Source organism: Pinus tabuliformis, chromosome 4_2 (assembly GCF_031772625.1).
Source record: "Pinus tabuliformis cultivar Carrire ecotype Pingquan chromosome 4_2, CPIR1, whole genome shotgun sequence".
Classification (NCBI taxonomy): Eukaryota; Viridiplantae; Streptophyta; class Pinopsida; order Pinales; family Pinaceae; genus Pinus; species Pinus tabuliformis.
In genome coordinates, this window is record NC_142304.1 from 504,232,467 (window position 1) to 504,304,555 (window position 72,089).

The following is a 72,089-nucleotide window of genomic DNA, read 5'->3' on the forward strand; positions in this document are numbered from 1 at the left end:
CTACATTCGGGATGACCAATACAAAGTAGTGGATGATATTATCTTTTATAAAGACAAGATCTACTTAGTCCCTAAATCCAAATTCAAGGAGAATATTATGAGAGTTGTTCATGACTCACCATTAGCAGGGCATCTGGGGTATTTCAAAACTTATAGACATATCAGAGAGAGGTTCTCTTGGAAGGGCCTCAAGGATGATATACTGAGATATGTGAGAGTGTATGACTTGTTAGCAAAACAAGTCAGAACATACTCATCCTACAGGTTTGTTGTATCCCTTGTCTATTCCCGAGTAAAAGTGGGAGAGCTTGTACATGGATATCATCACAGGTCTTCCAAAGGTGCAAGGTTGATATGGCATTCTTGTAGTGGTTGATCAATTGAGCAAATTTGAAAAATTCTTTGTGATTTCATCATAATAGAAGGAAGAACAAGTAGCAAAGTCATTTTTGAAGGAGATATTTAGACTCCATAAGTGCCTAGATACATTGTCAGAGATAGGGAAAATAGGTTTTTCAGTGCATTCAGCTGGGATTTATTCATGTTCGTTGGCATAGAGTTGACTTTTATCACCAATTATCACCCGCATACAGATGGCCAAAAAGAAAATTTAAATAAATAAATTGAAGGGTATATGCAGAATTGTGTCAAGGTAGTAGAGGGATTGGATTAACTCATTCGCCCTCATGAACACTGCTACTATACCACTCATCATATGTCTATTGGTATGACCCCATTCTGAGCATTATATGGCTATGATACTCCTTCATTTGCAGAGTTGGCTTTTGGAAACAGTAGAGCTCCCAAAGCTAAGGATTAGATATAGGAAAGTTAAGATGTCCTCAAGGTTCTTCAGTTAAACTTGCAAGTTGCCCAGGATCAACAAAATATTAATCCAGATAAACATCAGGTGGAGCACAAATTTGAGGTAAGAGACTAGGTTTTTCTAAGGTTGCAACCATACAAGTAGTTTTCACTAAAGAAAAGAGGGGAAAAATAATTGAAATCGTGTTTTCATGATCCCTACAAGGTCATACGAAGAGTCAAGGAAGTAGCCTACGAGTTGGAGCTACCAGAGGAAAGAAGGATCCATAACATGTTTCATGTGTCGTGTCTCAAGAAGGGACTAGGGAAACAGGTTACCACTTCAACTCAGTTACCCCCATTAAATGAAGAAGGGAGGCTAGTTGTGATTCCTGGGGAGGTTTTGGATGTTGAGGAGAGGAGGTTGAGAAGCAAATAGATCAAAGGAATATCTTGTCAAGTGGAAGTACTTCCCGGTAGAAGATGCCACATGAGAGAGAGATCATATTTTACAACATCTTAGTTTACATATGTTTGACAAAAAGAAATCTCAAGAAGGGAGGACTGTAATGTCCATTTGTAAGTAATGACTACAAGAGGTTGACTTAGTATCCCATCTAATTCCTATAGGATATAGTCGAGAGAAGGGGATCAATTAATTTAATTATATAACATCATTTTTAAGATTATGTTATAGCCCGAACTAGTAGCCCGATTGGTCGAAGCCCCCTGCTAGTTCTTTGGCCCTCTATCACAAGGTGCGAGTCTGATCCTTTGGGTCCACCCAGGTCGGGCTCCAATAGTCAAGCCAAATGCTTGTGTGGCCCCTTGGTATGGGCCCACCCATGGTTCATTACAATGAAAAAACTAATGATGTTGAGCAATTAAATTAAAAGGGGTGTTATTTGATGACCCATGGCTTTCCAATGCTAAAATTATAAAAAGAAAATTAGAACTCACTAAGTTTAAGATCTGATTATTTGTGAATTTGAATTGGAGAGCTCTTGTAGCTTTATGTGCAAAGGTGAAACCCTCATGAGAATCAGTTTTGGTGGTGAGACTAATCCACCCTAGCTAGTGAGACTATCCACCTTAGTTGATCCAAGGGAAGAATCAATCAGATTCTCCATAGGGATTTAACGAGAACAAAAAGTTTGATAAGATCGAGAACGTGGAGACAAAGCCAATTTATCCATTGCAGCAGCTCCAAGGTTTTTATTGGGCAAGCCAAATTTCTTAAGAGTCCAAATTCTTGGAGGAAGCCGAGTTAATCTTCAAGGGTGAAATTCTCTCTTGTAGAATCAAATTGTTTGAGGAGATCGCAATTGTATTTTCCAAAGACCATACTTTCATGCCAATTGTTGAAGCAAAATCCAAGTTCCATAAATTAATAAATTTGCATGTAAATTATTGATTTGGTTTAATAAAATTTGGTTGAGGCATTTGGTGTGTATTTAGTGGATTTACTAGATAAAAACATTTAGTCATCGAACTTTGAATCTAGGTAATTTGTATAGTAGCATCTTATCCAAACACTATATTCAACCTAAACCACATTGGCCTTACTAACATTGAGCATTTTCTTGTGCAAGAGAAAACAAAACTACAATACTTGAAAAAAAATATAAAATAACAAAAGAAATATAGAAATGGTTGTATTTGAATTGGCAAAGTTCATGACTCTAACCTAACTTCATGCTTCTCTAATAACTCACACCTTAGTTATGCTCCAAATGTTTACAATGAACACTTAGACATGAAAACAATGTACCAATACATAATAAGATTATCATCCATTATTGTTGTTTTTGTATTTTCACAACATATAAATTCTTTTAACGGGGATACTATCTTATTATTGATGGATCTTTTATCCTAACTACATTAAAATTGTTTTTATACAATGCATTTGGAATTAACATTTTGCTTATTATAAAAAACTGAAAATGAAATTGTTTTTTATACAATGCATTTGGAATTAACATTTTGTTTATTATAAAAAACTAAAAATGTGAATAATATTGCAAAAATATGAGATAACATTTTACTTAAATACAATTAAAAATAAATTTGGTTTATAATTAATTACATGAAAATTGTTTTAATACAATGCATTTGGAATGTTGAAAGAATAAAAAATAAAATGTGAGAAGAATGTTACATATGTATGAGGTAAGATTTACGTTAGTAAGAATCAAACTATGCAATTACTGTTATGAGATAAGATTTATATAATTATAACTGAAAATAAATTTGGTTTATAAAATAAGAAAAAAAAAAAAAAAAGATGAATCTACATTAAGAGAAAGGATGAATTAAAGTAAGAAATAGTGATAAGAAAGATAAAATATGAAAAAGTAGAGTGATATGGTAAAAGTGAATGAAAAAACAAAAGATAAAAGATAAAATTTTGAGTGACAAAACATAAAAAAAAATATGAAAATTAATTATATGTAAAATAGGTTTAAGACATCAAATGAACTATACAATCCTTAGAAGATAAAAAGGAGGGAGAAGGACTAGAACTAGATTTTGGGCTTTGCGGCTCTCGGCGGTTTTTTGATCCCTCGCGAACCAAGAATGCAGCAGGCCGCAGTAAGGAAACCCTTCATCGATGGCTCCCTCAGCAAATCCAGCAGCCCCTGGTTCGAATAGTCTCGCAGGGAATTAGATGGCTACATCATGGGGAAGATGAGGGTGCAGGCACCCAAGAACTGTCTTGAAAGGAGACCGCAGAATAGCATTGATGATTTCTCCGAGGCGATCACTGATGCCAAATACCTGCAAGCGGAGGAGGGAAGGTACCCAGGACGAGATCGAAGTCTCTATGCTGTTGGGAGAACAGATCTCGGGCCACGGGCAACATTAGAGTTTGGATCTGGAATCAGATCTACATTTCTTGCTGTGGTTTTTTCTTCTCACTGGTCTGACACGTCTTGGATACGCAAGGAAGGTCCGTTCCGTAGCCTAGCTCATATGATCAAGGTCGAGATCGGCTGCATCAGGCCTTCAATGACCAGGTATCAGTTCTCAGCGGGATCCAAAGGGGCAGTCGGAAAGCACGAAAATTTCACAATGTCGGCACTTTGGGGGAAAGGAATCTGGCATTGTGACCAGGTCTGGCTCCACAGACCTAATGCAGATCTGATCGAGTCAGATCTGGCAAATGGGGCAGATTTGGAATTAAATGACCACTTCCAAATTTTCGTTAGAACGCCCAAGGGGAACTCAACATTGATATGGGTTTCAGCTACAGATAGTGTAAGAGATCTGAAATACAACATTGCCAATCAGATCGGCTACCCGGCTGGCAAGCAACACCTATTAATAGGGGGCAGATCTCTTCAGGACTTCCGATCCATAAAGGATTACAATATTAAGCCAAGATCTACAATCATTCTCAATTTGAGACTACAAGGAGGTGCAACATCTGGCAAATCAACAGTAGGAGGCAGCGGATCTAAATCAAACCACATCCCAGATCCACTCCAACAGCACAGAAGTGACGGAACATCTTACAAGCATATTTTACAAGGAGGAAAAGCTTCTCCAACAGATCCGAAACAGGCTGGATCAGAACCAAGCCCATACATACACTCCAGAACTAACAATCGAAACAACAGAAGCAGAGAAGGTATGTAACAGCTATGAAAAGCAAGCCATCATTTGCCGTTTTAACAGGTTTTGGCCCAAACCCTTTGATCTGTTTCATTGGATTCTCACGAAATGGTCTCTGGACTATGAGATTCATCTCTACTCAAAAGGGTTTTTTATAGTCAAATTTCAATCCCCAGAAGTCAGAGATCTTGTGATCCAGGAAGGACCTTGGTTCTAGGGATCTTCAGGTCTTTTCATCACTCCATGGTTCCCAGATTTTGATGTAAATACTTTCGTTGTGTCTAAGATGCCAGTATGGGTTCGTCTTCACAATCTCCCTATTCATTTTTTGGATCAAAAGGTACTGGCAAGCATAGGCAACACCATAGACAGATATATCAAAATGGATACACAAAGAATAGAAGAAAGAATTTTTACTTTTGCACGCATATGCGTGGAAGTAGATCTCAGTAAAGGATTACAAAGAAGTATAAAACTGAAACACAAAGACCGCAGCTGGATGCAATCCTTAGATTATGAAAATACAGCTTTCAGATGTAGAATATGTCGACAAATTGGACATCTCCAAAATGCATGTCCGGAATATAAAAAGAACAGCCGCAGAAAGAAGAGAACCGACAATCAACAAAAAGGATGGAAATTCAACCATTCAGATTCGAAAGAGGAGGAAGAGGATGAAGAGAAAGAACTTGGTCCAAACGAAAGTATCCCAACAGAAACACATAAGACTTCTATACAAGAGACCATAGAATCACAATCAGGAAAAAATCCAAATGCAATGGAAATTAGTGGAACCAAAAGGCAGCACTCATCAAATACCTCAGATTCAGACAAAGAAAATCCTCGACCCGACGAAGAAAATCCACTTCAATTATTCCCATAACCCCAGCACAAGGAGAATGGCGAAAGGTGGAGAAGAAAAAGGGGAGAAAGTCTTGATCCTCCAAGTTTGGCTCCTCTGTTCTTGCTGTGGTCGTTTTCACTTGAACTTTTGCTTTTATTTTTTGCCCCTTCTTTTCTTATTATTGTTGTCATCTCTGACAGGCACTGGCCCGAAATTTTCCTCACATGAGGAGGTCGTGCATTTGATCAGTGACTTTCTCTACTTGTTTTTAGCTGGACTGAATATTCATCCAGTGAGCTCTATGATTCGCAAATTATAGAGCAAAATGAATGCTTTGGCATATACTATGTAACTTTTTATCCTGGTAATAAAAAGTTCAATTTTTTTCTTTAGAAAAAAAAAACAAAAAACAAAAAAAAAAGATTTAAAATAAATTAATATTTATATAATTTTAAAATTTTAAATATAAGAATAATATTATTAAATAAGATTAGAAGTCTGTAATAAATGCAAAATAAGCATTTGAAATATAAATAAATTAAGAAAAATAGATCTAACATAAAAATAAAAAAACATGTAATAAGATAAACCAAATTATATATATATATATATATATATAATTCTATTGAAAAAAATCTAAATTTAATATTTATAACGTAAAATGAAATTTTAATATATAAATAAAAAATCAAAGACTAATGAATGTAAAGAATACATTGCCCATGGGGTTTTGGATTGACGGTGAATGGGTGCACTGTTAAGACACTCCTTGCGATAGGTCACTAGTTCAAATCCCTCGTGGGTGCTAAACAATCAAAAAAAAGAATGTAAAGTATACATTGAAAATAGTGTAGTAAGAAAAAGAAAAAGATAAATTTAATTATATTAAATATAATGAGATGAAATGTAATTTCAAAGGGATGGTAAAAATACCATAATGCTTTGGACATAAAGAATTAACACACAACAAGAATATATATGATGTTGGAAACACTAATAAAAGGGGGGATGTAAGTAACCAGAAGAGAAAATACATCTTAAAGATGAAGAACTGAGAAGAACATTATAGTTACAAAATTTAATAATAATTGGTTGTTTAGTTAAGCTTTGTTTATAGGTAATAACATGTTATTAGATATTTTCAATTTTTATTGTTTCATTTTATTAGCCTAGTAGAAAAATGGCAAGTTTTTACGACTTTTGAATTGGTCAATGTAATTGATGTGGGAATAATGTTTACCACTTCTACATTGAAAAAGATGGATGTTTAATATTAATAAATTTAAAGGGATGTTTAATATTAATAGATTTACTAGTACCATTATAGTAAAAAAAACCTTCATGAAAAACTAGTTTGTTTTATCTTTCAATGTGTTAAACATGTTCTTCCAATTTTGCAGAGTTTTAAAATAACTATTTATGTTTTTTGATGAGGATGTAGATAATTTTATCAATAACCCCATGGATGGAGCACATATAAGCTTAAGCATCCATAGTATCAAAATGAAGGAAATGAAAAAAAAAAAAAAGAGGAAAATGGAGAGAATAAGGATGAGCAGTTTACAAAAACATTATTGGTTTGAGCATTGGAATAGTCATTCATTTCAAAAACACTCATCTCAAGAAAAAATTCCTAAACACATAGTATCCCAACACTTAAAACACACTCCTAAGCAATGCTTATTGCAACACTCAAATCAATAAGATTTTCGACAAAAATAAAGCACACTCCTAAATTATGCTTTATTCCAAGACTCAAATCAATAAGGCACACTTCTAAATTATGCTTTATTCCAAGACTCAAATCAATAAGGTTTTCCACAAACTAGCCATCGTAATTATCACCCTTTCCCCTTTTCCCTCATTCCTATTACATAGATGTTCAAACCCACCTAACCTTCATCCTCTAATAATAATATCAAAATCACCTTCATCCTCGTTAATAATAATATCAAAATCAACTTAAGTCACACACAACTTTCAAGAACATATTCAATAATATGAGCGATATAACAGATATCAAAATCACCTTCATCCTCATTAGTAATAATATCAAAATCAACTTAGGTCACACACAACTTTGAAGAACATATTCAATAATATGAGAGATAAAACAGAAGAGACCATCCCTTTCATGAAAGAGTTCACCAAATTCCTTATTCTGTTTAGCTTCATATATCAGTGAAAATACCAAATTCTGTTTAGCTTCATATATCAGTGAAAATACCAAATTCCTTATTCTTGTTAATTTCATATATCAGTGAAAATAGAATACTAGTAAAAATGAGGGATGAAGAACATAGTTGACATCAACAATAATCTCCCTTTCATGAAAGAGTTCACCAAATTCCTTATTCTGTTTAGCTTCATATATCAGTGAAAATACCAAATTCCTTATTCTTGTTAATTTCATATATCAGTGAAAATAGAATACTAGTAAAAATGAGGGATGAAGAACATAATTGACATCAACAATAATCTTACCGCCAAATCTTCCATTGTTTAAAATTCTTACTACGCTAAACACCACATTTACTTTCACCAACAAAAATGTTGAGTTAGAAACCAGCATTGTTCCCCTAAAATTATTTCAACAATAATAAAATACCAAAAAAACCATCTTAATAGCATTAGTTTTCAAGATTATTAATCCATTAGGTTTTGTGCTAGTGGTAATAGAAAGGAAAAGTTGCTATTTGCCCACTCCATTAAGTTTTGTACCAGCAAACTCAATTAAGTTTTGTACCAGCAAAAATGTTGCACTAGAAACCAATATTGTACCCCTAAACATTATTTCAAAAATAATAAAATACCAAAAAACATCTTAATAACATTAACTTTCAAGATAATTAATCCGTTAGGTTTTGTGCCAGTGGTAGTAGAAAGGAAAAGTTGATATTTTCCCACCCTTTTCCCACTCCAGGTTTTGTGCCAGTGGTAGTAGAAAGGAAAAGTTGATATTTTCCCACCCTTTTCCCACTCCATTAGGTTTTGCACCCTTTTCCCACTCCATTAGGTTTTGTACCAGTGACAGTAGAAAGGAAAAGTTACTATTTTCCCACCCCTAATTCAAATTCCACTTCCACTTGTAAAATATTCTTTTCATCGATTGTAAATTAAAACTCTTCGTAAATTTATTAACCAGAATTAACCAAATACCAACAATGTCATTGACACGTATACATAATAACACCTATAGACTAAAGAAATGAGAACAAAACAAAATATCTTCCAAACTATAACACTACCTTATGACTCATGGCTCTTTATTTTAATATTTGCCCATCCCTTCTCATGCTTACATTCTCCCGCTTTCTTTATTTTTTTCGCTTTGGCCTCAGATTTTCTATCTTCTTCATATGTACAGCTGCTTAGCTTTTTCACCAACATTTTTTTGCATGTTTTCTGTTATTACATTATTCCCACCATCGACATAACATCCATTATTACTTGATATTTAGTTTATTTATTTGGTTTTGGCCTAAAATTTTCCATCTTGAAACTATATGGTTTCAACCATCGTTTTACACGTATGATTTAGGGATTTATCCTTTATACTTGATTTTCCCACTTAAATTTTTGGACTTCTCCCCCACTCTTTATTTAATTCATTCTTGCCTTACTCCCTCAGTCTAGCTTCCTCATTTATATATTTGGGTTTTTCTCTACTTATTGTCACTTCTTTACTTTACTCTTCTATCTTCAAGCCGAACCTATTCCCAACTCACTTCTTTACTCTATTTTTAAGCCGAACCTATTACCAACTCAATTTATATAATCTCATCTCATACACTTTTTGAGAGACCACTCTCCTTCTTGGCCCTCATGATGGGTAAACGGTTCACCTGGACTAAAAGTTACAGCCAAAAACTGATTAATGACACTGTCAAATTGCATAAGCCTAAATTCTCAGGATCTCACCCTGTTTACAGACTCCTTTGTGATTGATATCTTGAAATATAATTGCAACCTTTGATCTTAGATTTCATACATTGGAATTAAACTTGCTGTGAAATAAATAAGTCTCAAATAAGCAATAACTTAGTAACAACTTGGAATTTTAACAATACTATCTCGCACGAGCCAGAAGATGGGCAAAGAATTATCACTGCCTCGGAACAGCATAAAAATATATAAGTCTCAAATAAGCAATAACTTAGTAACACCTTGGAATTTTAACAATACTATCTTGCACGAGCCAGAAGATGGGCAAAGAATTATCACTGCCTCGGAACAGCATAAAAATATAGACCGTTTCAGCATAAAAGTATCGACCGTTGCATTTAAGGCAATGACCAATAAAATTTCGTACATAATTACAAAAACCATCAATGTCTTCCGTCATACATTATTTTTCCACTAAAATACAGGACTCTCCTTCTAAGGAAATATTTGAATTGCTGCCTTTTCCCGGTATATCGACTAAAGGTGGGGAAAAAAGTAATGTTATTTGAGGCAATTTGTGTACAGGCAAATCGTTTTAAATGACTGTACCACTAGGAATTAAAGCATCTTTGATTACAGTTACAATACCACTCTTTATGAAGTACCCATCTGTTTCCCTAGCAGCTTCTTGCACGTTGTCCTTGTTGATGATCTGATCCACAACCATCAAGTATATAATCCATCTGTCAAATGAACCTCAACGAAAGACATGAAATAAACCCGCTATTTAAAGTACATTTATGTTCACTTCTGTTTGGGGAAAAGATGGGAAGAGGAATACCTTGACATTGGCTCCAACACGAGCATTTTTGTCAATTATTGCCCTTTTTACATGGCAGTCTTTTCCAATGCCAATTGGGACACCACCTTTATTTGAAAGCAAGCTTCGCTCTTCATCAGTCTGACACGGTGGATCACATCAATTCTCAAGTTAAACAAATTTTGAATTCAAATAACATTATTCCAGGTATGATTTCAATGCTATCATGTAAAAACTCGTTCAAGCATCAAAGTTGGACAACGAATCTTCAATAAACAAAAGTTGCTTCTCCATATGTTTCCTGCACGCTGAACTACAGGAAATGGAATCCAAGATATGCCAGCAATTAACCATATTCAAAAGTGAATACTTACTTCATAGTAATCAGCACCCATGAGCAAGGCATCCTCTATTATTGCACCCTCTGAAATCCAAGAGCGTAGTCCAACAACCGAGTGGCGAATTTGACAGTTCTGCATTGGGGAAACAATATAATGAGTACCTCCTCTGTAGCCACAAATATCTCCCTCACCCTCTTACCACCAACCCCACTCTCTGTCTACATGCAATCAAAATGACATAAGGTTCACACCTCGACCAGTTGAACATAAATCATGTTCAACTCAAGAAATTGCTTTATCTATCTGGATTCTCACATCATATCATGAAAACTAAGACGCAGGCAATTATATTGAAAACAGATCTACTCAAGTTTTTATTGAAGCTAAAAGGCTGGTCAACTATAATTTCCAACTTGATATTCAGGATTAATGAACTGTTAATTTTTTAGTTAACATGTCAAGTTTTTATTGAAGCTAAAAGGCTGGTCAACTATAATTTCCAACTTGATATTCAGGATTAATGAACTGTTAATTTTTTAGTTAACATGTTCTTTGCTTAGGTCAGTTACTTCATTATTCCATTAGCAATCGCATTAACCATTATAATATGACAGTAACTGATGAAAGAACATCAAACATAAATGCAGAAGACAAGCCAAGAAGGTCAAAAACCACAGTCAAAGGAGGTCAAACCACCCCTGGTCAACGTTGGTCAAACCTGCAACAGTGTCTGAAATTTTGGCCCTGTAATTCGTCCTGCAATTTGTCCTTCTGCTGCCACATGTGCGAGGAAAAGATATGCCCAATAAGTTGTACAAACCAATCAGAGAAGGAGAGAGATGATTGTGTGAGTGAGTGAAGTGCCAAATGAGATTGGAGGTCTCTCTTATTTACACAAATCGATGAGGGTGAAGTGACATGTCTCTTGGGCTTCATGAGCCTACATGATGATGTGGCCGAAGTTGACAATCTACACGAGGGCATAAATTCAAAAACACATTTCTGCTTATCCAAATTTAATGATCTTTAGGTCAATTTTGGTCCTCTCGAAAAGACGAATTCAATGCAATAATCATCTCTATCAAATGAGCTATCCAAAGTGGAATTTGGCCCTAGTTGCCTATTTTAACACTCCCTCTCAACTAGGGAGAACTCCCCCTGCGAATCCATCATGCCATCCTGTCATCATGAACCATCTCTGCATCTGATCTCAACTCTGTTGAACAATGATGTAATAATGAAAAAAAAATTGATCAAGAGTGAGTCACAAGACCTTGCCACTCTCCACTGACAAAAGTCAGTCTAGGGGTAGAACCCCAATTGGTAAACACCATGCATCCTAGACATAGGGAGTATGGCAGTACACGATGCGTCCATCTGTAGTGCTATGGTCTCTATCCACTTTTCCCAACTCATTGTCCAGATGAGAGGTACTTCCCATGTGTCTCAAAGTACATGGGTAAGATGATGTTGGAGCAACAACAAGGAAAGAATAAATACATTTTGTTCACAACCACACGTAGGGAAAGGATAAACCACATCATACAATCACATGTCACAACCATCGTAGGGAAAGGATAAACCACATCCTACACGCATGCAAATCAATGAGTAGAGAAAGGATGAACCACATCCTACATGCATGCCTACCAACAATCATAGGAAGGATCCTACACATGGGGAAAGGAAGAACCACGTTCCACCAACATGTCCACATGTAACAACCGACAGATACCTATATGCATCTTTCACTGGGGTATCCACAAGAGAAGGTGAACCACTCATCCTGCTCATATGCCATAGCAGAAGGTGAACCACTCATCCTGCTCATATGCCATAGCAGAAGGTGAACCACTCATCCTGCTCATATGCCATGGCCCATAGCAGAAGGTGAACCACTCGTCCTATGCATATAACATCAACTATAGGGGAAGGCGAACCACTCACCCTATGCTCTCATATATCATCATGGAGTATCACATGGGAAGGTGAACCACTCACCTTATGGTCACACATAGCTCCAAGTACCTCGGCTCCAGGAGCTCCCAGAGCTCAATGTTCAACTAAGACCCTCCTAGTAGGGTTTATCCATGATTCCCAGAGTCTCTCTAAAGAAAGATAATCTTGACCTTACCAAGAGGCGATGTAAGGATGATAATAATCTGCTCATTCAACCAACAATGATGGAGCTTGGTAGCTCTCCAATGTACCATATCAAAATAAAGTGGTACCCAATACTTGGAGTTGTCGTGGAACATGGATTCTCTGAAAAATGAATCCCACTCAAGAATATCACAATATACAACAGTGGTTACCAGCACGTGCTCAAATGGCTCACTGAAGAGCTTCCTCAACCAACTGGCTTCATAATAAGCCATACTTGTTGCTATATACATTCAGCCTCAATAGTGCTTCCAGAGCAATTGAATCAAGAGATATAGCACTAGATGTGCTCTTTCCATCCATCACACTACCAACCGAGCCAGCATCAGAATATTCATGGAATCTTAGATTCCAATAGTGTACCTCAAATTATAGATAATAGAATCACAGAGATATCTCAATAAGCAGTTATCCAATATATGAGGCTCATCCATAGATCGACTCAAAGTCTTCATAGCGAGGCATATGACTGATAGGGTGTTTATCAAGAACACCAGGGATCCCACAAGATATACATATGCAGAGCAACAGTTTCTCCATCTAGTGCACGGAATAGTGCATCAAGGCTAGGTCTTCCATTTTGACTTTAAAAGTCAACTCCCTCTAACATTGATAAACGAGAGGGTCATCAATCGTAAATCATTAATAGTTGCATCTTTACATTCCAATCAACATGGCTTGTCCATAACTCCCTCTAAATATAGAGAAAGTGACCTTGCCAAAATATAATCATCAAGCCACCTGTAACCTGTCCCTTTTCCTGCTACAAACCCTTAAGTTCATGTGCCAAAGTCATCAATCATAATCATGCAGCCTATCAAGTAACAGGGATATATCAAGGCATCATTAGAGTCATCATAATCATAATCAGTTGCCATGACTTTCCTTCATCAATAAACATCAGGCAATAAGAGTCATCAGGTCATACTGTCAGGGATTTTATAGCTCCCTCTGAAACCTTGCTTCACGTGATCATCTGGCTTTCAATCGTGAGCTCCTCATGCAAGGGATGAGACTTTCGACAAGGTAATTGCAACAACAAACTTCTAAGAAGCTTGCTTCAAATCAGAGAGTATACTCTAAAGAATCATCATGGTCCTTCTTCAACTAGAGTGAAGAAATCCGCCCACGAGATTATCCCAAAACAACTGCATTATGCTTCATTGCTAGATGACTACAACCAACACATTAAATCACCCAATCCATGATGAGCAGGGGTCCTTCATATCCGGGCATTCATATTCATAAGACCATCCTTCATAAGGTCCTAGCACAACGCATCAAAGTTCCTAATGACCCAATCAAGATGCCAAAATCAGGGTCCTCATAGTTCCCTCTGCTCATCGTGCTTGCCAAGACATAGGATCTGCCATGCACATTCTTCTTTCAAAGATTTCTTCACGAGGCACTTGTAATAGTCATAGGCAAGCACTACCAAGCACAATATGTGATCATAAAAGCATGATATACAATATAAGGTTTTCATACACTAATGGAGGATGGAATTCAAAACATCATCATCATCAATCATACCCTAGAATCCACAAACCCTAAAAATTAGGGTTTCATTTGTGAGCTACGGTTGTCCATGAGACAGGTAGGGTTCTTATTCAAATGAAAACCTCCATCAAAAGACCCTTAAAACAAATTTTAAAAAATGTATTACACGTACCTTGAGAGAGACCATATCTTTGATTTTACGTTCATACAAGCTACTACAGGCTACTACAGGGGTTTGCTTTAAAGTGCCTTGCACTTCTTCTATCTGCCAGACTTTCAAGGGTACTATCATCCCTATCCAAAGGTGCCAACATAAAGGAGTTGCATACTTTTCTTATATGAACTTCATTTGCTTCAACTGCTAGACAATGAGCAACTTAGTCAACAATATGACATTATGGACGGATTTTACTATTCTTCAAAAATCGTTTTCAAATTGATGTCTAAAGAGACCATCCCTTCTCATAACTGCATCTTGTATTTTCATTGACTTCAAGGCGCCTTTTATGAAGGCTTCAAAGACATGAATATATATTCCTTATTGATTTGCAAGTCGGCTTCAATGGAACTGGCTTATAACACTTGTATATATATATATATATATATATATATATATATATATATATATATATGCGCTTGTAACAGTGATAAGGACTCAGCCTCTTCTTCTATACACAGAAAAGGGTTCCTTCATTTTACTTATATGAATTACATAGGATGCCCATTGATTGTCTTTTTAAGGCTACAATTCATACCTTGCAAACATATGCATACAAGATCTTGGCTTCCTTAAATTATGGAGGGCCTTAGAACTGTCCTTTATAATGTTGTGCCTCTAATTCCAAGACAAGTCCTCCTCAAGATGACTGATAGGATACCACCCTTCTAGCTGTAAATGAAGTCACCTTTTAGGGCCTCATAGTCCAGTGACCACAATGTATCAAAGTCCACACAATTGCCAATTTTTTCTTTAGATTAGGGCATTTAACTTTCTTCAAAACAATGAGAATAACAAATTGATAACAAGGATGCATTGTCAAGAGCAGCAGAAGCAAAATACCCTTCAATTCTACTTGAGCAAAGAAGTCCTCCAGAATTGCTTCAGACAGAGGGAAGAAATACCTTGTTTATACTTAGAATCAAGCCTTCAAAGTAATGTACAAAGATGCCATGAATTGATCCACATTAAATTCCTCAGTGTTGAAAGGGAACTTAATAACTCAGTTTGAAGGTTGTTGTGGCTCAATTGCAAATGCTTTCACTTTGAAGAATAACACAGTGAAACCCTCTCCAATCAAGTCACAGAACTTAATGTTGTAGGTTTAGTCCACGGTTCTTTATATGCATTGAATTACCACAGGCCTCCTATAGGGTCGAAGTATTGTCAAAAGGAAGCGTTTGCAACCTTGATACATACCATAAACCATAAAATAGTGTGAATACTCTGCCTATATTACTGCCCTACCACAGGGTCGAGAATCCTCCACTGGTGGTCAATCAAAGGTTCAAATCCCACAACCAGCATAACCCTAAGCCCAACAAAAATGACAAAATTGTGCCACAAATGACCTTGGTTGAGGCCAAGTAGCCTCAAACAATCTGCTCATTCAATGAGTGACCTAAACAGAAAACAAAAGAAAAAAAAATGCCAATCTTCCACAGTAGATTCATTGCTACACAGGGACGCAATACCTTAGAAATTAATTCGCAAAAGAGTACGTCAAACCAACGCATCCTACAAAAAAAACTCTTCATAGACTTCTTATCATGATAGGTAGCTTAGTTGTTGAAGGAGGACTTTAGCATCTTCAGATTTGATTAATGGCCTTCATGAGCTATTTAGCCCAACTCTTGCATATACCCAGACTTGCATTATTTTTCGAGACCTCTCATGTTTTCTAGGGCTTGTAACAAGATACTTCAAATGCATTAGCAATCCATTGCTTTATCTTGACTTCAGGGAAACTTGACAACATCTCTTGTGATTGCATTCCTCCTCTTGCTTGGGCTTGACCTCACCTGGCTCTGATACCATGTTAATTTTTGAGTTAACATGTTCTTTGCTTAGGTTAGTTACTTCATTAATCCATTAGCCCATTATTAATTCCATTAATCCATTAGCAATCACATTAACCATTATCATATGACAATAACTAATGAAAGAACATCAAACATAAATGCAGAAGACAAGCCAAGACAAGAGGACACCAGATTTGGCGAATGCCAGGGAAAAACCCCAAGATGGGGAAAACCCTTTGATCAATTCTTCTTATTATTATATCAAAATGTTCAACACAGAGAGAGTACAAAAGTCAAACTAGACTTGTCAAATCGAAGTCAAAACATCCCTTTCAAATCTGTAGTCAACAGCAGTCAAAATATGCTCTAACTAGAAAGTCAACAGCAAGTTAAAGTAGCAGCAAACTGTCCTCATGCAGCTTGGTCATACCCAGTCAAACTCGGCCTTCAAAGGTGGTCAAAGACAACCTAAAACAATCATGAAAACAATGGCTAAAGTTGGTCAAGCTCTGCGGTCAACCCTACATTTGGTCTGCAGTCAAAGTCAACAAAATGCCTCGGTTCCTGTGTCAAAAGATGTGGCCTGCCAAAAATGAAATTCTGGCACAAAAATCGCAATCAAAGGAGGTCAAATCACCTCTGGTCAACGCTGGTCAAACCTGGTACAGTCTCTGAAATTTTGGCCCTGTAATTCGTCTTGCAATTTGTCCTTCTGCTGCCACACATGTGAGAAAAGATATGCCCAATAAGTTGTACGAACCAATAAAAGGAGAGAGATGATTGTGTGAGTAAGTGAAGTGCCAAATGAGGTTGGAGGTCTCTCTTATTTATACAAATTGATGAGGGCGAAGTGACATGTCTCTTGGGCTTCATGACCCTACATGATGATATGGCCAACCTTGACAATTTGTACATGTGAGGGCATAAATTCAAAAACACATTTCTGCTTATCCAAATTTGACGGTCTTTAGGTCGATTTTGGTCCTCTGGAAAAGAGGAATTCAATGCAATAATCATCTCCATCAAATTAGCTATCCAAAGTGGAATTTGGTCCTAGTTTCCAATTTTAACATGAACGAATCTAAAAACCATCCAATGGCGTAAAGGTAAAAGCAAAAGGATGAACTCATAGGATAACATTTCTATGTCTTTTTCTCTTTTCAAGTAATTCCTGATTCAAAGCTCTCATCATTCAAATTCATCCAAATTCAGTCTCCTACTACTAGCTAAGACTAACCAGACTTTAAAGGCTGGTGTAATTGGATGGAAAAATTTAGAAAAAATAAAAAAATTAAGTTGAATCTGAAAAACAAATGTGTCTATAGCGAATCAGAAATATATCACAGCATGTTTTGATATTATTGGAAAATTTCAATATATGCCAATAAGTTTAAACCGAGACTAGAAAAAGAAGATATTTAAGAAAAAGTAAGCAACTTAAATGATTGGTACTCATGGTCTGGGTTGTCAAACATGAAGATGGCAATGAGATAAAGCCAACAGAAAAACGTATTTGGGAACTCAGCACCAATGGCCAAAGTGAAAGGCTAAAGCTAAATGGCATAATACTACTGGATATAAGAAGCTATCCAGTGACTAAAGTAGTCCACTAGAAATACATGGTATTATAAGATTATCAAGGACCAGTTAAAGATTCCAGGAACATCCTGCTGAAATTGTAAAGGCCATAAATAATTAGCGCATGATATCCTAAATGTGGAGCTTCGACTAATTCAGTAGCATTTCCCTTATTAGAGTTTCGGTCTTAGAAGAAATCAAAGATCCATATGATTGTGCATTTGGTTATGCAGATAACATGTACATATGAAGACTGTCCGAAAACAAAAAAAAATAATCGAAAGATTAGGTTACAGAAATAAACTATAAGAGCTACCTTTATGACACATCCCTCGCCAATAACACTGTCAGTCACATCTGCATCAAGCATCTTCGATGGTGGCAAAAATCGAGATTGAGTATAGATTGGAGCAGATCTATCATAAAAGCTGCCAAAAGAGCACACTTCCAATGAAGAGATCTAATAAAGCCAACATTACATTCTCTCTACTGATTTATAATGTCAATAAGAGTAAACATCAAATTTACCTGGATGCCAAACCTCCATCCCTGATTGAAAATAGCAAGCAACAAAATACTTTTACAGTGTCTTCACTTTGAAAAGACATACCTGAAGTCTGGTATTGGCTTCTTGGTAATACCTAAATTTGCATTATAAAAAGCCTCGATGGTACCAATATCTTCCCAATATCCATCGTACAAATATGCCTGTACCTGTACTTTGCAATTAGAAGAATAAACACATAAGAGATGGAAATAATATACATTCAAGCAAATTAAGGAAATAGAATATACCAATAACAATGATAAGAAAAACATGAAAATCAATGTGACCAAAGAAATGTATCCTGAAAAATGTTTCCAGTCAGTCAGAAATGTGTTTCTCGTTTCCAAAACACATCGGGATGCTGTAAATGGCCTTCAGGATATAACCAGATGGCAAGAAACATCACATCAAATTCTGGCCTGTTACCACAAAAGCTAGCACCCTACTGCAAAGACTCACTAGGCATTCTATGTTTACAGTAACAATGGGATTAGCCACCACTGTCACCTTAGTAGCTATTCCCCTGCTGTTCTGTGGATGGGTGTTATCCCCACAGGAGAGGCTTCCCCAGCCGATCTAAGAGATTAAAGTAACCTAGGAATTCTCAGGCTAAGTACCCTCAAAGGATTCTTCTAAATGGATACCCTAGAATAATATTCAATAAGGTAGGGATCTGAGTGATATGAAGCAGCGAGTTCAAAGAACATATGGCTAAGTCTAGAGGGCTAAGATAAGTCCTGGACATGCTCAATAGATTCCAAACACTTACCTTAAATTTAAAGATTGCTGTTATAAGTTAGAGTTTTGAATAAGAACAATTTATGACAGGCAAAATTTATGACAACAATAGTAAAACATCCCACAATTAATGCCACCATATCAAGGTACATAAGGGCTTGGTACTCTTGATTAAATGCTAGTTCCAAACCCTCAAACATGACAAAACCCAATGGAAATGTTGCAATACACGTCATGAAATCCTGAAAATTATTGAGTCTCTTGGATTTTGAATTGGATCTAAAATTCTACTTTTTCCATATGAAATCCAATGAAGTTGGAACCTCTCAAATATTTTTGAAATAATTAATGGTAATGTTAAAAATTTAAGTAAAAGGTTAAAAATGAAATATAAAGGTCATTACATCGCATGAGTAGGAACCTAGGGTTGCATATATATACATATATATATCAATGTTGCATGACTCTTATAAGACCCGCAAGTACCCGCGGGTCTTGACAGGTTCTATAGCGAGCCATGTCACTCACATAGGACCTGCGATCTCTACCCATACTCGTCCAAACCCGCATAGAACCCATCTACTCGTATTGAACCCATGAAGAACTGCATGTGACCCACATAAGACCCGTGGACCCACTCAAAATTCTTTTTTTTTATTTTTTATTTTTTTTGGAGACTGCCGAGTCTTATACGAGTACGAGCCGTGTAACATTGATATATATATATATATATATATATATATATATATACATATATATATATATATATATATATATATATACATATATATATATATATATATATATACATATATATATATATATATATATATTGTATTTCAAGGGTCCTGACTCCTTAGTCACATTGTATAAAACAAGTTTCGTACAAAACCTTTGAAAAAAGGTTGGTTCAGTACTCAACCAACATATTTCCATATAGAACTGGCCAAACTAGCTTTTTCTGGTTTTGTGCCACCAGTTGGACCAGTAGCCTAAAATATTTAAATTGGCTAGTTCAACTGGCTCCAGTCCGATTCTGATAACATTGTTGTAACCTAACACTAGTTTACCATTAAAAGAAAAAGATTTAATTTTGAAAGGCTGACACATAAAGACTAGTGCCTTTATCAATCTTGGTTATATAAAGTCCAAAAAAAAAGGTGGAATACCTTGATTGGTAAAACTGTAAAAGTGAATGTTCAAGGTAGTTTCACCCTTGATGCCTGATGTCCAGTTTCTGCACCGAACCATTCTAATTTCTCATCACCATATGACTCTTACCTACTGCAGATAGTTAACAAATCTAGTAGCTGGGGCATGTTCTCCCTTATTTGAGTAATGAACAAGGATTATCAGTATAATTAAGACCAAAATATCTGAAATGATTATTTCCATAGTATATTAATAAGTGGACGAACTCCACCTATTCCCACCAGAAATTCTTTCCCAAATCCAGTAGCAATTTTTCCAGAATTCCATAAGTAATTATTGGAATTCCAGAATTAACAAATATTGTACGATGGACTGTTATTTAGTGGAATTACTGTTACTTAGTGGAATTATACTTCTCTGGAATTCCAAAATCGTACAATATTTGTTTCTCAAATCAACCAGGATAAACTTAGAATCAATTAAGCTCAAAAAATCAAAATATGGAGAATCCTAAGACCTGGATACAACAATTACTTTTATATGTAAACTATAATGAATGCTGTAGCAAAGCCAGGAACAAATATGCTAACCAATAAAAAAATCACACGCTCGTTATTCTAATAAATGAGGATAAAGTGGATGTTTTTCTTTCTTTGAAAAATGAGCACAATCTCAACAAATTCCGTCTCAAAAACTTAAAAAATGAAAAAGCCAAATATAGACCCAACATACCGCCATTCCAACTGAAGTGGCACCCGGTATGACTTCGCTTCCAAAATCATTTGCTTGGGGAAATTGATCACGCAAAAGCTTCAACATTGCATCTTTACTAACAACATAAATCCCCATGCTAGCTATGTAAGGCATCTCCTTGGCTCTCTCTTCATCCAGGCCTAAAATTGTAGTGTCCACCTGTCATTAAGTCACAAGTCAGCAATAATATAATCTAAATTCTTCACAACAATGGCATTTAGTAAATCCCTCTATAGAAGCACTGTGACCCTGGAAGCTCAGGAACAATCATTTCACATTTTTCTTCGAAGGAAATTTAAAATATTATTTCCATAACATTTAAAATCAAAAGACTAAATATACAAAAAACATGCATCTTCATAACCAATAAGCAATGAGAATCTCTCAAAATTCAAACGTCTATATCGATCTAGTATTTCAGCCTAAAATGTAGAAAAAGGGCTGAAAGAAAGATTACCCTCATCGCCCTCAACTGTTCTCCTTCGGGTTTCTCTGCAAATTCAATGATACGGCCTTCATCATTAATCTTCATTAGACCAAAAGCTGTTGCTCGCTTCTCATCCATGGGTAAAGCTGCCACGGTGATATCTGCATTGGTTTCCCTGTGAGCCTGAATGAATTTCTGATAATCCATACGATAGAGATGATCTCCAGCTAGAATCAGAAATTCCATTACTTGTTGCTCCTCAAAAAGCCACAAGTACTGTCTCACAGCATCTGCTGTTCCCTGCAAGATATTATAAAACTGATCATGTCAAGGACATTTTGAGAAGCAATAGACCCATAAGGGAGCTTATCCCATCTAGTCCATCCTCCAGCAATCTAAACAAACAGATAAACAGTGACATATCATCCCACTAACCTAAACATAAGAAAACAGAGAGGAAACATAATTATTTAGACAAGTTAGCATGCACTGTCCAAACATTTTATAATCTCTTACAAGTTTTCTGATAGACAGCTAGTCTGTATGTAACTGTATGCATCTTTCCATTGTATTCACACCAATTGATAGAAGGGAAGTACAAGAAAATAATAGTGGCAAAGACCTGTCAATTGGATGTAGCCCAGGTGGTTGGGAGAAATGCTGTTATCCTCCCCACCTGGATTCGATTCCCGCATGTGATATGTTGAGATCCTAATGAGTATATCCTTGGAATGGCTTCGAGACTTGTTGTCTGAGAGTCCCTCAAGGACCAAAATATGTGTTCTTCATATGGAATATAAAAATATTTCTTCAAGGAAAAAAAAATAGAGGCAAAGACCTCTAAACATCTAAACAAGATGTGATGTGATATTGGACCTATATATGCAAAACCAGTCATCATTGATGTGATAACTTCGACATCAAGAACAAGTTCAAACTGTTCACAGAAGTATCTTTCAAACAGCAGCATTTATGTCCTCAAACACACAATCTTTGAAATCATCCAACAATACACCCAACATATAAAGTGCCAAAAAGATGACCAGTTTCAAAAAAATCAACTCATAAACGGATGGAACTTATAATAACAGTGCTGAACTCGAGGAAAAAAAAAACAAAACTTCAAGCCATTATAGATCATCAACTTTGGTTCAACGTCAAATTAGGTAACATTCCTACCTTTAACTTTTCTCCATGACATGCAACGCCATCCATAAAGACATCACACATTTTTTTAATGAGTCAGGAGGAAAAGGCTTAGCCAAAGCCAGAGTTGTAAAAAGGGAACTTCACTGCCTCTTAGAAGAACTTAGAAATCCCTTTGACTTCCTCAAGGACATATTGTTTGTATATTGTTCAATAAACTTTGTTAGTATATTGTTCAATAAACTTTACATTTTTACTCTAAACAAGAGACCTGCCATTTGAAATCAAAAGGTCCCAAACTTTAGCGAACCCCTAAAAAAGGTTTTTTTTCACTTTTGCCAATGTGAATTTTAAAGGTTGGCATCCATCAATCATTAAGAAATTTCAGTGCTATCATATAATTTCAAATTTTACTCCCAGTCTTCCATGATTATATTATTGAATAAAGATGGGCCCTCATCATGTGACAAAAGCAGATTGTATAGGAACAACAGAGCAATCCTTATTAAATTTCAGGTTACACATTCACTCTGAATTACGCTCACCAAGTTCATCTCCTAAGGCAGAAGCCAAATTCTTCTCTTCGACAGCATGAATACAAAGCTGTACGTGTATTTTCCTGGACAACCGTGTCAATGTCTTCTTCTCCGTAGGAAGAACACATTCACACAATATTGCAAATGTATACTTCTCAATCAAACTAATAAATTGGTTTGTGAGAGCTATGGAGCATGAGGGAATAGGCTTAGGGTGCGTATGAACAACACTATTGACAACATAAATGTGAGTGTTGTACTAATACCAGCCTAGATCCATCTTAACTCCAGATCTACCAAGTGTCGAGAGAGATCAAATCTCTATTCCACATGAATACCATGGCTTCTCAATACCATGGGCCATTTTTATTTTTATTATTATTTTATTTTTATAGGGTTATTTTTATTTTTTTGCTTATATTTTTATTTTTTTCTTTTATTTCGAGGCTTATTTTATTTTTTATTTTTATTTTTATTTTTTTCTTTTCTTTTGACCGAGTTAAAATGTTTACATTACATTAATCATTTTATTTAATTTTATTTTTATCTAATTTGACTTAGTCAAAATGTTAAACATTACATTACAACATCTCTACCATGCTGGGTTGGAGAGCGCCGAAATGCAAAAAGGAAATGAGGATAATGAGGAAAACATCCTGGAGGTCGATGACATGACAAAGGAAATGAACACAACATCACATAGATGGACAAACAGACAACACCACAACTGCTTACTAGTTTGCACACAAGATTTCTGAATTCTAGACTAGCCATCAATTTTTAAACTATTCTTTCTCACTTACATTTTTTCCAATAAAAAGAATCAGCTATAAAAATCAAGAGGTTTGCCTACATGATAAAGAAAAAGCATAGGCAACATAGATTTGGATTCAGAAAGCTAATAGAGCATGAAGGAATAAACTAATGAATTTGGCTTTTGAGAGCTAATGGAGCATGAGGGAATAAACTTAGCATAAAAGTTTCAATATAAGTATGAGCAACAGCATTGGCAACATAAATATGAGGGCGGTATTAAGAAAAGGATGTGAGGACAACATCCTGCATGTGGATGACATGACAAAGGAAGTGAACACAACATCATGTAGATGGACAAATGGATGAACAGACTTGTCCCCGTTTCACATAAAAATATGAAACTTCATTTGTCTGGAACAAACAATGCCACACCTGCTTGCTTGCTTGCTATTTTGCATACACATGATTTCTGAATCCTAGACTAGCAATAAATTTTTAACTATCCTTTCTCACTTAACATTTATTCCCATGAAAAGAATCACCTACGAAAATTGTCTATGTTAGTACGTAAAAGAGCATAAGCAACAAGTTTCCCTTGTCAAGGGTATCATAGATAGCTTCATTTTATGGGCATTTCTGGTCAATATGGGCAAGTGCAGCCTTCAAACATGCGATATTACAATGAACCAGATATGTCTCTCAATTTTTAACTCTCCTTTCTCACTTAACATTTATTCCCATGAAAAGAATCACCTATGAAAAATCAACAAGCTTGCCTAGGTTAGTATGTAAAAGAGCATAAGCAACAAGTTTGCCTTGTCAAGGGTATCATAGACAGCTTCATTTTATGGGCATTTCCGGTGAACATGGCATATTACAATGAACCAGATATGTCTCAACTTGCAGAGGATACCTTTATCACTAAGATGCCATGATTATGGGGTATTTGTTCTACCAAAACAGCCCACAAGGGGTGAAAATGTTTCTTGGGTGATTTGAACCATAGCGGGGGGGGGATAACAACATTCCCACTTTACCAACCAACCATGCCCCCATTGACCATACATAGCTTTTTCATTAAGATTGGCCACTACATCCTTTTGTTTGAGCGCAATTCTGCCCTAAGAATGGTATAAATAAATGGCCTTACTCAAAGCTTCAAACAATCATGTAGGAAGGGAAATAGCATTCAAGAGAGCTTGCAAATGCACCCAAGTAACCAACAGGGGCGTTGTCCACTAGTGAGGTTAATAGTGTATTAAGCAATCCACTAGCATTCCATTATCAATGTGTTTTTCCCCACCCAAATAGAATATCTCAAAAAGGGATGAGGTCAAGTGAAAATTTTAGGTGATTTTGGAAAAATAGTTACCCAACAAACCTAGCACCTAAGCGATAAGTCACGTGATGCAATGCAACGCTCTGTTGGAAACACTGAGAGGTGGGTGAATCGGTATTTCTTTTCAATTGTTCTTTTTTCCAGTTAGATTCTTCACAATTATAATCAGAAATGAATAATAATAACTTTATTAAGAGAGGACTCAAATCCTCTTTCAAATAATTGAGTACAATAATAGTTTGAGGGCAACACCCTTCAATGTTCCAGGGACCAACATGTCACCAAGCACCAACTTGGACTTTTAATGAGGCTCCGACCTCTAGGGCTTTGACCCTATTCTTCTCAAGGCTCCAACCTTGTGTTTAGGGGCACCAACCCTAGGACACCAATCCTATTTGCTTCTTTTAATATAGAAATAGAGTAGTACTTACTTGGATGTCCTTGACATAATTTTTCATTATCCAAACAACTCCAAAATTGCTTGTCTTGAATTTCACCGTTTCATCACTTGCTTCACTGTGTTGTCACTGTGCCACTGTTCAAATGACACTACAATCTATTGTAACCTATTCCGAATGCTGAGAGACACCTTTGCTGCTGATAATTATTGCACCCCCATGCCACAATCCGAGATCTAAATTTATTGTAATAACAATCCGAATCACAGTTCTCTATCTCACCAAAAAGTCTGAGTTCTGTAGTAATACATGACCACTAATACGCGTAGAAAAGGCTACCTGGTCTGGAGTTGTAGACATAGTCCGAGTGTACAAGAATCACAGTCCGAGAGTATAGATGAAGACTTGTGGTTTAGAGCTACCTTAGATCCGGTCTTGTCACTGTAACTGTCTGTAATAAAGCCCGAGAGATAGTCCTATAATGAGGCCGAGGTGCAGTCCTGCAGTGAGGCCGAGAAAAAGAATGGTCTTGTAATGAGGCCGAGGTGCAGTCCTACAATGAGGCCGAGAAAAAGAAAAGTCCTATAATGAGGCCGAGAATCCTCCAATCAGGCTAATCCGAGGGACAGTTCACCATGAGACAGTTCTCCAAGCTAATCCAAAAGACAATCCACCATTCTGGGCTAGAAACCAATCTGAGAGACAGTTTCTTCAAACCGAGTTGGACACCGAAATATGGCACTTCTTCTTCCTGAAAGTTCACGAGATGTGAACCTGTAGCTTGTTGTTTCTTCGTTGGTTATCAAGCTAATAATTTGAAACAGAGAGCCGAGTTCCTTTTTATAGGTATTTTCAAGGTAGAAACGAAAAGACATGTCTCCTCAAGTAGGCCAACATGAGTAGGCTAGATATAGGTCAGCTCACAGTAAAAATATAATTTTTATATCTTGAAAATTCAATTTCTCACTAACCACTGGGAGTTTGGAGGCGAGTAAGGACTCACTGGAAAGAGGGAAAAATTCTCTTTCAGATGGCATGGAAATTATTATGAAGAGATGCCTTTAAAGTGGTGAAAAACATTTTTTCTTTGTGACTGCCCATGGATTATTTAGTGCAGACAGTGATAAGGACAGTATGGCTTCTTTCTCATCATCATAGTGGCAATGCAGTGATAGTGTAGCATTCATTAGGAGAGCTCATCAAGTATATTTCATCAATGAAAATTATTGGCCAACAATCTCCCCCTTTGACATCAATGGCAAATGGGGTGTCCAAGTACTCCCCCTATCAAATTGTTTCCTTTGTCATGTTGCTCCCCCTAACATGTCGCTCCTACTCTTGTGAAGATGATTATTTAATGTGATGCAAGAGCAATAACCCCCATGTTTTAGCAAAGATGTTCAAATGCTTCTCGTGGAAGAGGCTTTGTGAAGATATCTGCAATTTGTTCTTTTGTATTGATGTATTCCAACTTGATGTTTTTTCAGCTACTTGTTCACGGAGAAAACGATATTTGATTGGAATATGTTTGGTCTTTGAGTGCATCACTGGATTCTTTGAGAGACTAATGGCACTAGTGTTGTCGCAATAGATGGTAATTGGTTGTTTAGTTTCTAAGTTGACATCCTTCAAAGCTTCCTTCATCCATAGTATTTGTGTGCAACAATCTACAGCAGCTATATATTCGGCTTCAGCTGTGGAAAGAGATATAGATGATTGACTTTTGCTGGGCCTAGATACTAGACAATCTCCCATGAAGAATGCATTTCCGCTGGTACTTTTTTTATCATCCAGGCTTCAAGCCCAATCAGCATCGGTGTAAGCGGTCACTGTAAGAGTTGTGCTTTAGGATACCAAAGATCAAAGTCAAGGGTTCCTTTCAAGTATCTGAGAATTCTTTTCACATCCAACAAATGGGATTGCTTAGAAGTTAGGAGTTGATTGCAACCTTCCCACCATTCCTATTGCTTGCATAATATCAGGTCTTGTAGCAGTTAAGTATAAGAGAGCTCCAATTATTGACCTGTAAAGAGTTGCATCTACCGAGGGGGAATCATCATCTTTGCTCAATTTGCAATTTGTGGTCATTGGTGTGCTCATAGGTGCACATTCTTCCATCCCATATCTTTTAAGCATGTCTTTAAGATATTTTGCTTGAGATATGAACATGCTTGTTGTGGTTTGAAAAACTTGTAGTCCAAGGAAGTAAGATAACTCACCAACCATCGACATTTCGAACTCTTTTGACATATTTTGAGCAAATTCATGGGTCATCTCATCATCATTGCTAGCAAAAATCAGATCATCAACATATACAAGAGTGACTAGTAATTTATCCTTGTCCATCTTCATGTAGAGATTACTTCCTGACACCCCCTTTTTGAAGCCTTGTTGTTGTAGATAGTGATCCAATCTTGCGTACCAAGCTCTAGGAGCTTGTTTCAACCCATATAATGCCTTTTTCAACTTACATACGAAGTCTTTTCTTTCTGCTAGGTCAAACCCTTCTGATTGCTCCATGTAGACTTCTTCCTTCAGTTTCCCATTCAGAATTGTTGATTTTACGTCCATTTGATAGACTTTGAATCCTTTTGAGCAAGCAAATTCCAAAAACATCCTTATAGCCTCCATACAAGCTATCGGTGCAAAGGTTTCTTCAAGGTCGATTCCTTCAATTTGTGAATAACCTTTACAAACAAGCCTTGCCTTATTTTTTATGATTTGTCCATCTCTATTCATTTTGTTTTTGAACACCCACTTGGTTCCAATTATATTTTTATCTTTTGTACGAGGTACCAGCTCCCATGTCTCATTCTTCTCGATTTGAGACATTTCTTCTTCCATGGCTTCTATCCAATGAGGATCCTTACTTGCTTGAGTAAAATTTTCTGGTTCTATCATAGATAAGAGAGCAACATCATCTTTCCTTGGTGTACTTGTCATCCTTCTTCGGGTTTGTATTCCCTCATCTACATTGCCAATAATCTGCTCTTTTGGATGATGTTTTTGGAGGAATTTCACTTTTGAAGGAGTTTGAGATGGTTCTTTTTTATTTTCTTGATCTTTTTCCTCTTTTGTTGGCTCTTCTTCTTCAAATTCTTCAAGGATAGGATCTTCTTCATGGACTTCAATTTCTTTTTCTGGAAGAGCTTCGTCAATTTTTACATCAATGCTTTCTACTACTTTTCGTAGTCGATTATTGTAGCATTTGTAAGCTTTGCTTCTTGTAGAATATCCAAGGAGTATTCCTTCATCGACCTGAGAATCAAATTTTCCTGGTGAGTCATCATTGATCTTCATAAAACATTTGCTTCCAAAAATTCTAAAATACTTTACTGAAGCAGGTCTCCCTTTCCATAGTCCGTATTGTGTATTGTCGTTATTTGGTCTTAGTTGAGTTCGATTCAAGGTATAAATTGTTGTCCCGACTGCTTCTTTCCAAAATTTGGGTTGCAAATCAGCTGCTAGGAGCATTGTTCTTGCCATCTCTTGTACAGTTCGGTTTCTTCTTTCTACTACTCCATTTTTTTTGGGAGTTCTAGCAACAGAGAGCTCTCTCTTGATTCCATGAGCTTTACAGAATTCATCAAATTCTTTTGAAGTAAATTGTCCTCCTCTATATCTTCTAAGGCATTTAATCTTTGATTCTTTCTCATTCACTACTAGAGCTTTAAAAATTTTGAAACATTCAAATGCTTCAGATTTAACTTTTATAAAGTATACCCACATCATTCTAATATAGTCATCAACAAATAAAGTGCAAAATACCTTTCCCCTTGTAGAGTTGAAGTTCTAGTTGGTCCACATAAATCTACATGTATGATCTCCAAAGGTTTTGATGTTGAGAACTCTTTAGTTTTGAAACAAGTTCTAGTTTGCTTTCCATGTTGACATGGGCCATATACAACTTGATCTGGCTTGATAATTTTTGAAATGTCCCCTACTGCATTATTTTTGTTGATATTAATCAAGCTATTAAAGTTTAGATGCCCCAATCGTTTGCTCGATAACCAACTTTCATCTCTTCTACTTATATAGCATTTATCTTCGTGAATTTTACTCAAATGTATACATTGTCTAGTGTTCTTACTCCTTTTGCAACAAGTTCACCTAAGGAGGATTTTCTTATCTCACAATCTTTCTCATTAAAGACAACCTTGTGTCCTTGGTCACAAATTTGGCTCACACTCAAAAGATTGTGTTTGAGGCCTTCCACCAGTAGTGCATTTTGGGCTTCTCCTTTTCCATTGACGAGAGCAACAGTCCCTTTTCCAGCAATCTGGGCAGACCCACTCCCAAAAGATACGTTTCCATCGTTTTTGTTTAATGAGGTAAACTTCTTTTGGTCACCTGTCATGTGTCTTGAACATCCACTATCCACAAACCATTGGTTTTCATCACTATGAGCACATAGAACTAGACCACATCTTTTTACAGTGGGTTCCTCCCTTTTTACTCCTCTTTTGGATGGACAATTTTGTTTATCATGTCCATAATCATTACATAATGAGCAAAACTGATCATACTTAGCCAAGGGATCAAAAGAGTTGTAAGTCTTGATTTCCCCTTGTTCTTTGAGGCCAAGAGGCTTGCTTTGTTGATTATTATTTCTTGATGCATTGTCCTTATGAACCTTGCAATACATGGCTTGGTGACCAAAGTTTTTACAATAAAAACAATAACCAAGAAAGACTGTATGGTACCTGTTAGAATAGCCTTGACTTGAAGTAGTATTCTTCCTTGGAGTTGTCCTTCCTTCATTCCTTGGATTGATAAAGGTGGACCTTTGTTCTTGGTGGGATGACTTCTCTTCTTTTGGATGACTAGAAAGAATGTCAGCATAGCTTCTTTGGATTTCCTCATTCACATTCTTCTTTGTATTTGATGATTCTCCTTTGAAACCAATCCCAGATTTGTCACATTGAGGTCTTTGAGTATTAAGGATGTTATCAAGTGTTTGAGAGCTTTGCCAACTCCTTTTAACTTGATCCAATTCTTTTCTTAGGGAAACAATTTCAACTTCATGTTTTTCGCAAATTTCTTCTTTCTCTTTTAGTTTATTGTTCAAGAAGTCTTCCCTCCTTTTTGCTTCCTCCTTTTCTACTTTGAGAGAAATGATCTTCTTTCGTAATTTCTCATTTTCTTCAATGGCACTTATTAGTAACTCATCCACACTTCCTTCGCCTTCTTGTTTAGAGTCATCATCATTTGTAAATGCCATGAATAATACTTCTCTGCTTCCAGCATAGTCATTTTCCTCATCTGACTCATCATCATTTCTTTTGTGAAAAGTGATATTTTTAGTTGATTTCTTCTTGGTGATTATGAATTCATCTTCATCAAAATCGTCTTGTTTGGAGAATAATTTCTTCTTGTTAGATCCTTTCTTTTTTAACATCCCCTTTTTATATTCCTCCTCATCATCACTATCATATTTATGTGGACATTTTGCATCATAATGACCTATCCTTCCACATTTAAAACAAATGAGAGGATACTTACCTTTTAGCTTGGATCCTTTTCTTAGCTTTCGTACAAATTGTGCAAGTTCATATTCAATATCAGAGTCATCACTGCTGATATTCCAATTCTTCCCCTTCTTTTTTGATTTTGAAGCTTTGAATGTTGCTTCCTTGGAGTTTGGGATCCCCTTTCTCATTTCATAGGCAATGAGAATTCCATGAAGTTCATTCATTGTTAAATTATCCAAATCCTTCATTTCTTCTATGGCACTTACTTTGGCATCAAATCTTTCTGGAAGAGATCTCAAGACTTTTTGAACAATTGTGCTTTCTTCAATATTTTCTTCTAAGCCTTTAAGTGAGTTGACGACTTCAGCCACTCGGAGAAAGAATGATGCAATATCTTCTTCGTCATCCATTTTAAGACTCTCAAATTGCCTTCTATGAGTTTGGAGCTTTGCCTTCTTAACTTTGGAGTCCCTGTCATATAAAGCAATGAGCTTGTCCCACATTTGTTTTGCAGAATCACAGCCCATGACTTTTGCGAATTCAGAGTCAATGATTCCACTAGTTATGGAATTGCTTTGGCATTTGTAATGTAAGCTTTCCTTCTATCTTGATCAATCGGAAGAGTGGGAGGAGCTTTGTAATCATCCAAAACAGATTGCCATACTTCAGGTCCAAGGGGCATTAAATAATAGGACATCCTCTTCTTCCAAAAACCAAAGTTTGTACCATCAAGTAGGGAAATCTTTCCTGTCATTTCCTGATTCTTCATTGTGACCTGTGAATCCTTCTTCCAGCTGTTAGGTTGATAATGAAGAAGCTAGCTCCGATACCAATTGTTGGAATCCTTCTTTTTGCCAGTCAGATTCTTCACAATTATATCAAAAATGAATAATAATAACTTTATTAAGAGAGGACTCAAATCCTCTTTTCAAGCAATTGAGTACAATAATAGTTTGAGGGCACCAATCCTTCAATGTTCCAGGCACCAACCTGTCACCAAGCACCAACTTGGACTTTTAATGAGGCTCCGACCTCTAGGGCTTCGAACCTTGTGTTTAGGGGCACCAACCCCTAGGACACCAATCCTATTTGCTTCTCTTAATAGAGAAAGAGAGTAGTACTTACTTGGATGTCCTTGACATAATTCTTCACTGTCCAAACAACTCCAAAATTGCTTGTCTTGAATTTCACTATCTCATCACTTGCTTCACTGTGTTGTCACTGTGCTGCTGTTCAAATGATACTACAATCTACTGTCACCTATTCCGAAGGTTGAGAGACACCTTTGCTGCTGATAATTATTGCACCCCCACGCCACAGTCCGAGATCGAAATTTATTGTAATAACAATCTGAATCACAGTTCTCTGTCTCACCAAAATGTCTTAGTTCTATCAGTAATACATGACCACTAGTACCTGATTTGGAGCTGTAGACACAACCGAGTGTACAAGAATCACAGTCTGAGAGTATAGATGAAGACCTGTAGTTTAGAGCTGAGGTATAATGCCTTAGATCCATCCTTGTCACTGTAACTGTCTGTAATAAATCCCAAGAGATAGTCCTGTAATGAGGCTGTGGTGCAGTCCTGCAATGAGGCCAAGAAAAAGAACAGTCCTGTAATGAGATTGAGAATCCTCCAATCAAGCTAATCCGAGGGACAGTTCACCATGAGACAGTTCTCCAAGCTAATTCGAAAGACAATCCACCATTCTGGGCTAGACACCAATCTGAGAGACAGTTTCTTGAAACCAAGTTGGACACCGAAATATGGCACTTCTTCTTCTTCCTGAAAGTTCACAAGATGTGAACCTGTAGCTTGCAATGAGACCGAGAAAAAGAACAGTCCTGTAATGAGACCGAGAATCCCCCAATCAAGCTAATCCGAGGGACAGTTTACCATGAGACAGTTCTCCAAGCTAATTCGAAAGACAATCCACCATTCTGGGCTACACACGAATCTGAGAGACAGTTCCTTGAAACCGAGTTGGACACCGAAATATGGCACTTCTTCTTCTTCCTGAAAGTTCACAAGATGTGAACCTGTAGCTTGTTGTTTCTTCGTTGGTTACCAAGCTGAAACAGAGAGTCAAGTTCCTTTTTATAGGTATTTTCAAGGTAGAAACGAAAATACATGTCTCCTCAAGCAGGCCAACATGAGTAGGCTAGATATAGGTCAGCTCACAGTAAAAATATAATTTTTATATCTTGAAAATTCAGTTTCTCACTTACCACTAGGAGTTTGGAGGCGAGTAAGGACTCGTTGGAAAGAGACAAAAATTCTCTTTCAGATGGCATGGAAATTATTATGAAGAGATGCCTTTAAAATGGTGAAAAACGTTTCTTTGTGACTGCCCATGGATTATTTAGTGCAGACAGTGATGAGGACAGTATGGCTTCTTTCTCATCATCATAGTGGCAGTGCAGTGATAGCGTAGCATTCATTAGGAGAGCTCATCCAGCACATTTCCTTAGATCTTCCTATCTCAATAGACAACTTAATTAACTTAATTTAAGTGCTTTTCCTAAGTTAGATTTAGAAACATCATAAAAAACAACTCACTCAATAAATTAAGTTTCTTTCATGAGTGAGACTTTGGACAACTCTTACATGCTTGACACTTAACCTATGCAGAAGCACCTAACTGCTACTAAACATCAAGAAGGTGGTAAAAACATGCCCACGATTGCTCCCTCTTCACATTATAACGATCAAGAGTTACAGTATTTCTTAAACAGATGGTAGCATCCTCCATGAAGTACCATTGTTCACTTGCACCAGCTGATTAATGGGTCGGCCTAGGAAATGTTCCTTCCCTTCAAGTTGGAAACACCTAATAGAGCATCTGGATAACCCTCACATACCTAAGCATGATAACTTGTTTACAAACCCTGACCTAGAAAGACATTTGAAAATGATGCTTCTGTGTGAAGTACGCATGTGGCTTATGCATTAAATATGGTCCATTTTCATACTTTTATGGTATCTTTAACTTTGATGATGATCTCACTTGATTTCGAGGATATGTCTCAGATGTCTTCTCCTAGGTGTTGTGGTTATCCCTTGAGGGATTGATTAAGACTTTTCCAACACAACAGAGAGCACATCCAAACCCACTTGATGACCCTTCAGGGCACCATAACCAGGATGTTGACCACTTTGAGAAGAGCATCAACTCTTGGATTGATCCAGCATTGATAATGACCACATCCTCTCCCCTTTAGAGCCTAAAATGTCGCTCAATAAAGCTAGGATGTTGCCAAGAAAGATGATGTGCCCCAGCTACCACAAGACACCCGCACGCAGGCCTTGCATCTTCTTGAAGGTCGTTTCCCTGTTCCTCAACCAATTTGATGATGATGATGATGACATCCCTCTGGAAGGGATAGCATACCTTTCTTGATGATGACATCATGCCCTAGCCTTGTGACATCACCCTCACAAGGCCTAGAATGATGATGTGGGATTAGTTGATAGTGATACCTTGATGAGGAGGGTTTTGCTTGATAACTAAACACCTTATTGATGAGGAGATGGCTTTGAGTGAGGAGCACTCATGTGATCCATCACTTACGCATTTTGACGGAGATCTTCACTTTTAGAGGGTGACATCACCCTTGGAGTCCTTTTTACTCACACATGTGGGTTAAAAAGAGGTTAATTTTTATGTTTTATCATTGAGAGAACCATATTTTAGAGCTAATTGTTATGCTTTATCATTGAGGGAGCTATCTTTTAGGTTGGCTTGTAACCTACTTAACTTGTAAACACTTAAAATATTATGTTTAGGGCCTTTACTCCAATTTTAACCTAAATTGACTTGGTTGCCCTCATATAAATAGAGGGAAGTCAATTTAGGAGGATCATTGTACACACACTCATTATTTCTCTTGTGAAAGAGTGCGCACTAATTATCTTGTCTCTTGGATGCAATGGATCATTAAAGGATAGTGAATTATCTTAGGGAGGATAAAATTGCTTGGAGAATTTTCTCTCAGAATGATGAAATGATGTTAAGGTGAATTGTTCCTTTTATATTGTGAGTATCTTCTTCCATTTTGCAATGTTGTATAATTAGGGTTTCTGTGAAATTTTCATTATATGTTGACTAATTTATGGCTATAAAATCTCCTTTGCAAGATTTGTCACCTAGTATCCATCAAGGAAACTTAGCATAGCATTCCTTGACCTTAGATCTCCTAGTAATTGAAAATCACTAGTGTTTGATTAAGAGGATTCCTCTCTCTTACTCGCTCTAACCAAGGTTTTCCACATTTAACCTCGCCCTTTCTTGACTCCATTTTCCCAAGATTGATAAGCCACTAGTCCTTGTGTGTCAATCTTTTTAAAATTTTATCTTTTTATTGGCTTTTGTGGTAAGCTAGGGTTAGTATGGCAAAATCTGGATTAAATAGCATAAAATACCTTGTATGTCATAGTCCTAGGGTTAAGGTTTGCATCTCTTGAATTGAGAAAAGGAAAATATTATTTTTATGCATTTTCATCCATAATTGTAGGGCTAATGTCTAAGGTTTCATAGTTATTTTGTGTATTTTCAGCCATTGAAAGGTTGCTTTGACCTTTTCCTTTGTTTGCCCTTTAAATAGCCTTTGATAGTTTAATGTTTATCATCACTTATGGGGCTATTTTTATTACTGTTGTCATAAGTTTTGCATGCTGTAAATTGCTTTTATTTTCAACTCTAATTTATAATAGCAATCATTTAATTAAGGTAGCATGTGTTTGAAATCTATTTTAGCATCTCCAAGACTTATCTTAGCCATAGGTTCTTTGAACTCGCTACCTAATTTCAACCAAAGCCTTACCTTATTGAACATATTTCTGGGGTGTCCAATTAACAAATTCCTTAGAAGGTATTTAGCCTGGGAGTCCTTGGGTTAATCTTTGAGGCCTGTTGGGGAAGCCTCCCTTGTTAGCATAATTTCCATCCATAGAACACCAAAGGAACAACCACTAAGATGATAGTGATGGCTGATGTGCTCAATGAGGCTTTGCACTAGGCTGCTAGATTTTGTGGTAACATGCACAATTTCATCTAAACAAGGACGAAATGATGAGATGTGTGACATCATATTTTATTATACAATCATTGTAAATATTCAAACCATGGTTTTTGCAACCCAATTCTAGTTTGTAACTCCATGCTTCCCTATTTAAGGGACGTTCAAGATAAATAAGCCACAAACCTATTCCCAAGTTTGGTGTGCATTCTAAGTTATTTTGTGGATTTTCCTCATTATGTCTTTTTGTTTGTGTATCATTGATTGAATTGGCAATTATGATATAGAATGTTGTGAAGACTTGAGTAGAGAAAGATCAAGGATTTTATTGAGTTTTGAAAGAGCATCTTTCTTACATGAATGCATGAGTAACATTTCACTGATGCATCAAGAATATATCTAATATTTTGGACACATCACCCACAAGGGAAACAACTTCAGGGAAAGAAATTGCATACCAATTGCACCTAACACACAACCACAATATTGTAAGCAAATTAAGAATCAATTTCACATGGAAACTAATCAAGATAACTTTCCACCTGCATTGTATTTGTCATTACAAGATGCAAGCAAATACAGGAGAAATCTTGCAAACTGCCATCCAATCACACGTTTTGGCATTAAATCATGCTGAGAGAGGAAAATTTTGTTATAATCCTGTTCCCTATTTTAGGAGACTGAGCTAACATGTTTATTATAAAGATATGTCAAGTGCCATGTTTTCAGATTTTATAACATACTATTAAGAATCATTTTCTTGGGGCTTATGTCTTGGCTTGTAGCAAAAAATGCTAAATGCTTCTATGGGAAGCCATGCTAGGTTCAGTTATACAACATTGGCAAAACAAATTTGAGATATAAAATTATAAATAGCACATAGCTTTCATCGCTAACTATCTAGGAACAAACTTAGAAAACCCTTGTAACAAGGTGCATAAGGGGAATAAGTCTACTTGAGACTCATTGCTTGCTTTGAATTTTTATCCGACTGGCTACACTTAATATAAGTAAATTATAATTTAAGATAACTTATGCAATTTCTGTTTAGGAAATTATTAGTAACAATAGAATGATAAATTGAGCGTCATCAGAATGGTAAAAATATTTGGATAAATTAACATGTAAATTGCCATGCAAGAAGAGAAAAACAGAACAACAAGTTACAAGCAATCAGCCAATAATTATGAAAACCTGAGAAATAGAACGAGACCTCTACATTAAAGTGCCATATCTAGGAACAATTTTAATGATTATTTACTTCATTTTCCTCCCAAAAAATGACTATGCTTGGACATCTGGTTAATGGGAATTAACAAAGTTTAATTATTCTATGACAAGCACACACATGTAAATAAGATTTCAGTTTTCCCTCAATTGGAAATCGAAATAATGCTACAATTCAAATTGTCAACATGCGTACCTGAAACCAATTTGGATTTTCAGGGCTTTGCTGAGCGGCAAGTACTTCCACAAATCCTTCATCCTTGTAGCTGCCCATGTTGCTTGAATAGGCCCGTGAAAGATGACGGTTGAGAGAAGCCGAGTTGAACTGGGTAAGAACATAGATCTTAGAGATATTACTATTTATGCAATTACTAACAGGGATATCGATCAGCCTATAATTGGCACCCAAAGGAACAGCTGGTTTTGCTCTCTTCTTAGTCAGTGGATAAAGACGAGTCCCAGCTCCACCTCCTAGGATAATGCCCAGCACACTCTGGAAATAAATAGATCAAGGAGTAATGCATAGTCAGTAAAGCTCTTAAGTTTTAACAATGAATAGTGATATACGCAAAGTACAGTGAGAAAATAAACATACTACTACCATAAAAATCCAATAGTTTCTATTATCAGACAGCATCTAACAGAAAGAAACCCTCTTTGAACATTAAGGAGAGAGGAGCATTGAAGAGAGGAATAAATACACAGCAGAGTATATGGGCAGTCCAGTTCAATTTTTAAACCTTAATAAAAAATATAAGGTTGATATAACTTCTCTGGATGTAACGGTTAGATCATAGCAGGGTATGTGGGCTGTCCATTTCAGTTCGTAATCGTTAATCAACAAAGTACAAGGTTAATATAACTTCTCTGGATTTAGAATATAACAGTTTGGGGATAATTTATAATCCGAACTTAGACAATTATCAGTGAAATACCTAAAAGCCAAGCTATTTAAGCATCTTAACACTATGAGCAAATAGGTCATATGCTACTAAAGGCTATATAATATATGATAGTTTTGGCTAAATGGAAATCGTTATCAATGACAAAGATGCAGGATGAGAATAAGTATACCAAGATTTAGAAAGTATTGAATGATATCAACAAGAAAACACTGCTGCCCAGTAACAGATGCCTTTTCACGATTAAAAGCACAGTTTTGCAAGCTTCTCTTAACATCCCTTACTGTGATGTGAGTGGAATATACCACTCCAACAAGCTGCATTTTACATTTAGCTTTTCATGCACACTGATTATGCATGCATATTTATTATGCTTGTTCAAGAGTTATATATTGGCAGCTTCATTTAATTAGTTTGAAGTTTTGAACCAGGAGTGAGACCATCTGAAAACTATATCTATATCTAATCTATCATTTACATATACTTGCTTCAGCTAGAAATACAAACAGTTGTCAATGCTAATGTGATCCTGAGAACTACTGTCTCAGCTAAAAGCAACAAACTTCTCAAGATTGTTGGAACTCTTGTTCTTGGTTTGTCATTATTGTTCTTGCTCCAATTGAAAACAAGCTCACAATGCCAGTTGAAAGGATTTTGAATATCAAGGGGTGATAAATTGTACGCAAGACATTTCCTCAAGCATTCAGCCAAATGCCACATGCTTCAGTTATGGTGTGGACATCTACAGTCAATATTTCCAAAGCAGAGTGTGTCAATCGAAAGTGCTTGCTCAACAAGTTAAGATCAATTGATACAATTGGCTCCCTGTCTCCTCTCACTAACTATGTCTTGGAATCTTATACTATGATGTCTATTATCAGAGATGATGCACATAGAAGGTCCTTAATCATGTACTGGTTTTCTTCATTTCTCCATATCTCCATGTTACACCAAGTTCGAGAGATTAGGGGAGACAAGGGAACAAGCTTTAAAGTTTAGAGACAACAGGAGAGAACCCCCAAATTTTGAGGGACGACACCTCATAAAACATATAGAAATAAAAAAAAAAAGTAGAAATCCATCTGAAATACTTGTATAATCAATATACACATTGGAGCATCCAATTACTAATTAGACAATTCTTGATATAAGTAAATCATTTGAGTTTCCCATTGGCAAGTGTTATGGAAATACAACACATCAAGACAAAATGACACAGTACGCAATGTATAAGAGAAAAATGAGGACATCATCAAATAAGACCAAGTAGTCTTTTAAACCTAGACAATCCAACAATGCTTGGACCTCACTGGTGGCACAATCCTCATTCTTTGTCTCACCAAAGACATTATCTGAGGCCCTAACCAAGCTATGTTAAAACCCTGCACCCTAATATTTATCAATTTGTGTGGCATCCTCTAGATCCAGGACCTAACATGCTATTAGCCCATTCAATTACTCAAAAATCTTCCAACAATGAAGATGAAGGCTGTTAAAGTTACTAGCAAACTAGAACAATATGCAAATGGAAACCTACAAGTTTTTGGAGCTCTAGAACCTCATCCTCATGCATTATCCACCATACGACTGGATTTTTCTATGCTGTAGTCAATGTATCCTCCTTTGACTCTAGTATTTTGAAGGAGTTCCAAATGTTCAAACATGTTTTCCCTATTGACAACGAATGCCTTCGCAATAGAAACTCAAAAAGCCCACATTTTCCTTTCTGCTATTATTTGAAGTCACTCTCATGAACCACCTAACATACTATTTCCAATTTACTGCATATGCTACCATGTGTCAAAGTGTGGTCATCTTGCTCCACCTACATTATATGAAGCTTCAAAGTTGAATATGAGAAGAGAAATAATTTTGCTGCTCCAAATCTTGGTTATTTTTCTCCAAACAATAACCTTCCTCTATAAAGAAGTTTTTCAATAGAAGAAATGAGATTATTGACTCATTCTACAAAAGTATTCATTGAAAATAGTATATCTACTCATATCTACTGATGTTGGTCTTCTACTAGAAGAACCCCTTCTCTGTTTGACTCTTTGGTCCTAAGAATGATTGCACTTCTCTGTCTAGATTACTAAACAAAATGCACAACAAAAATGATTGAATCCATCCCATATTTTTTCGTTCTTTTTTGCACTGATAAAAACTATACTTTATCCTCTTGGAACAACCGAATCAAAGAAATTATCTTCTCATATTCCATTTTCATTGCTTACGTTTCTATCCTTCTAAAGAATAAGGACCATTAGATTTAGGTCAACATTTCCCTCTTAAATGTCAAACTAGGTCTGTTGGTATACTTTAACATGTTTATAGATGTGTTTTTCTTCCTTCTCTGCTATCTTGAAATCAAAATCAAGATATCTTCAAATTCGATAATTAACAACTTCAATTCCATATCGTGCGCAAAATTTTGAGTATGTCTTCTAATTTCCAATCCATGGCCTTCCATGGCTAAGGTAGTTAATACATTTCAAGAATGTATTGCAACAAAATAGACCAGCATGGTAGCCAAAACTACAAATTCTTCAAATTAGTCATGTAGTATTGTAACACCATCCAGAAGTCCATCTCTTCATATTTCGATTGTGTTCTAAGTTGAGTTGTCCAACGAATCCCTTTCATAACTAACCAATTTCATACAATCTACAGTCCTCAAAATATCTCTCATATATGCTAACCAAATTAAGGGAATTTGCATCTGCATAATGAAAGAACTCTACTATTAGGGTCATGAATGCAGCTATATACGTGAAATCTAAGTATTGATAATCATTTAGCAGTAGTGCCATCTAGTTCACATTCTTCCCCCTTGAGAATTGAGTTTGTAATGGGCTTCCAATGCTTCCAAATTTAGTTCTTGCTTCTTCAATATGTTTTTGCTCCTCTTCCATAACTGGTAAGAAATCTCATTTTGGTTGAATGCAAGAATGTTCAAATGCGAAAATTGAGACCAAAGGTCATAGGCAAAAATATACACAAACATCAAGATTTATTCACTCACATGCCTCCCAATTATTGTGCTAAATTTCCAACTGAATTTTCAAAGCACCCCTCATACTACTATAAGCTCCTCTTTGTTCTAGGCTCCAACTGTGTTGCCAGTGTGTTTTTTCTCACAGTTAAGTGGGTTACATATTTAGGATTTTTTGAGATAGCTAGTAGTTAAAGGCTAGATAAGATAGATAATTTTAATAATGTCCAAAAAGTGACTACAAGTTTGGCCAATGGGACTCAAAAGCAAAGTGACTTTGTATGTACAATGAGCAACATGCCATGTCTTATGGGGTGGGGGGGTGCCCAAACATCCTGAATTACAAGGGCATCCTGAAGATAACCCCACCCCAATCCATTCTAGAGGCCATTAGAATGCTAAAATTTACACATACACAATAATAGTCTCACAATAAGCAAATATGTGAGAAAACCAACAAACTCTAGTTGATGGATCATAATTATTGGTCTTTAATCTATGCGATTTGTGGAAGAATGCACTTGCTATGCCTCTTTTGGGAACCATATTAACGATCTAGCAAGCCCCATCCTATTTCTTCTCCTCTAATGGCCATCATCATCAACAAGCGCACTCCCACAAGGAAATTTTAGATATCAATCCAAGTTAAAGTGGATCTGTTAAAATGGACCTGTTGGATCTACAATGTACACATACACGCACACATATGTATGTATGTACATACATCTGTACGTATACACACACACATATGTATGTATATAGGCATGTACATACGTCTGTACATACATACACACACACACATACATGTACATGAGAAAGTACATGTGCACGTACATAAGAGAGAGAGATATGTATGTATATATATGTGTGTGTACGTACATGTGTGTATACATACATATACGCGCACACACACACACACATATATGTCCACAGGGGGCAACTCAATTGGTGATCGTCGTGTTATGAAGTATTATAAAAACCATGAAATTCAAAATTCAAATTCCCCATGGGTCAAACCAACAAGAAAAAGTAATACACACACACACTTCCCATGGAAAACTTCCTTGAGGAAACCCTCTAGGCACTTCCTCACATTCTCTGAATGGCACTTGAGGTAAATGTTGCCAACATATAACAAGTACACATAACCTCAAGGGACATAGGTGGATTTGAGCACATGACCTCCTTGGCCAACATTACTTCATTCACATATAGATAAATAGATAGTTAGAGGTTCATTCAGTGGGTTGACTTGCCATGTCAAAGCATTATTCGCCAACCCAATGATGTCACATGGTCAAATCCACCTAGGTCCCTCAAAGTTAGGCATACACATTGTATGTTGGCAACATTTACCCCCATGCCATTCACAAAATGTGAGGATGTGCCGAGAGGGTTTCCTCAAGGAAGTTTTCCATGAGAAAATATATATATATATAGATAGTAGATACATTTTAACTTTGGATCTGTTAAGCACCGAGAGGGTTCTTTTCTATATTATCATTTTTATATTTTTATTTTTATTTATAAGCACCAACGTTATACATCTCATTGATACTAAGGTGTAGAATACACCTTACTTCTCTCTATGCAAATATTCATGGAAACGCTTGCAATGCACCAAACAATGAAAGAAGCAAACAAATAGTGAAAAGTCCATTTTGACCTAGTTTGGGGCTTTATGCAAAAACGGACAATAAAACCAACATTGCCAAAAGAGCGAAGTGAAGCAGGAATAGGAGCATCTGAAGTGAAAAATAGAGACAATTTTTTGTATCTACTATCTAGTTTTCCTTCCTATTGGCACACCATGAGCCCCACATAATTGTGGACGAAGTCACTTGGTTCATGTTTGAGTTTGGCGAGCTTGAAGTTCAAAAAAAAAATCGACATTCTAAATTTTGGTGATAAAATTCGACCTCTAAATTTTAATTTTTAGAAAATGTATAATAATTCACTAAATATAATGAAAAAATTATAAAGATAAATAACAAAAATAAAGTAAATGACATAGAAAAATATATGAATATGATAAATGAAGATATGATTTATAATAATATAATAAATAAGATAAATACCTAAGATAAATAAACAAAGATAGTTATATGAATATCCTTGGAAAATAAAGATAGACCATATGCCAAGTGAACTATGAAGTACTTCCAAGTGCAAAGTTGAGACTAAGCATTGTCGAGCAAAGAGTCGAGACTCAATCTTCATGACTAGGTGCTCAATGCTCTTCTCAATGTAAGTCTTGATGTAAGAGTATTAAGTTCCATATGAGCTTATAATTTTGTAATTCGTGCATTACTATGAGTAAATCGTCAAGTCATTTGTGGACTTGCATTGAATGATTATCGTACTTGAAGCTTAGAGATAATAGCATAAGCGAACTAGGAGAAACTGAAACCACGATTCAAGTGGGCATAGAATTAGGGATTTTCCGGTTTTTATTTAAAACATGAAATTAAACCCACAAATTCAAGTTGAATTTGAACTAATTTGACCAAATTTGGACAAACTCCCAGGAATTTATTCACCAATCAATTCATTTCTGAGTTCCACATTCAATTCTTCTCAATTCGATGAACAAGAATGAATATATTCAAATTAGCTTGAAGTGTGATGCACTTCAAACTTGAAGCTTCAAGTTTGTCGAACCTAGTGACTTGGGTAGTGAATTCAGAGGTAACTAGGAAAATGAAGTTAGACATTATGCTCCTACATTTGGAGTCTATTTGGGCTGAAAATGGCAACAAGTGAACGTGGCTCAATACAATCATCAACATCAATAAGAGTATTCTCCGAGTTCTCCAAAGCCAATGCTCCATCCTCCAAATAGTCCTCTTGATACCCATCCCAAATCTTATATGATTTATCCATATTTGCCTCCTCGCAACAATGGGACAATAACTACAAGTTGTAATGCACATAAACCAAGCTCTTTCCCCAATTTACATTCAACATGTTTCTCTTAATACTTTGTATGAAACCATAGGTGCTCCAACACCTCTCCATCGAAGAAGTGCTCACAACCTATGAAAGCACATGTTTTGCCAAATGCTACAACTATAGGGCAAAACCACCATACAAGTTCCACCATTGGAGAAAAGTCATCTTCTCTCTATCTCTAATTGGATGGGCATAACCAAAATAATCCTTAGGCACTTACGTACATGTTCAATGTGTCATTGCATGGTATCACATTCCTCATCAGGGCCAAGTTTATAATCCTCGGGCACTTATGTAGGTGCTAAATTTGTCATTGTGTGGTATCACACTCCTCATTAGGGACAAGCTTGTATAATGCTTGCATGTAACCACTTTGAACTTCAAGATCCATGTGTGATTTTTTGTTCACCGCACCACAAAGCACTAGTGCTTCCAATCATTATGTAGAATAGTATTTTGTTGTTAGGACATATGCTAATGCATGGAGTGAAATATTTGGCTTTGCCCACCATTTTTTTACCTCTCTATGAATATAGTCAATCATACAAGTTCATATCTCTGGACTAAACAATGTCTTTAATATGGCCTAGCACTACGTCAATCTACTCATACACCTTCCCAATCACTAGTTGATTTAAATATGCAAATCAGATCATGTTAGAAATTGGTTTGGTGAACTACAAAACACACTTAGCCTATGGCCAAAAATAAGGATCGAAAATGATATCTTCAAGAACATTATCTTTATATGATGTATCATGTTCCCTCGACTTCTCCCATAAATACCTTCAACAAGTCCCTGAGGGTGATGCAATGGCTATCAAATCTAGTTCTTGCGAGATAAAGTAGCTACAAGCTAGAGTGAACCCAATAAATGCAGTAGATGATAGTGTGCTCTATAATTAATTTGATGATAGACTTCCCTTTCTTGTACAAAGTATTGATCCAATCACTCTCTATGCTTAAAAATATCATGCATCAAAATATTCAACGTGTGCACCAAACAACCAAACCAAAAACATGTGAGGATTTACCTACTAAATGATTTTTCCAATTGCCTTACAACTCGTTGCACTATCTGTAATTACTTCAATCAATGCATCAAAAAATTCAACAAATGCACCAAACAATCAAACCAAAAACTATAAGGATGTGCCTACTCAATGATCTTTCCTATGCCCTTATAATTTGTTGCATTAGCTATAATTACTTGAATCACGTTGAATAACCCAATATCATTAATTTTTGTTAATAGAAGGCCTACAATGTTATGAGAAGACATAGCAAATGATGAGGATCACACGTCACAAAAAAAGACTAGTAGCCAACACACCAAGAACATTTTTTAAATGTTGGTTTTCAACATTTGTCTAGTCATCAATCTAACCACTCATATGTAAATCATCCTAGAGCTCTGTGCACTTTGGATTTTTCCTTGTCTAGCAATACAATTCTAACTTCTCGTATATGGGGTTCGTGTATCCTTCAAGTGAATTATAGATGGTCTTGACCATAGCATGCCAATAGGGGAGCAAAGAACATTGAATGGTATGCCACATGGATAGATAAACCTTACCACTTTTGCATCAATATCATCCCTACCACCAACATCAAGGAAATAAACTATTGTTCTACTTCTAAGCTACCAAGATTTGGAGTCAGATACATACATACATACATATGTATGTATCTATGTATGTATCTATGTATGTATATATGTGTGTGTGTGCATGTATAAATATACATACATACATAAATACATATATATACATATCTATATATCTGTGTGTGTGTGTGTGATACTTATAAAACTCTTGCAGGCCAACTCCCTAGTTTATCATTGGGTCTGTTGATTTTTCCATTCTTAACATTTGCCCTGATGTTGGTTGAGTAATCTATTTTTTATCTCATATCAGGTTACCCATTATCACGTGACTCATCCACTGCCTTTTCTGTTCTAGAATTTTGCACTAACGTTGACAATTTTTCCCACAAACAGATACCGACATTGACAATTTTGCCCACGTGGATCTATAATCCAAGGATCCCAAATCCAACCCCTAGGCCTGACAGATCTAGGAATATAAATCTACTTCTACACCACAAATTCAAGCCCCCAACCCCACTATCACTAGTATCAGCCTCAGGGAAGCTAGATGTGGAAAATTTGGAATGATCAAACATTCTCAATGTGGCATCTGATTGAAAATTTTGTTTTTTTAATACTCTTTTTTGTCACTTCCTCTTCCATAATGTATTCTATTCTCTTTTCATTTGATATTAGGGGACAAACCACTAGCATTTGGCTTGTCCCATGGCGTTATCCCACAAAGATGCCTCTTCACACAAGTATATGAACCATTGTAAGGTTTGCCTTTATGACAATCATTTTTGCACAAAAAATTTGTGGTTTCACCCCCTCCCCCCCATCACATTTGTCACATACTTCCATAAGGGTGGTAACAATCAATCAAGTCAAGTTTGTTTGTAACTTCACCCTCACTTTCACCTTTAGTTCATCCCCTCCTCCATCTTCAAAGAATGTGTCAACATGAACATCCTCCTCTTCTTCGTTATGAACCCTATCATACCTATTCCCCACTAACACCATGAAAATCAAAACAGAAGCATACACCATATAAAGAACATTTTCTTCAAATCTTGGATGACAAATGTGCAATAGAATGAGGGAGAAAGGGAATGGGACAGGGTACAAGAAGAAAGTATATGATATATCCATTAACAAACAACATAGAAAAAAACCTATACAAAGTATGAGGTTTGAGATTACCTCTTCAACTCTCCATCTATAAAAAGTGATGAAATGTGTTGTGTGACAAGGGCAGCGTTTAATCTCTTCCAAGTCCTCACCAATATGCTTTCCTCAAAAAACAGGAACCTCATCTCTCAAAAGCCTAGCGTTAGATGCATGAAATGATAAAATTGAATGAGTAAGAGCAGGAAGATGGGATTTCATACTCCCAAGGTCTTTGCCCTAACATCCAAGGTCTATTGCGACCTTCCCACGGGCACCACAATGCCTTAAAATAAATAAATAAATTGGCTTTCTCTCATTTCCCGCAGGAGCACTTGGGAGTGTACAGGAACGAGGCAGGAGCAGTCCAGGAACGGTTCAAGAGCGACTGGAAGTGAGGCAGGGAGAGGTACAGGAATGGTCTCCCTGATGGACCTCTTAAAAATTGTATGAAGTGATGTTTCCAGGGCGGGAGCTCGCTCCAGGGCTGCTCCTAAAATGAAAATGCTTCAGTAGCGAGCTCCCAGAACGTCCCCGCAATGAACTCCCTCGGAGCGCAATTCCGGAGTGAATCAGTAATCTGAAAACTGGAACAGTTTTCTTTCAATGCCTTGTAAAAATCTAATCTGAAAACTGGAACAGTTTTATTTCGATGCCTTGTATAAATCTAATCTGAAAACTGAAGATTGGAACAGTTATCTTTCGATACCTTGTATCAATACCCACAAAATCCCCACCAAGGTAGTCCCAGAGTGGTTTGTGAACACAACAATGATGCAAACAATTCTCTATCACTAGATCATCTCTATCAATACAACCTCAATCAAACACTAGAAATACTGAGAGAAAAGACGTGGAAGCCGTAATAATTTTTCCCAGATGGTAGCCTCTTTAAATGAAAAAGACTCTTTGCTTTATACACATAAGGGCGTGCAATCCCATAAGGCATGATGTATTACTAAAGATACAGTAGATATAATCAAAAAGCTCATACTGTGATAACACGGATGGCTAGTAAGCACAACGCTGCCTTCGATGCCTCATAGCTCGATATTAAAAAAAGGAAAAACAGAAAAATCCAGATACAATTGATAAAATCAGTTTACCAATCCAGTCTACACTGCATCTACAGTCCCCAGAAGCATAAGATCGGCTACAGGGCAGCGATTTTTAAGAATTAAAGTCGAGCAAAATGAAGTCCTGATTTGATTAATTTTTTCATCAAATCGAAAACAGAGATTCAAAGACCAGCAATTCCAACATACTGGCTAAATCTTACAGGCAGAATACAATACAAAGCAGCATTCCCAAATCGATCAAATAAGTACGAAGGAAAATAGCCCAATGAAAGCATCCACAGGCTCCCAAAAGAAAAAACCCACTTACCCGACTCGCGACCGGATCTAAACAGGTCAGTTCACTGAAGGTATCAGAAACCGCCCGTGGAGAAACGACTGTGCTTCTATTAATATTCTGCTTCCTGAAAATCGCATGCTTCTTCCGCTTGGAATCCGCGAAAATTCTGTAATCACACAAAGAAGAGGCCGAAGAGAGTCCCTGAGAATTTCCTCGAAGAAATACCGGCCTGAACGAAGTGAACTCGGCAGTTTCTCGGCCCAGAACGTTCAAATTTGCAACTCCTGCGGCTATAACGCCAGCCATTTCGTCTGTATTGAATTCCCCGAAATTCAATGGCGTAGAGGCTCTTACAACTAGAATTAGATGGCGAGTGTGCTTTTATAGTGTCGAAGATGGGTGGTTTTAAAGTGAGTGCGGAATCTGCTTCCGGGAAGATGAAAACCGGGTGGTTTGTGCGGTGGAAAGGGCAGCGTGGATGCAATGGCAATTATCATGTGATTAGTAGCCACGCCATTTTGCGTTGGGATCATGGTTTTCGGGATTTCCCATCACCAAAGCTGTTCACGGCTTTCCCACTGGGTATCCTTAGCGCAATAATGAGTGTGTGAGTATATCCCGTTTCCATGCCCTCAAATATCTGTGCATATATAACTATGATGTGGGCATATCTTGCGACTGTAACATGTGTGAGTATATTCCTTTCCTTACGGTCAAATCATCTGATATCATATTATATTTTATGAGTATATTCATTTTCTTTACATGGAACACGTGTACATGATTATGACGCTGTCATATAAAATAGAAAAGACTATTTTAGATTCATAATTTAATATTATTATTATTTATAAAGTTGTATGAAATGTTCAATGTTGTACGAACGGTTTAAATTTTAAAAGATCAGATCTCAAATTAATTTATAATTTTATTATGAATGAGAGATTAGATTTTGTGAGGTGTTAATTTTGTCGAGGAGCATAAAATTTTAATCAAACATCTGATATTATTAAATAAATTAATTGGGATGGATTTTAGTTAATTAGGATAAATAATAATGATTTAAATTTAAAATTATGGTTTAATTAAAGATTAAATTGTGAAATAGATAAGTTTTATATAATAATTATTTATGTTTTTGAATGTAGATTTTTGTGATTCATAATATTTATAATTGTCTTTTTTGGATTAATCACTGGGATGGATGTTTCGAATAACCCACTATGGTTTATCATTAGGACATAGATGAATTACAATGGGTGGTTCAAAAGGTCGACTCCGAAAAAAAGTGATGTAATTAATCTGGAAGAGGCAATTATAAAAATTATATATATGAACTTTTTATATTTTATGTAAGATGTCACCCCACATTTACCTGCTTTTAGAAGCCCTCAAGGTAAATGTGAAATGGAATTTCGCTATGACATGACCCAACCCCTTAGCTCTAGTTAAGGAGTGGGGCCTACAACTGAGACTTAATGTGTACCCCGCCTCCTCCCACATTTACCCACTTCTACCGGTTTACTCAGGGTAAACATGAGTTGAGGGACAGTATGATAAGACTCAACCTCATATATGACCTTAAGGAAACAAAGTCGACAACTTAAGACCTTACTGACTTCCCTCAGGTGCTACAGGACCTCCAGAAGCAACCCAACCCCTCTAGGTGTCCAACCCTTGAGATAACTCTCTTTTTCACTGATTTAGATTCCAACCGCTCCCTTGCCAAGGCATGTAAGCGACTGTAGCCCTCCAATTGTACTGATAATCCTACCACCATGCAACTATGGACTTTTCCAATCAGTTCTATGCCAGCAACCCCAAATTTTGATCCACTTTTTCAAGGCTAGGACTTAGGCCTCTGCCCAGAACTCAGTGAAACTTCCGTAAATGAAAAATGACATAGAAACAAAGCTTATAAACCAAAACTTGAACTGGGACTTGACTTGACTCCTCCCAACCCGGACTGACATTCCGTCAAACATATGGTAAACATGCAACCTACAGGTCATGAATGCATATTTGAACATAGGGATCTTAAACTTATATGAGGTTAAACAAGAAGGGTCAATGTCTTCTCACAATAGTTGTCATAATACCAATTAGGTCATGCATTCATTAACCAGGCATTCATTAATGGAAATGTGTTAAGAACCATTCTTAGATCTGTCAATTAACCATGCTCATAACCAGTATATAACCAGATAAATAACAATGAAAGAACATCCATTAAAGCCACGTAATAACAAGTACATTTACTCATTAAAAGCAAGAGGAACTTAGCTCTTATTAACCATATGCAAAAACCAACCAAGTCAGGGACTTCCACGTACCACCTGACCATAAATTGGGTTGAACCAAATCTTTTTTTCAACCAATCACCCTCATGCCATATTTCAAACATGAATGTGGAATCTCATGGGATAAATCAATCCATAAACAACCAAGGGAATCCATAGGTTAAACCACCTCCACCCTCATCGTATCGTGATTTCACCTAAACCGGTTCCGAGATCACAAAAATAAACCGAGCTTGGATGCCTCAAAATTCCTTCACCATCCCTTGAAAAAATTTCCTATCTCCACCCATTTGTTGAGGGCTTCCCAGACAAAACCATCTCCACCCCCCAACCCTTGGGATTTTCCTGAGACCACCTCATCTGAATCCAAAACCTTTTAGCAATCCAAAGCTCAACCGAGAAAGAATCCCATCGCACCATGGCTATCCGGAAATGGCAAGGCAAAGTTAAAACCACTATCAAACCCGGCAAAATCCATGCCACTGACAACAAATAAATGAAACATACACATACATATACCATCCATGCTAAAACCATCTAGGAAATCATACATGCAACCTGTTACCTGCAAGTATTCCCATTGAAGTTGTGTGATCCAACCTTTGCTTGTTTAATCCTTGCTTTCCTTTGCTTTCCTTGTCTTTCCTTTGCTTGCTTGTTTTCCTTCTCCTCTTAGTGCTCTTCTCCTCTCTTAAATCAATTCTAAAAATCAACTAACAAAAGGCTACCAACTGATGCTCTGATGTTGTTTTGTTCTTGATGCCTCTAATTTCTTCATTTTTCCCCTTATTCTCCTTCATTTTCCTCCTCGCATGCAACTTGTGACCTTTAACCTCCCTTTTCTCCTAATTTCCTTTATTTTAATAAATAAAATACCAATAATGCATTTTTGCCTTTTCAAAGCCTTTGTCATTGCCTTTGCTAATTTTCCCTTAGCCATAAACACAACAAGCGATGCCCACTAGCATATTTGCCCAACATTAAGCTTGAAATAAGTGTCCCATGACTTTGGTCTTATTTTGCCTCTATTAACTTTTATTACATGAGCTTTTAACCCGGGGTTGTTATTGACCCCTCCCCCTTAGGGGAACGTCGTCCTCAGCGTTCTGCGACACCTACAACCAGCAAAACCGTTGAAAACCAAAACACACTACCCATGGAGCTTTATAACCCAACTCATTGCAGTATATACAATGAAAAACTTTCTCAAAAGCAAAACCATCATGACAAACATGACAACATGAAAACCATACCGCTTATTGGAGCTTTATAACGCAACTCATCCCAATATTTACAATAACAACCATACATAAAAATGTACAAATACCAAAAACTTGTTTGCCTCCATTGACAAAAAATGAAGGATACATAACTTTCATATGATCATCCATCTCCCTAGTAGCTTCATCAACCTCAAAGTGCTTTCACTGCACTTTAACTTGCCGGATTGCTTTGTTCTGGAGCATGAGTTGTTTCCACTGCAATATGCACTAAGGTTCCAACTAGAATCCTCCTTCTGGTTCCCACTACAATACAAACCAATCAATAGCATGATCAACATCCTTTACATATCTTTTAAGCAATGAAACATGGAAAACATCATGGACTTTCATTGTCGGAGGCAGTGCAAGTCTGTATGCCATTGGTCAAATCCTCTCAAGGATCTCAAAAGCCCTGCAATCTCGTGGTGCCAACTTGGCACATGATCCAATACTCAAGGAGCTCTTCTTGGGATTAATGTGCAAATACACATGCTCCCCAACCCGAAACTCCTTAAATGCCTTGTGTTGGTCTGCATAACTCTTTTGTCTATCTTGTGTCGCCTTTAGATTCTTCTTGATTACCTACATTTCCTGTTCCATCTCTGCCAACATGTCCAGTCCAATAAGGACCATGTTCATTGGATCGCTATAGCTGATGGGAGTATTACAACTCTGCCCATATAGTGCCTCAAACAGACTCATCTTTAGTGACCCCTGGTAATCATTGTTGTAAGCAAACTTAACCATTGGAAGGTACTTCTCCCATCACCTCTATTGATGCATCACATACATCCTCATCATATCCTCCATAATCCTATTTGCCCTCTTTGCATGTCCATCTATTTACAGATGATAAGTTGTACTGAAGGCCAACTTTGTCCTCAAACCTACAAACAACTCCTTCCAAAACTTGGAAGTGAACTTACATCCATGTTCAACACAATCTTCTTTGGAACACCATGCAATCTCATGATCTCCATGATGAAGACATGTGCCACCTCACTAGCTGAATAAGTAGTCTTCACTGGAATGAAGTGAGCTACCTTGCTCAACCTATCGACTACAACCATGATATAATCATGTTGCCTCGATGTCCTCGGAAGACTTGTAATGAATTCCATGGAAATGACCTCCCATTTCCATTATGGGATAGGAATAAGATGAAGTAATCCACCTGGATGCTCACTCTACTTTCACCTGTTGATAGTCCAAACATCTAACCAAGAACTTTGCCACTTCTTTATTCAGATTCAGCCAATAGTAGAACTTCTTCATTGTTGTTAATGTCTTATGGTATCATGGGTGTCCTAAATAAGACTTAACATGAAACTCCCTCAGTATAAGCTTCTTAAGCCCACAGTCATTTGACACATAAATCATGTCCCTAAATATCACCAAACCATCTGTCGTGAGATAATAGTCCACATCCTGATCACTTGTACCTTGTCGTTGTAACCTGTGCCTAAGCTCCCTGTACTTGTCATCATGTTGTCCTGCCTGTAAGATCTAATCTTGTAAATCTATACCATAAGAGCTCAGTATTGCAACATGGTTCATTTGCACTCTCCTATTGAGAGCATTTGCAACCTTGTTCTCCTTACCCTTGATGTATCTGGTCTCAAATTCAAACTCATTGATCATGGCCAACCATTTAGCTTGTCTAACATTCAAATTCGGTTCGTCAAATAGGTATCTCAACCCACTGTGATCGCTCATCAATACAAACCTCCTACCAAGAAGATAATGTCTCCACATCTTCAATGCATGCATAATAGTTGCCAACTCAAGATCATGAGTCACATAGTTCTACTCGTGCTCATTCAGTTTCCTGGACTCATAGAATACCACCTATCCCTCCCACATCAAGACTCCACCAAATCCTCTCTTGCAGGCATTTGTACACACCACGACCTCTTTATTTGGATCTGCAATCTTAAGATCTGGAGCATATGTCAACAACTGCTTCAGCTGCTCAAAACTTATTGCACATTCCCTTGTCCATTCAAATTTAGTCCATTTCCTCTGCAAAGATGTAATGGGATATGCAATGCGTGAGAAGTTTTGGATGAACCTCCTGTAGTAACCTGCTAACCCCATGAATGATCTGACTTCATCCACATTCTTAGGAGCTTCCCACTCCATGATAGCCCTTATATTTTTTGGATCTACTGCTATGTCTTTCTTGGAAACATGTCCCAAGTAATGCACCTCTGTTTGAAAGAAACTGCACTTGCTAAGCTTGTCATACAACTAATGCTCTCTTAGAAATCTCAACACTGTTGCTAAATTCTCGACATGTTCTTCCTCATTCTTAGAATATATCAAGATGTCATCAATGAATACATTAACAAACTTGTCCAGATAAGAACACAACACATTATTCATCAAGCACATAAAAGTAGTGGAAGCATTGGTCAAGTCGAAAAGAACCACACCAAACTCATAATGCCCATACCTAGTCATGAAAGAAGTCTTGTATATTTCCTCTTAGTTGATGTGTACCTAATGGTATCCTGATCACATATTAATCTTCAAGAACATTGTTGCTCCCTCCAACTGATCAAACAAATCATCAATCCTCAGCAGTGGGTACCTGTTCTTGATCAACACCTTATTCAACTGCATGTAATCAATGCACAACCTAAGAGTACCATCCTTCTTCTTTACGAACAATATTGGTGCACCCCAAGGCGATACACTTGGCCTATTATATCCCTTATCAAGCATTTACTTCAGCTGCAACTTCAACTCTACTAACTCTAGTGTGCTCATCCTATAAGGTGCCTTTGATGTTGGTGTTGCTCCTGGTACCAACTAAATAGAAAAGTCCACTTCCCTATGGGGAGGAAACTCTAGAATATCTATCGGAAACACATCCTGAAACTGTTGTCATATAGGATACCTCTTGAAGATTTTTGCATCCTCGACATCCTTACCCTTGTCACTGGAAATATGGACTACAAATAGGACACACCCCTTCCCCCAACTGCGCTTAGCCTGCATAGTTGTGACCATCATCACTAATGTAGGATTCTTTTTTCCTTGCAGAATTCCTTTTCCGCCATTATCATCCAGGTACTCAATAGCCTTGTCATAACAATCTACTTTGGTCCTGTGAAGGTACAACCAATCCATACCCAAAATCATATTATATGATCCCAATGGCAATACATTCAGATGTGTTGTTGTAGGCATACCATTCAGCTCAAATGCACAAGCTCTTACCTAGTGATGAACTCTCTTCTTAGTACCTATAGCCAACTACACCAACCAAGACTCTGCATGCACTTCTTTTCTCAAGCCACACTTATCCACCAGGTCAGGATTAACAAAACGATAATTAGATCCACAATCAATTAAAATAGAAACAGCTTGACTAAAGAGCTTACCTTCCATCTCAATAATGAATGCCTGATGATATGCCTACTTGTTGTCCACAACTGCATAAATTCGAGGAATGATATGACCAACATCCCCAACTGTTTGCGCCTCCTCAACACTATAGATCTTAGGCCTACCAACTTGGTACAACGGACAATCCTTCTTGCGATGATCTTTGCCACATATCCGACACTACAATGGTCCCCTACCATCACCTATGTTCTACTGATCTCCAGGTTGTGACCTATGTCCCTTCTCAACTGCATTGAACTTCTTGTAAGTGACCACATTTTCTTTCTCACCTGCATCTTGAGGTCTTCCCCGCTTCAGTGGCCACTTCCATCTAATTTTCTCATTTCCTTTCAACTCACACTTAGGCTCAGCTTTGTGCTTTTATTTTTCATAAAAATGCTTCAACTTCTAGATGGACTCTTCCAATGATTTGGGCTCATCAAACTCAATCGAGTCTCTGTATGTTACTGGAAGCCCACTGATTAATCTCTAGATCTTATCCTTCTCATCCTTGAGATAAGGAACATACCTCAAAAGCTCCAGTAACTTGCTAGTATACTCATCATATGTCATCAAACCCACTCATAAAAGTCCTTAGCTATGTCATTATAGTATCTCTCATACAAGTACTTCTTGAAGAGTCTCTCAAGCTCATCCCAAATAAACTCTTCTTTATGAATTCCCTTGAAATTCTTCACATCTTCCCACTGTAGAGCTGTAACAAGGGTCTCTTTCACCTCTATTTATGCCACATTAATAAGTCAATCCGGGAACGCTTTGTTATTGCAAAGAGTATCTCAATCTGAGGCTATTCGTCAGAGTAATGCTTAGTAGTACAGTGTTCAGAAAATATAAGAGTAATCAGATGCTAAACTATGACTAGATTACTTTAAAGGCATAAAATCACACAAGGCAGCTTATCAGTCAAGGGTGCGGAATCGATAACCCATCCCTCTAGAAACTGATGGAAAGGAAATTAGAGCATGGACCATAGGTCTGGGAGCTAGGCAGCGACAGCTGAGGCTCTCTACAGCCTTAGACCTTCTCTCACACCAAAGCAGCAATTGCAAGTAAATAGAACGACAGAAAGTAAAATGGAACAGCAAGTCTGAAATGGAACAGCAGTAAATGGAACAACAATCAAATAAACTAAGTCTCGCGAGTCAGAATTAAACTTGCTCTATTGAACCAAACTCACATTCTGCAATAAAATAACAATCTTCTCTCTTAAAGCAAATTGGATGGAATGTACTTTATGGAACAACACTCACTGATGAATTATGGAACAGCAAGCATCAACCATATATACACACACCACGCTAATATAGCAATCTGATGGTTAAAGAGAATATGACTATGTTTCCAAATAGAATAACATTACTTCCGGATTCCAATAATTGGGATTTCACACGAATCCAATAACAGTGATATTTAGTACAAATGCTCTGTAACAGAAATAGCTGGCTTAGACTGATAACATGCAATCAACTCTGAAAGGATTCACTCATACGATACAGAGTCACTACATAAATCTCTTGAAGAAACCATTAACGAATTAGTCGTAACAGAGCATGGAATAGCATATAAAAAGCATGTCAGATTGCCGAGCAATAAAGATAAGCAAACCACGCAGAAATCAAATTATAATGATACAAAAGCAAGTGTCCTTCGGAGCCGGGCCCTTAGCTTCCAACGGTACACCACCTTAGATTACTCCAGGCGCAGAGATGAAATAAACACCAAGTCTTTTATATTAACGCATCAACAAATGTACAACAAACCAAGTCTCAGTGAGAGTCGATGATCAAAGTTTAGTCTGAAACTTAAAATTACATAAAAAAGTCTCCTTTGCTTAACGGTGCTGTTCCTTTTTATAAAAGTAACGGCGGAGGTATCTAGGTAACAAAAATAAGCAAAACAGCGATCCCTTTTGATCCTGAGGGATTCGCCAAGCCGTTAATCCTTTACTTTTCTTTCCCTGTTCCGCTGAATCGGTAACCCTTCTTTCTTTCCTGGGTCGTTCTGCTTCGATTTGTTCGATCTCGTTTGCATCCGGTTCCCTTCTAGAGGGACAACAATTATTCCTCCTTTGTCTTTCCCTTTTGGACGGCAGCTCTTCGTTTCCTCCTTTTTCTGCATAGAAAAATGACAGTTATCAGTGATTAAGCTTTCCATACTAATTCTCACACATTCTATTAAAATTCTTTATTTCTTTAAGTTCATGATGCAGAAAGGGTTACAATTGTTACTGAAAAGTCACTAAATTGTTCATCAAAAACATACCTTTCCAGTGCTCCACACACCCCCCTACTTACCCTGTTTCATGCCCTCATGAAAACATTATAGTTGACATGCAAGGCGGTAAGAGAATAGGCTGGAGAGGGAACCTTGTGTGGAGGCCTACAACCGTGATGAGCAACTAGATCATCAAAGAACTGATTTGTTTGACCTTCAGGCATTTCATACAAGACCTGATATCCGGGTGCAGGGTGCCAAATGATTGGACTACGAAATCAATACCCTAAGCAAGATGGCCCTGCTTGCAAAATACGCTCGCCATAAAGGTTCAATCGGCTGGCAGCCAGCTCAAAATTTTCGTATTTGAACGGTTCCCTGAGCTGGATGTTTGGGTTAGAAGTCCGGTATCGGAATTTTGCAGCATCGATGGCGAGGTCTTTAATAGTCAGAAAATATTCCAGACTGTTTCGGATTAGGTCCTCGTGCATGGGTCCTAATGTCTCCATAACACCCGGGTTCTCATAAGGTTCCTATGTGCTCTCCATAACAGCACTGGGTCTCTAGGCTCGGCTCTTACCCACAAGTCTAGGCTATTTTCCTGTCTCTGAAAAGTGTTATAAGCCCTGAGCCATTTTAGCTGATTAACCCCGAATGAAACGAAGGCTTGCAATTGTATGTCCCCAACAAAAGGGCCAGGATTTAAATCAGTTTCCTGGTCTAGCACGAGGTTATGCAAGTAAAATTCACATAATAATCTTTGAACCTTAATTCCATAATGCTTGCAACAATTTATAAAATCATTAATAGTATTGATTTGTATAGGGGCACCCGCCCTGACAGCTTTTATCTTTAATCGTAAATATCGTTCAAGCAAAAATAAAGCATAGTTTTTAGCAGGGGCCCTACAGGCCAGAACGTCATTATACAAAGAACACACAGTGTCCATCTGCCTAACAACAATATCTAATCGACGAGTTACCTTGGCAACCTTTTCTTGCTCCTTTTGCCAGCCTTCGAAGGCCTGGCTCTCGGACTGACTCATATCCCGAAGTTGCTGTTGCAACTCTTCATATTTCTCCCGAGGGACTGTTTGTTCTCTCAGCTGTTCAGTTTCTTGCTGAGCTTGCTTCATCAGCTTGTCCAAGGTTCTTGTTTTCGGATCCTTTTTCCATAGAGCCGTAGAGGCCGCTAGTTTTACCTGAACCTTTTTGTTATACTGTTTGGAGTTCAGAACCCAAATTACCCCTGAGGGTGGTGCCTCTGTTTGGATCTCTTTATTCTCCTTTTCTTTCTTAACACAAATGAAAGGTTGCTGTGGTTCCCCTGTTAATGGAACATCATCCTGTCCCTCTGCCTCAATTGGAATGGCAGTCCGTTCTTCAGTGTCATTTGGAACAGTAGTTTATTCCTCAACGTCATTTGGAACAGTCGTCTGTTCTTCAGTGTCAATTGGAACAACAGTCTGTTCTTCAACGTCGTTTGGAATAGCAGTCTGTTCTTCAACGTCATTTGGAACAGCAGTAGGTCTTCCAGCAGGGTTTTGACCAACAGGGCGGCTATAAGTCCTTCGTCTTCTTGTTCTACGGGATTTTGCTGCAGTGGCCCTTTTTCTTTTTCTTGTGGTCCTTTGTATCCTCAGATTGGCTTTCAGAATCCGAATTTGTTGTCGGAGCTGGGCTATAGTGTTCAGCAGCCTCTGCTGTTTTCTCCTTAATTTCTTGATTTCCCTTGCCTCAGCAGAGGGCTTATGACTGGCCCTTAAATCTGCTCCTACTCCGTCTAGAATTTCTTCTGGTGCCTTGGGAACAGATTGCTCCCGATTGGTGTCCCTTATTTCTTCCTCATGAACGGGCGGGTTTTCTTCTCCTGCCTTTTCTGCATGTGATTTCTCAGGTATGTCTTCCTCTGGAGGTCCATCGGGAGGACCTGCTGGGCTGGAGGGTTGGCCATATTCCCCCATATTGGCCAGGATTGCGGCCAATTCATCTTCACCCACAGGGTCTCGCAGCGGGCTGCTCTCTGGCTGTACTACTTCCTCCTCCTGATTGTCCTGCTCAGTGACTGCCTTGGAGTGTTCAGCTTCTGTTTCTGTTTCGGAGTGCACTTCTCCCTCCTCGCCTCCTTCTCCGGCTTGCTCAGCCTCGCCCCCAGATTGTCCAACATTTTCTTCGGAAGGTCCTCCTTCTGGTTCTGGAGGTTCGTCTGTAATCTCGATTGGCTGGCTGGTGCTTTCCCGAATCTTTTCCAGCCTCCCTCGTATTCGAGCTAGCCGGGCTGATTTTCTTGGTCTCTCAGGTTGTTCAGGTGTACTAGCAACAGGTTTTTCTGCTACCAATTCTCTGCATTTTTCTGGTCGTTCCGGTGTACTTGAAGAATGTTTACGTTTTGGAGCAACATGTTTTTCTGCTGCCAATTCTCTGCGTTTCTCTGATCGTTCCGGTGTGCTAGAGGAATGTTTAGGTTTTGGGGATGGCGCAGCCAATCCCCCCTCAATCAATGCAATGAGCTCCTCCCAGCTACTCTGCTGTTGAGTGAGACTATGGCTCACTATCAATCGAATCAATCCATGGTGGCTAACAACTGTTTCTACGTGCTGTGCTTTTTTTAGGCTTCGGGCCGCATCATGCAATAGTGAATTTAAAAGTGCAGGGAGATTTACAGAACATTTTTCTTTCAAAACAGCTAAGAGTTTAAGATGACGTGGTCTTACCACGTCTTTCCTTCCTTTGCAAGTAATGTAGCTCTGCACTATCTTTGCTAATTCGGTCCAGGGTTCTCCTAACGTTGCTGGCAGAACTCCCTTCCCCTTAACTGTCAAGCTTTGGCCTTCATCGTGGAAAATCTCCATAATCTTTTGTAGTCTTTCTTTCCTCAGCGTCCATACAGGTCCAGTGGCTGGTAGTCCTGAGACTTCTGCAATTACCTCATCAATGACCGCTATCCGCCTTTCTCTTACTATGGAGTAGTCCTCCTGCAAGTTTTGCAGAAATTCCAACGCCACTGTCTCGTTTGATTCTTGTAGGCGACTGAAATAATTCAACCATCCTGCCTTTTCCAGGATCTCCCGGGCAGCAGCGGAGACTGTCAATTCCTGAGGTTCGCTTCAGATTGCCTTTCCTCCCATGGTTCCACTAAGAATTTCCAATGGAACAGCAACTGCCTGTGCTGTTTTGAGACGCAGAGAGGGTGATCGTCGCAAGAAAAAAACAGAGTATGCAACAAAAATGGATTGTGGAAGGAAACTTTGTGTAAAATAGAATTATCATACCGTTAAACCATGCCATACCTTCGTACATTATCTACCCCGAATGGTGTGCTGACACGTAACTCGTGGAGTAATGAGATTACCTTCCCCCCCGCGATGTGATAGGTTGCCCCAGCCGTCAAATAGAGGAGCAGCAGCCATCGTGTAACCAGTCATAAAGGAACAGCATATAAAATTACGCCATGTTTTAGATGGACAACGAAATACCGAAATCGAGGCAAAAAGGTGGATCGCGTTTTACATGAGAGCCTGCGTGATATGATGCGAGGCCGGGGGATGGGACGTCTGTCAATCGTACGAAATCTCCAGAGGTCATTGTCAGTTCCTTTGCCATGATTGGTGGTAATGAGTGTTCATGCGATATATTCATTGGGACATAAAATATGAATTATTCATAGGATATAAGAGACAAAGAAGTATTAATATCATACCTATTGGTGTAACCATTATGACTTCGATACCATTAACAGAGCTCTGCTGCCGACAGGTGTTCATAACCTTGGCAGAGTTGTTTATTTCACCCTCGGAACCATGATCCTTTGTGTGTATTTTGAAAAATATTTTGTCGAAATGCAGGCCATTATGCTGGCTTGGTAACCAGGTAGCCATAATGCCATTCACAAGGAAGGTGCGAAACATGGACATGCCGACTCGTGATGAGACCCCCTGTTCCAAGGTCTGTTTATTTAGTGTACCTTTTGGACCATATCCCTGGTGTGGTGGCCATACTGGGAATGCCACTTCGCTTCCGTCCTGATGATCATGGTAGGCTGGCTCGTAATGAGATCCCCTATCCTGCATTTGACAATCCATATTCATTTTCTCTTTTTGCAAAGCACTTTTTTCTTATTTATTTACACATAAGGGTGGTTCAGCACTCCTTAAGAGTGGGAATGGTGGAAGAAGTCTTATCATCCCAACAGGAAGATATGAATCCTCTGCTCTTATACCTAAGTAATAATCAAAGAATTTTTTTAGGGAAATCACCATGATAAAGATAACCAACCAAAACAATGGGAATAAGTCAATGACAACGGAGATGAGAGGTAAGTATGTCCCTCCTCTTGTCCTCTTATCAATACTAGGCCCTATAAAGATAGCGATCTATGATCTGCTGACTTCGGTATGTCGTAGTTTATGTTCATTGCATAAGTGCATAGCTGTATCTTAAAGACTGGAGAGAACATGGCTAAAAGCATCCTCAATATAAATCATCACAGAGAGCAGAAACATGGCTATGGTGTTCCTTTTGAAAAAGGAACAGGAGAGAAGAATCCATGCAAAACAAATAGTTAAGATGCCGTTCTTTGAGAAGGAACAGCCGAAGATCATGAATGTTGTCCCCTTTGAAAAGGAACAACAGAAACTCACAAATGTTGTTCCTTTTGAAAAGGAACAACAAAAACTCACAAATGTTGTTCCTTTTGAAAAGGAACAACAAAAACTCACAAATGTTGTTCCTTTTGAAAAGGAACAACAAAGACGCACAAATGTTGTTCCTTTTGAAAAGGAACAGCAGAACATCACAAATGTTGTTCCTTTTGAAAAGGAACAGCAAAGACTCACAAATGTCGTTCCTTTTGAAAAGGAACAACAAAGACGCACAAATGTTGTTCCTTTTGAAAAGGAACAACAAAGACGCACAAATGATGTTCCTTTTGAAAAGGAACAACAGAATATCACAAATGTTGTTCCTTTTGAAAAGGAACAACAAAAACTCACAAAAGCTGTTCCTTTTGAAAAGGAACAACAGAAAATTACAAATGTTGTTCCTTTTGAAAAGGAACAACAAAAACTCAGAAATGTTGTTCCTTTTGAAAAGGAACAGCAGAAAATTACAAATGTTGTTCCTTTTGAAAAGGAACAACAAAAACTCAGAAATGTTGTTCCTTTTGAAAAGGAACAACAGAAACACAAAAACAAGCAAATGTTGTTCCTTTTGGAAAAGGAACAGCAAAGACATGCAGAATGCAAAAATCAATATTAAAAAAAGAGAAAGATCAACAAAAAATGTTAAGAAAACGTATATACAAAAACTTATGTACAAGTTATAGGCAAAAAAATGCATTCCTTACTGAATTATAGGTGAGGAAGATTTTACTTCCTCTCCTAAAATTTCCATATTAGTGTCTCGACGTAGCTGCTGACAGAAGGATTCCCGAGTGAGTGGCCTGCGATAGAGACGAACTCGGTGGCCATTTACCTTGAATGCATATCCAGAACCGTCGATTGTGATCAGAGTAAGGGTCCTATTATCATGTACTTTCTGGATTTCGTATGGTCCCAACCAACGAGTCTGCAGTTTCCCCGGGAAGTCCTGAAACCGAGAGTCATATAACATAGCCCAATCTCCTTCGTGAAAGACTTTGTTCTTGATAAGTGCATTATGCCATTTAGCTCGCTGTTGTTGAATAAGTGTTGTATTCTGTAATGCAGAGAGCCTTATTTCGTCCAATTCATTAATCTGCTGTAATCGATTAATTTGTGCCTCACTTAAATCTAGGCCAACTTCCTGTGCAGTTCGTAACGTTTGGATTTCGAATTCTATGGGGAAAATAGGTTGTTTTCCAAACACTAATTGATAGGGTGAATAACCAGTGGTACTTCTCCATGTGGTTCTATAAGCCCAGAGTGCTTCAGGTAGTCGGGCGGCCCAATCACGCCTATGTGAAGCAATGGTTTTTGTTAAAATCAATTCTATTACCTTATTGCTACTTTCTACTTGCCCATTCGCCTGTGGGTGATATGGGGTAGTAATTTTATGGTGGACGTGATAATTGTTAAGTTTTGCAGCTAATTTGTTTCCGGCAAATTGTGGTCCTCCATCTGTAATTATTTCTCTCGGGAGGCCATAACGTACAAACAAGTGGAACAGGAACTGTATTACAGAATCTTCTGTATCTCTAGGCAACGCTTCGGCCTCAACCCATTTGGTGACATATTCTGTCGCCACCAAGATATAAGTTCTCTGATTTGATGATGGGTTGATGGGTCCAACGAAATCAAGAGCCCATCGTTCAAATGGTTCAATAACTAATTGTGGCCTCAGAGGCATTTCGTCGGCTTGACCAGGTCGTCCTGCTCGCTGGCAGCTGTCACAGGCTTGGACAAATTTCTTCGCATCCTTGAAAATTGTAGGCCAGTAGTATCCTGTCTACAATACTTTATGTGCTGTTCTTTTTTCAGCAAAATGTCCCCCACATGGTCCGTCATGACAGGCTTTTAAGATGTCGAAAATTCATCCTCTCGAATACATCTCCTAATTTGCATGTCTGCCCCTGTGTGGAACAAATAGCCCCCAATCCACGAAAATCGAGTACTCTTCTGAACAATCTGCTTACGTTCATTAGGGGTTAAGTGCTTTGGTAGCTTACCTACTGCAAGGTAATTAGCAACATCAGCATACCAGGGTGTTTGAACAGCAATAGCAAACAGGTGTTCATCCGGAAATTGGTCTTCCACTGCTGCTGCCTCAATTGATTTTGGTATTCGTGAGAGAAAATCAGCTACATGGTTTTCCTTTCCGGGTCGATCCTTGATTGTGATATCGAACTCCTGCAATAAGATCAACCATCTAGTTATTCTAGCATTTGTGACAGGCTTATTTGCTAAATATTTGATAGCAGAATGATCTGTATATAAAATAACGGGATAGCCTGTAATATAATGTCTAAACTTATTGACAGCATGTATTACAGCGAGGAATTCTTTTTCAATGACAGTGTAATTCAATTTAGCAGGGGATAAATTTTTGCTGATATAATAAATAGCATATGGTTTTTTATCCTCTTCTTGCCCAAGGACTGCACCGATTGCTGTATCTGAGGCATCAGATGAGATTTGGAATGGTAAATTCCAGTCTGGTCCTCGAAGGACTGGAGCTGTTGATACAAGCTTCTTTAATTCCTGGAAAGCGCGGTCACATTTTTCTGTCCACATGAAATCAACATTACCAGTTAGTGCATATAGAGGTGCAGCAATGTGTGAATAATGTTCTATAAATCGTCTATAATACCCAGAAAATCCAAGAAAGCTGCGTACCTCTGTTTGAGTAGTGGGGGTGGGGATAAGCAAAAGTATTTGAATTTTGGCCGGATCTACCTGAATGCCAGTTGATGAGACAAAGTGTCCTAGAATAAGCCCTTCAGTAATCATCATATAACATTTTCGTGGCTTAAGCAAAGCCTGGTAGCAATGCAACGTTGTAGGACTTTTTCTAGAGTGTCTAAAGCTGGATCAAAATCATCTCCATATGGTGTAAAGTCATCCATGTACACTTCAAGTCCATCATTTATTAAATCTGCAAAGATGCTAAGAACAACCCTTTAGAATGTGGCAGGAGCATTACATAGGCCAAAGGGTAGAACTCTGTAGGCAAACGTTCCCCAAGGACAAGTAAAGGTAGTTTTATCCTGGTCTTCAGGGGCAATCTGAATCTGATTGTATCCACTGAAGCCGTCTAGGAAAGAAAAGAATTTCTTTCCTGCTAAAGTGTCCAATACTTGGTCTATGAATGGGAGAGGGAAGTGATCTTTTTGTGTGGCTTTGTTTAACTCCCTATAATCCACACAAATCCTCCATTTCCCATTCTTCTTGGGTACAACCACAAGCGGAGAGACCCATTTACTATCAGAAATAGGATAGATAAAATTAACATCTAAAAGTTTCTGAAGTTCAGCTTTTACAACATCTTTTAGATGAGGGTTGAGTCTTCTTTGTGGTTGACGGACAGGTCTTGCATCTTTCTCTATATAAATATGCTGGGTGCACAATTGGGGATCAATCCCCTTCATATCAGGGTAATCCCACGCAAATGCTTCTTGATACTTCCGTAACAGATGGATGAGTTTTATTTCTTGGTCTGGTGTAAGGTTGGCATTGATGTTTAGAGTTTTTCTCGGTTCAATTTCCACTACTTTACTATTAGCAACAGAAGTCACCGGTATTGTTTGGTCATGCGCATCTTTCAAGGGGTCTTCTTCTAGTTCGCTATCGAATGCAGCTTCTATCATGAAACACTGTGTGTGAGATCTAGATTCAGTTTGACTAATGAAGTTATTGATAGCATCGTCTTCTGTTTGGTCTTTAAAGTCTAGGGCCTTCTGTATAGTCAATGGTGATCTGATATTGTCAGTAAGATATGATACAGGGTGTTGGTTAGTTTTTATCATTGTAAGACTTGGCTGTGCTGGAGGGTGTAGAACTAGATTTTTAATATTTGGTCCTCTGGTTATGGTCATATTTCCCTGCCGGCAACTAATGTAAGCATCGGCGGTAGCAAGCCAAGGTCTACCTAAAATTAGCGGGTGTCCATCCAGTCGGGTTTTTGGATTAATTACCAGGAAATCAGTTGGGTATTCCCAGGAATCTATAGAAACCATGACATCATATAGAGTACCTTCTGGTCAAACTACAGATCGGTCGGCCAGTTCTAACAAAGTAGAAGTGGGTTCTACCGATGTAATTTCGAGCTTTTGGCAAGTAGAAGTTGTCAAAATATTAATTGCAGCTCCTAGATCAACTAAAGCATTAGTCAGGGTCTGACCATAGATTTGAACAGTTACGATTGGATTTCTCGGATCTTCATATTTAATGGGTGTTCCTGATAACAGGTCAGATAAAGTACCGACTACTTGGACTCTTGGGTTAGTGGTTGCATTCCTCCTTGATTTTTTTATGCACAATTCTTTTATAGTTTTTGCATATATAGGGATGTCTTGAATGGCTTGGAGGAAAGGAATTCTTATGTACAGATTTTGTAACTCTCCCAGAATATCAAAGTTTGGATATTGTACAGGTCGTGGTATGACTAATCGTTCTGGGAAGGGAGGAGAGGATGTACTTGCTTGATGATGAGTCTGCTCCTTATTTACACCCTCTTGTTGTAACGGTTGTTCTGTTGGTAACTGATCTTCAATGTGAACTGTTTTATCTCCCTCTGTTTCTATTATACATTCAGATCTTAACTGAAGATCATTGCACTCCCTCAGATCAGGTCCGATTTCTGATGATTCTATGATTTGGAGGGATTGGACCGGTCTATTATTTGGATTGGGATTGGGTTGGGCTGGGAGTTGCGGTCTCAGATTAGACTGGGGATTTTGTTGTAAAGCTGGCAGAGTCGGTTGAGGGAGCGGAATAGTTCTTGTTGGCTGATATGTCGATTTTGGCCAGTTTGTCTGTCAGGGTGAACCTTGTGAAGTAGGGGGGGTCCATTGTGGAGGATATGGGTTATTCTGCCAGTATGGTGGAGCGTAGGGAAAATTCGGCCAACCAAATTGGCTTGTCTGATTCATCCACGAATTTGGAGAAGGAAAGGGTTGTGATGACCAGTTCGGAAATGGGGGTTGAGATTGGTTTTGCCACATACTATATTGCTGAGCATTATACTGCGAAGGCTGGAAAGAAGAAGTTGGGTCTGAAAACATACCAGATTGCCTTGGTTGCCATTGGCGACGCTGGTTAATGAAGTATGCTGATTCTGGCTCTTCTTTCACTTCCTTATATACTGCCTTCAATCCAGGAAGTGAGGGGCAGCTCTCAGTAAGGTGGTCTTTTGTACAGATAGCACATGTTTGAACTGCATCCAGTGGACATTCCTTGTGACTATGTTTTCTTCTACATCGGGGGCAGAAGATCGCCAAATTCTGTTCTGCCTCCATCTGCTTCTGTTTAGCCTGCACAATATCAAGTTGTGTAGTTAATGTCCCCAGAATATCAGTTTTAAAATTTTCTAATAAATTTCCAAGTTCTACACGTGTTACTCCTTCTGTTGATATTTTGTTATCTCTGACAAACTGATCATATTCTGCTGGTTTTATCCTTGTGCTGCCTCTCGAACTCCTGATACATAAGTCGATGATGTCAGCAAAATTCTCTTGATAAATATCCCCTTTTCCCATGATATTTAATGTTTCAATCCATTGTTCCTTCATGCCTCTGATCAATGCTGTTTTTAACACATTATCAGGCAGAGGTAGTGATGCATATGGAGATCTTTGTAAATTATACTGAAAACGTTCTACATATTCTTCTAATGTTTCATTTGGTCTAGCTACCATCTGAAATATTTCATCTTTCAGTTCTCTAGACCTACAGTAATCTTGATATTTCTTTAGGAAAGATTCTTTCATTTGCTCCCAGTTATTTATAACTCCACCACCTAAACCCATAAACCATCTTAAAGCTGCCCCTTTCAAGGTGGAGGGGAACAATTTTAATTTCTGGGGGTCAGTGGTGTAATCATATCCCCTGCATAACACATCAAATTCAAATAAGAATGCATCGGGGTCCTCTGATGTAAGTCCGTGAAATGTAGGAATATGTTGAAGGGGAATTGCTTTCATAGGAGCATTTGCTGCGGAATCCACTATAGGATATTGTAATGTAGAAGTTTGAGTATTTGGCTGATTCTGTGCCATAGGATCGAATATGTGCCAATAACCTTCCAGGATTTCTAGGAGGGTATTCCTAGGCTGAGAAGGAACGACCTTGACAGGGATTATTTTAATAGCACTTCCTTTATCTGGAATAATAGAAGTCCCTGTTGTTTGAGGAGATTGAATCCCCCCAACAATGATTTTTGCAGTGCTCCCTTTATCTGGGCTATTTAATGGCTGAATTATCCTAGGAGGAGATCTTGGCTCCTCAACTTCTCCTGTTTCCCCTTCTCCTTCACAAAGATTGCTTAGATTCCCTTCCTGCAGTCGTTCTGGAATAGAATTTTCAATTTCTTGAAAGTCCTGTTCATCAGTCTGACTATGCACCTCAGCGAAGGCTACAGATGGTGATCCTGCGGCCTGAAGGGAGCTAGTAGGCTGTTTATAATTGGTTTTCCTTGGCCCTACTTATGGCTGAGATTTAGTTTTCTTATAGATTTCGTCTATGAAGGTTGTTCCGCCAAGGGTCACCGACCCTTTGGCTTTTTCGGGTTTGAATGGAGGTTTGATATTTTTTTCTAGCTTTTTCTGCTTAGTCATGCACTCTATAAACTACCAGATCCTATTCAACCCACAATTCTGCCAGGAAAGCGGACGGTGGAGCAGGGCTTTTACATGCTCCGTACGCAGGTTCTTACCTTCAGTTTTTAAAATCCAACTCTCCCCTAGCAGACTCGTACACTACTCTGTAAAAGACAAATGGCTATACTCTTTCCCCGGCAACAGCGCCAAAACGTAGAGCTGTAACAAGGGTCTCTTTCACCTCTAGTTATGCCACATTAATAAGTCAATCCGGGAACGCTTTGTTATTGCAAAGAGTATCTCAATCCGAGGCTATTCGTCAGAGTAATGCTTAGTAGTACAGTGTTCAGAAAATACAAGAGTAATCGGATGCTAAACTATGACTAGATTACTTTAAAGGCATAAAATCACACAAGGCAGCTTATCAGTCAAGGGTGCGGAAGCGATAACCCATCCCTCTAGAAACTGATGGAAAGGAAATTAGAGCATGGACCATAGGTCTGGGAGCTAGGCAGCGACAACTGAGGCTCTCTACAGCCTTAGACCTTCTCTCACACCAAAGCAGCAATTGCAAGTAAATAGAACGACAGAAAGTAAAATGGAACAACAAACAGGAAATGGAACAGCAAGTCTGAAATGGAACAGCAGTAAATGGAACAACAATCAAATAAACTAAGTCTCGCGAGTCAGAACTAAACTTGCTCTATTGAACCAAACTCACATTCTGCAATAAAATAGCAATCTTCTCTCTTAAAGCAAATTGGATGGAATGTACTTTATGGAACAACACTCACTGATGAATTATGGAACAACAAGCATCAACCATATATACACACACCACGCTAATATAGCAATCTGATGGTTAAAGAGAATATGACTATGTTTCCAAATAGAATAACATTACTTCCGGATTCCAATAATTGGGATTTCACACGAATCCAATAACAGTAATATTCAGTACAAATGCTCTGTAACAGAAATAGCTGGCTTAGACTGATAACACGCAATCAACTCTGAAAGGATTCACTCATACGATACAGAGTCACTACATAGATCTCTTGAAGAAACCATTAACGAATTAGTCGTAACAGAGCATGGAATAGCATATAAAAAGCATGTCAGATTACCGAGCAATAAAGATAAGCAAACCACGCAGAAATCAAATTATAATGATACAAAAGCAAGTGTCCTTCGGAGCCGGGCCCTTAGCTTCCAACGGTACACCGCCTTAGATTACTCCAGACGCAGAGATGAAATAAACACCAAGTCTTTTATATTAACGCATCAACAAACATACAGCAAACCAAGTCTCAGTGAGAGTTGATGATCAAAGTTTAGTCTGAAACTTAAAATTACATAAAAAAGTCTCCTTTGCTTAACGGTGTTGTTCCTTTTTATAAAAGTAACGGCGGAGGTATCTAGGTAACAAAAATAAGCAAAACAGCGATCCCTCAGGATCAAAGATCCTGAGGGATTCGCCAAGCCGTTAATCCTTTACTTTTCTTTCCCTGTTCCGCCGAATTGGTAACCCTTCTTTCTTTCCTGGGTCGTTCTGCTTCGATTTGTTCGATCTCGTTTGCATCCGGTTCCCTTCTAGAGGGACAACAATTATTCCTCCTTTGTCTTTCCCTTTTGGACGACAGCTCTTTGTTTCCTCCTTTTTCTGCATAGAAAAATGACAGTTATCAGCGATTAAGCTTTCCATACTAATTCTCACACATTCTATTAAAATTCTTTATTTCTTTAAGTTCATGATGCAGAAAGGGTTACAATTGTTACTGAAAAGTCACTAAATTGTTCATCAAAAACATACCTTTCCAGTGCTCCACACCCACCAAATATTTGCTTTCCCTTTGAGATTGAAAGTGGTTATCATGGCTTTCATATTCTTTGAATAGCTATGTAATCTGAAGAATATTTTCATCCCCAGCAACCACGCCTCTGCATCTTTTGACTTCTTCATCTCTCCATCAAATGTAGACGGCTTGAATTTCTTGAACTCCATAGGTAAGTACTCACCCCTCCTATAAGGATGATGACGGTGATGAATGTGATGATGTCTCCTGGATGAGGAACTAGAATGATTCTCATACATACCAGTCCTCCTGCCAGGTGTATCCAGTGATTTGCCACCTCTAAATGTATCCCATTTGTCCAACTTGTATCTGAACCGAGACATGCTACCATAAGATCCATTAGTTTTCTCTTCCTGCTCTTGATTGATCCTCAACTGTCCCTACCTCTGCAACTTTGACAAGCTCTGAAGAATCGTTTCATTGACCTTTACATGCTTCTCTTAAGGCCTTGAAAGTCTTTCTTAAGCCTCAACCAACTTGTCGTTGTCCTCTTTGCAACTTATGATTGTTGTCCTCTTTGCAACTTATGATTTTTAGTTTTTTGTAGCATCAAAAGTTTTCTAGCCTTGGAAATTGGTGGAGAGGCTAAGGCACATGAGTTCTAATGAACCCAAAAAACATTTGGTGAAATTCCACCCAGATTGTATTTTATTAAAATAATTAATATTTTTAATGGGGTACCTAAGTCTAAACTTAGGGAAATTAAAATATTAATGGGTATTAATCAAAATATGGGTGAGAATGATCTAGAAGGCGGATCAAGTCATGTTTTAATCTTAACCGTTGATTAGAGACTTAATATCGGTCATTGAAGACATAACATGAAAAGTATAAAATGGAGGCTTGCTGTTCATTTGGAAACACACATAGAGAGATTGAGGAAATCGATTTTCTGAGGTGAGAAGTTCTCAGGAGGAAAATCGATTGGGGAGATCTTGCAGTAGAGGGGAAGTGAGAATCCGAGAGAAGGACTTTCCGAAGAATACTAACAGAGAGGCGGAGAGAGCTTGCAGAGAGGCAACGCAATAGCCGGGAAAGGCTGACACTCAGCCAATCTAGGCCCATGTAGCCCTGACACAGAGCCAGAAGGGCCAGCACAAAGTTGAAAAGTTGTCGTCACGCAGAATCTAGAACTGTTGGGAACCACTGGAATTGTTGGAACAGCCAGGATAGCTGACGTAGAGGGCAAAAAAGATGACGCAGAGCCTAAAATGTTGGCACAGGGCCAGCGCAGAAATAGTTGGGGTTAGCGAGTCTTGTGCTATATCAGCCAGAATTCTTTCAGGTGAAGTGAGGTAAAACTCACTCATATTTTATGCCAGTATTTTTCTCTGTAAAGGATTGCTAGATGAGCATCCTGGATTTATATTCAGAGATTTCTCCTGCATAATAATAAACCCTCAGAACTATTGCACCAGTTTTCCCGCATTGGGTTTTTTGGGGACTATTGTGTCCAAAAATAAGTGTGTCCTATGTATCTTGTTCTTTGCTCTGTTTTCTATTTCATGAGATTAAATATTTAATTAGTGTAGGCTGCAAAATTAATTTTCTTCAGTATTCATAATAATAACTTGATGAATGTAATTTAAAAATCAAGTAGGTGAAGTAGATTCAGATTTTTTGCAATAGGGGTTCCTTCAAGTCTACGAATTTTCACATGGTATCAGAGGATTGATTTTGAAACAGGAAGAGCAGATCCAATGTTGAGCAGTGAGGTTGAAAGTTGCACTTGACAGCAATTCGAATCCCCTTGAAGGGATTGCGTAGTCCTTGCT

The 72,089-nt window shown here is 37.8% G+C and overlaps 1 protein-coding gene and 1 long non-coding RNA gene across 2 annotated transcripts; one reads left to right on the forward strand and one right to left on the reverse strand.

Annotated features, from left to right (window-relative positions):
• Window positions 1-9,357: 9,357 nt before the first annotated feature.
• Window positions 9,358-48,577, reverse strand: LOC149170209 (glucose-1-phosphate adenylyltransferase small subunit, chloroplastic/amyloplastic-like). The gene is made up of 9 exons (XM_089428940.1): window positions 48,070-48,577; window positions 37,279-37,575; window positions 21,220-21,489; window positions 20,742-20,921; window positions 18,183-18,286; window positions 17,889-18,000; window positions 10,346-10,444; window positions 9,993-10,112; window positions 9,358-9,863 (listed from the first exon to the last, which is right to left on the reverse strand). Exons 1-9 carry the CDS (start codon window positions 48,343-48,345, stop codon window positions 9,747-9,749), a joined length of 1,575 nt encoding a protein of 524 aa, XP_089285066.1. The 5' UTR covers window positions 48,346-48,577; the 3' UTR covers window positions 9,358-9,746.
• LOC149170210 (uncharacterized) lies at window positions 10,776-12,543 on the forward strand. Its single transcript, XR_016259851.1, has 2 exons — window positions 10,776-12,084; window positions 12,122-12,543. It is a non-coding gene; the product is annotated as an uncharacterized LOC149170210 (long non-coding RNA).
• Window positions 48,578-72,089: the final 23,512 nt, after the last annotated feature.

Bases quoted from the DNA above. Each gene is read 5' to 3' on its own strand.
- LOC149170209 (XM_089428940.1), bottom strand. From the start codon at position 48,345: ATGGCTGGCGTTATAGCCGCAGGAGTTGCAAATTTGAACGTTCTGGGC. The intron at 20,922-21,219 runs GTAATCTTTCTT...ACTTAATGACAG, and splicing joins AACAGTTGAGGGCGATGAGG to GTGGACACTACAATTTTAGG. The intron at 18,287-20,741 runs GTATGTTGGGTC...TGCAAAGTACAG, and splicing joins CCACTTCAGTTGGAATGGCG to GTACAGGCATATTTGTACGA.